This window comes from Bidens hawaiensis, unplaced genomic scaffold (assembly GCF_021521415.1).
Source record: "Bidens hawaiensis isolate Kalapana, Puna unplaced genomic scaffold, B.hawaiensis_p1.1 tig00001087_1, whole genome shotgun sequence".
NCBI classification, from domain to species: Eukaryota; Viridiplantae; Streptophyta; class Magnoliopsida; order Asterales; family Asteraceae; genus Bidens; species Bidens hawaiensis.
In genome coordinates this window covers 3,367,176-3,439,264 of record NW_027491062.1, presented here as the reverse complement: position 1 = coordinate 3,439,264, position 72,089 = coordinate 3,367,176, and the positions used below count along the sequence as shown (strand labels likewise).

Sequence of the window (72,089 nt, the reverse complement as noted above, 5' to 3'; positions counted from 1 at the left end):
ATTAATAAATTTAAAATATTTTTGTATAGTTTCTAATCGCAACTATCAATATTAATGTCTTCAATCTCAACAAACTTTTAATCTTATATATTTGACAAATTATTAATTAGACATAAATGTCAAATTTAATGTATAAAATTGAGAAAAAAATATATAATGAAATTGATTGTTAAAGAAGGTACTAATCATCATTATTTGTTTTTAATATTAGCAAACATTATTTCACCAATCTCAACGAAAGTTAAAAGAGTTTTATACTTTATAAATCAGTTGTTTTTATTTTTCATATTATTTGTTCGATATATTTTCAAAAGCCGTTTATTATTAACACAATTAACATTATATTATGATCATATTACCAAAAATCAAATTATTAAAATATTAATGATTTCCAAAATAGTTATAAATCTAATGGTTTTGCCAATTAACGCTTTCCAAAACATCCGAGTAATTATGGAAGTCAAATTAAATCATTTAAACTTTAATTTATTTTAATTCACACTAATAATATTGTTACAAAGATTTTTGTATTTTAAGAATGATTTCAAATATTATAATAACTAAATACCATTTGACCAAAATGATATAATCATAATTAATGATACTATATTTTACCAACTTCAAAACCATTTATACTTTCTATATATGCGAATCGTTTGATTTTAAGCTTTTACAATATATGTTGACCACTAATTTATTTATTAGTTATGAGTTATGACGTTTCTTTAAAATCAATTTTGGAAGACATTTATGACACAATTAGACGTTTTACTTTTTCAAAAGTTCTTAAAACAGACTTTTTTTTCATATTTTTCAAACGTTTACGTACTACATATAATAATTTTTAACTTTTATTATATTTTTCATTCATAGAGAAAGTTTATGTCTCAAATTCCTATGGCCCAGCTATCAGTCATGTGCTTATCAATGATAATTTGTTTGAAATTGAAGATTACAAAAACCGGTATAATAAAAAACTATGATACTCGTTAATTATACACACGCACACATATTGTTTATATTTGTTGTCAAATTAGTTATTCAAATTGTGTATAAGACAATACATTTTTATTTTGATTTCATTAGAGTATTATGTTTTAATTAACATGTGTTATTTGTACTCATGGTATAATTTATAAACATGTTTTAAATTTTCATTTATCTCTGATTGTCTTTGTTTGTTTTGTATTTGAATTAAAATAAAAATGCTACGTCTTGTAATTAATGTAAAATTATCTTTTTTTTTAATTTGACATCTACATTTCTTTAAAATTATAATAGATACATATATATGATTTTATAGTTTCCAATATCATCAAACTTTACATTTTATTTATGTGTAAATGTAAATAATGTCTAAATTCAAGATTTATGCCTTAAATAAAACCCACATATTTCCGATAACCAATTCTAAATATATATATGTTTGAATTAACATTGCAAATTATTGTCGTTATTATTTTTTGTTTGAATTAGCAAGTAACTAATGTAACCACAAAACATCTTTGTTTCTATTCGTTTACTTTCTATGGTAATAATGAAGTTATTTGTCGTCCGATAACTATTTTCTGTTTACTATTATAGTATGACCGGGTAATATTAGCATGATAGTTAGCCCAAACAATAATTAATACATGTGTATAAATTCCTAAAAAATTAGCCCGGAGATATTTATGTGTATAATTAGCCCAAACAATTAAATAATTCTGTGTATAATTTTTAGAGATTTATACCATCGAAATGGCTGCATATTGCCCGGAGAAGTTGACTTTTTTTTAATACATGTATTCAAATTTCGTCAACATTTCAACCAAAACAATCAAACTTTGGTCACCATTTAATTAAATGCAAACAAGTATGTTTTGTGATGTTAAATTTCCCTTACCTATTGTTATGAATTTAATGATTTATATTGTCATTAAATCTAAATCTAACTATAACTGCATATTGACATGCCTGGAATATTGTAAGGTTAATTTATCCAACGATTTATATTGAAATAAAGTTTGTATTGTCTTCATTAGTGCTATTTTCTATGACAATTCGATTTTGGAACATAACAATTTTTTTCTATTGTCTTCATTAGTGCTATTTAAATCATTCAAAAGTGTGTATATATGTGTGTGTGTGTGTGTGTGTGTTTTATCATAATTACATTTAGTTATGTTTATTTTGTGTCACCATATTATAATCATAGTCCTCAAAGTTTTATGTCATTTTAATAATTTTATAAGAGGAAAATTCCCAAAGAATGATGAATGATGAATGATGTGGCTAATTCTAAATGCTCGTGCATGGTCGATAACTCGTGTTCTAAGAATTTCGCAAAGAAATTTTAGAACGAGACGTCAATTGATTCGAATGGGTTTCCTGTTTACCTAAGAAGAGATTTGGGTAATGTTGTTGTCAAGTCTGCGGTGAATTAATTATTAGATATAGGTGAAGGGAGTGTTGCGGGTGGGGGTCCAAATGACGACAAATGAATGTACAAATTCCCGATGGTCTTCTAATTAACAATACATTATATCCGGTATATGATTTAATAGACTTTGTGTATCCTTCGATTTTAGACAAGTTCAATGAACTTACTTTCAAGAACAAGAAATATTGTCGGTTAAAATTATTAGTGCTTATTAAACGAATAATATAATATTCAAATATATAATCAAATTTCTTTACGTGACGAATTTCATATTTTCCACCCGTGTACTACACGGGTTAGTAACCTAGTAAACACTAAAGCTGAAAGCATGCCTACTAAGCTAAGAGTATTAATAACATCATGCTGGTAAGTAGGTAACATTGGCAAGTAGCAACAGTAATGTTACCGTTTTTGAACGTTCCTTTTTTTTGACCCTTTTTATAGACAATGTTTATTTATACACCATTTTTGGTTATTCACACACCCTTTTAACACACACCCTATCTATATATACACACCCTGTAAAGGGTGTATGAATAACACATCCCTTTTTATAATGCCTGGAAGTTGGAACTAATATTAACATGTGTTGGTTGTTTCACAACACTCTTTATTCACTTTTTTTTTTTTTTCAAATGGCTACTTCAAGTGCTCCAACTCAATCCACGGTTGATGCAACCAACATAGTTGTTCAAATGCATCGTAACAATAGAAACCCGGAAATATGGTATCATTTTGACTTATGTCAAATGGCAAGCGTTCCTCCTATCCCGGTACAAGTTTTGTGGTAACTTTTTTTAATAAAGACAATAACACAACTTTGAGATACCACATTGAGAAAATGAGAAGAGGTATTGTAAAGCGTTAAAAAACCAACCGGGTGAAGGTCAAGCTTCAGTGACAAAGGATGGAGCCTTATGGGCTTTTAACATGGAAACGTGCCGGGACCAATTTGTGCTTTTCATGACTCAAGAAAGTTTGTCATTCAATCACTTTGACAACGAGCGTTGACCCGACTTATTGAAACAACTCTTCAACCGCGTTATTAGCGTACGCAAGTCGTGCTACCCTTACAAGATATTGCTTAAAATTGTGGCAAAGTGCTAAAAATGAAACAATTTATGTTTTCAAAACTCACACACCGTTGTTAACTTGACTAATGACACTTGGGCGGATCCACACGCTTCACAGGACTTAAGTGTTGATAACTTCAAATAAATGTTACGGGACATTTTTAGCTCAAACAAAGCATTTAGTAGATATCACAAATATTGTAAAGACACGGTTTGAGTTTAAGTTGAAGTTTTGTCACGTAACATGTGGAGCCGACCAAGTGAGTCAAGTTTAACAATGGTATGTAAGTTTTGAAAACATAAAATTGTTTCATTTTTAGCATTTTGCCACAATTTTAAACAATCTCTTATATGGGTAGCACGACTTACGTGTTGATAACGGGTTTGAAGAGTTGTTTGAATAAGTCGGGTCAAACGTTCGTTGTCAAAGTGATTGAATGAAAAACCTTCGTGAATCACAAAACGCACAAATTGGTCCTGACACGTTTCCATGTTAAAAGCCCATAAGACTTGACCTTCACCTTTGTCACCGAAGCTTGACCTTCACCTTGTTGGGTTTTTAACGCCTTGCAATACCTCTTCTCAATGTGGTATCTCAATTCTCAAAGTTGTGTTATTTGTCTTTGTTAAAGAAGTTACCACAAAACTTACACCGAGTCTTCATCGGAGGAACGCTTGTCATTTGACACAAGTCTTATACCATATTTCCGGGTTCCTATTGGTAGGATGAATTTGAAAAACTACGTCGGTTGCGCCAACCATGGATTGAGTTGGAGCACTTCAAGTAGGCATTTGAAAAAAGTGAATAAAGAGTTTAGTTTGAGATTTAAGACATTAAGCTAGTAAAGAGTGTTGTGAAACAACCTAACACATTCCAACTTCAAAGTATTAAAAACCGGTAAAAAAAACCTTGGTTACTAAAAAAACCTACGAATAAAGGTTTTACACCCAACTTCTTTTAACAAATTTACATATCATAAAACCCCTCATCACAAGTTTATGGATGTTTCCATGCTAGACGAGCAGGTAACGTTCACTAGATGGATCCTTAACTAAACAAGTTTTATCGTATCTTTGTTTTGTCTTTTGACGAGTGCTCACGGGCGTTACTGCGTTAGCTTAGGTGAGGTTGCCCTGAATCAAAAGTCGAGTGCATGACCAGCAGCTTATTCAAAAGATTCTCTTTCCGTTCAAAATAAATCTAACTTCTTGTTCCATTTCATATCCAAATATCAAATGTCAGTTGAAGAAACTTTTCGCGCCATCACCACAAACCACCATCCAACTCCAACACTCCTCCAACAACACCTCTTCAATCTCTTCCAAACCACAAACACCATCAAAGAAGCCTCACAAATCCACACCCAGATCATAATAAACAACTTCACCCAAAAAAACTTCATCATTGTTAAGCTACTTCAATCGTATCTCCGTTCGGGTTACCTCCATCAAGCCCACCAAACTTTCGCACAAATCAATGACCCCAGCATCACCTCCTGGAACCAAATCATCCGAGCCTTCGCCCGGACCGATACAAGGCCGTGATATCTTCAAAAACATGAATAAAATTTGGGGAATCGAGCCTGAGATCGAGCACTATGGTTGCATGGTTGATCTTTTAAGTCGAGCTGGACTCTTGGACGAAGCTCTTAACCTTGTAGAAACGATGCCAATGGAGCCGAATGATGCAATATGGGGTGCGTTACTTGGTGGTTGCAGAATTCACAAGAATGTGAATCTTGCTGCTGAAATAGGTCAAAAGTTAGGTACTTTGGATCTCGATGATGATAAAGCGGCTGCTTATTTGGTGTTATTGTCGAACGTGTATGCTGGTGCGAAGAGGTGGAAAGACGTTGCGAATATGAGGGAAAAGATGGTTGAGTTGGAAATAAAAAAGGCTCCTGGAAGGAGTTGGGTGCAGATAGGTGAATCGGTTCGTGAGTTTTTGGCGGGTGATTTGAGTCATGAGTGTGAATGTTTGATTTATGAGATGCTTGTTTTGGTGACGGTTGAAGCGAGGTTAAGTGGATACAAGCCTGATGTTTACCAGACAGTAGAAGGTTATGTAGGTCAGTAGTAAGGTGCATTATAAGTTGTGGCAAATTATGTTTCAGTTTGATATGCATTGCATTGTTATAGGATGATTGTAACTTATATATGACCCAAACAATTAAACTTGGGTTATTTTGGTTTTTAATATAGTTTTTTTGCTCAATTAATTAATTTGTAGTTTAATTCATTGCAAGCAACTTTATAGAGCCTGCATAAACAATTTGTAATCACAAACAATTGAGAAAGAGAGGTGAGCATGTGTTGCCATTTTCTTTTGATGAGAGAGAGAGAGAGATGAGCAGCTGTTGACACGTAAAGGAAAAGAGTTAGGCGGCAGTGACTGACACCTGTCTAATATTCATAAGTTTGTTGTACCAAGTATTGTACGTCTTGTATATGTTGAGTACACATCAAACAATAGTAGTATAAAAGCGTAAAACAGATTGTGATTGTTTTTGTACTGTGTTGTGTGTCATAACTAACTTTCCATTGGTTTTTGATTAGAGAAAATTCTTAAAATAGTCCAAAGTTAGAAAAAGATTTTAAAAACAGTCCTAAAAATTTAAAAATTCCTAAAATAGTACAAGGAAAATCATCTTCGGCGACACATAGGTATTCGTAACGTGAGATTTGGTTAATCAGTCACATTATGATAAGTGTAAAGGTGACGTGAGATTTACAATGTATTCCCAGATACTTTTCAAGCCAAAATCATCTCCACATAAACCATGGTTTTCGAATGAAATTTATCGGGCCCATGAATTTTCAAAAAAATATGAAATTGGCGTTTTTTTGAAATTCGTCTCATCGGACGCATTTAAGGTGAATTTCATCTCCTACGAGAAATTTCAAACAAGTTGCAAAAAAAAACGATACTTTTCCAGTGAATTTAGTCTTGTTAGATGATTTTCAAAAAAGTTAAAAAACGATAAATTTTCAAAAAAGTAAAAAAAACGATAATTTACCAATGAATTTAATCTCCTCAAATGATTTTCATTAAAGTTTTAAAAATCCGATAAATTAAGCATGTAGAAAGATGAAACTTTGCTCATCAAGGAAGTGATTGTGAAGATTAAATGGCAAGTGTTAAGAATGTGGTGGATGGTGGTGGTGGATGATGGCGGTGGGTGGTGGTGGTTGATATGGGTATGAAGAAAGATCTAATCTTTGGTTGAGTATCAAGTGTCAAGAAGGTGGTGGATGGTGGTGGTGAATGGTGGTGGTGGGTGGTTGATATGGGTTTGAAGAAAAATGTATGTAAAGATTATGGGACTTTAATAGATTTGGCCGGAAAATGGTGGTGGTAGAGGGCGACAGACGGTGGTGGACTATGGTGGTGGTTGATATGGGTATGAAGAAAGATTCCATATTTGGACATAAAATGCATGGAAAGATTATGGGTTTGATGTAAAGATTCAATCTTTAGAGGTAAAATGCATGGAAAGATTGTGGTGGTTAGTGGTGGTGAGTGGTGGAGTTTGAAAAATGTTAGAACAAATCAATACTTCCGAAAAAGATGAGTTTCATCTAAAAACCATCGAATACCATATATTTGTAACAAAATTCATCTTTTCTGACATATATTCTTTCTATGCAAAAAAAGATGACTTTTATCTAAAAACCATCGAATTGCAAAGATTTGTAACAAAATTCATCTTTTTTGACAACTCTTTTTTTTGTGCAAATAAAGATGAATTTCATCTGAAATGCGTCCGAGCAGATGAATTTCAAAAAAACACGGAAAACCATGACTTTTGAAAACTCACGGCCCCGATAAATTTCATTCGAAAACCATGTTTTCTGTGGAGATGATTTTGGCTTGAAAAGTATATGGGAAGACATATTTTATTGTAAATCTCACGTCACCTTTACACGTGTCATAATGTGACTGGTTAACCAAATCTCACGTCACGAATACCTATGTGTCGTCGGAGATGATTTTCCTTGGACTATTTTTGGAATATTAAAATTTTTGGAACTATTTTTGGAATCTCTCTTTAACCTTGAACTATTTTGGGAATTTTCTGTTTTAATTAATAGTTGTTTTTTTTAATTCCCAAAATATTCTAAATTAGAAGTGATAAATAAAAAATAACCTCTTTTAGTTTAAAATTCCAAACATATCCCTTTAAAACTCATTTGATCTGAATGTTATTTAATTTTTCTCGTCTTCACCGTCCAAGTTTGTACCAAATCCGTCTTCCTCGTCCAAGTCTGCACCAAATCCATCTTTCTCATCCAACTCCTAAAATCTTTTCTATTTAAGTTTTATTTTAATATTATTTAGTAAAATTAATTTTATTTATATTTGTTATTATTTTATAACTGTTGATATATAAAGTTTTATAAAATTTGGAATATATCGTTGAGACGTATTTATTTTTATCTATGTACCAACATAACTTTGTTCAAAACCAAGTCGGGCCAACCTATTATTGAACGTTTCGACATAAATTGACCCGGCTTGATTTTGAATAAAGTTCATGTTGACACGTAGATAAAAACAAATATGTCTCAACAGTATATTCAAAATTTTATAAAACTTTATATTTCAAAATTTATAAAATAAAACAAACATAAATGAAATTAATTATACTTACATAATATTAACATAAAACTTAAAACCTTGAAAATAGAATATTTTAGAAGTTGGACGAGGAAGACGGATTTTGTGCAAATTTGGATGGGAAGACGAGTTTGGTGCTAAGTTGGATGGGGAAGATGAGTTTGATACAAACTTGGATGAGGTGCAAACTTGTACGGGGAAGACAATAACAATTTAAAACAGTCAGATCCGACAAGTTTAGATGTTTCCTCAAAACTAGATCAAGCCGACGGGTTCTCTTCATATTTGTCCGGACTTGTCAGAATTTCTACACGTTGCACCTTTTAGTGGACAATGAAACCCGTCGAAATGCTTCCCAAAGTGCCGCCCCTTGTCCAAACTCCTCATTATTTTTTTATCATTTTTGAAATTTAATGACCCTTTTGTGTTTCTCTCTCTAGAAAATGGTCTTTTTGGGAAAATTCTCTTGTTTTATTTTTTTGTTTTGTTTTTTACATTAAAAGATCTCACGTGTAAACCTATTTTCTTGGGGTCATGTCCAAGGCCAACTACTCGACTATCGTGAGACTGTACCCTCTGATGTGCGAGAACCAAATGGAATCCATAAGGGAAAAATGATACAAGTAATGCTTAGAAACTCGCTCGGTATCACTAAAAATGTTCAAAAAATGCTAGTTTGATTTTGGCTCGGTTCGCCTTGGCTAGTGAACAACCCTATGTGGAGGAGAGAGAGAGAGACTTGCGGGACGTGGTTGGCTTGGTGGGAGTTATTTCTAATGGGGAGTCAACGTGATAGTGGGCATCGGTGTTTTTCTTGGTGAGCGTCGTGCTACCCTTATCTATCATATGGGGTGTTTGAGTGAGTTTTAAATTTTGCTTATTTAATTTTGAAAAGCAAAATGTGTTTGGCAAAGCTTATCCGAAAACTTTAATAATAGAGCCTTTTAAAAGTGATTTTGTTTTTCAAAAATCAAATAAACAAGTTTGAAAAGCTCACCCAAACACCCCATAATCACTATATATCTTTGTATTTATGTTTTAATATGTGACATTCGTCAATTTCGGGTCTCGTTTGTATTCGTTTTTGTATGCGTTTATCATGTAAACCGACCCATTTTGTAAACCAAAGCTTATGATATAATCAAAATGATGGATTTATGTTACAATATTGTTTTACACTTGTTGGGTCTTGAAAACATTCTTTTTGGTCCTTAAACCTCTTTAAAAATGACTATAAACCAAACTTTGGGGACTATTATTGCCATTTACCAAAAACTTGTTTGACCATTTCAACCATCACATGCATCTTTACCCTATTTGTATGAACCATACTCTTACCATTATAAAAGCGAGGTTCCATACATCATTTTGGCTGTTCATCTTCTTCAAAATCTCTCTCAAATCCAAGTATTCATCTTCAACATTTTGTTATTTTGATTTTTTAAGGTCAACTAACTATAGTCTTTCATTTTAACTTGTTCATCTAATATTACTAACACATGAATATGGTGGTACAACATATATATAATACACACCCCTTGTTTCCTTTATTTGTTACTTCACCGACTCCGGTTGGTTAAGTTTCGAATGTCATAAGGCAAGGCTTCATGGAGGACTTCGTGTTCTTGATATAGATACACATAGGGGTGTTAATCGGGTCAACCCGATCGGGTTTTGGGTTAATCGGGTCGGGTTAGTCGGGTTTTCCTTAAAAAATATCTAACCCGCAACCCGACCCTATTAAGGTTCGGGTTAGTCGGGTTCGGGTTATTCGGGTTTTGGGTTAGTCGGGTCAATCGGGTTAACCATTTTACTTTATAATTTTAAGTTGTTTTTTTGTGTTTGTAACTTACAGGTTGCAAAATTTCTCATTCCACTCAATTTTTAATTTCTTTTACAAGTAATTATCGTATAATTACTTATCTTATAATTACATATATAAGTCAATAAAAAAATTGAACCGACATGAATAAAGACATGCCCGTGTTCGTTCACTTTACTTTTAACAAACACGAACACTTAATCGAACAAATATTTGTGTTCATGTTTGTTAGTTAAAAACTAAACATGTTCATGTTCGTTTATTTAAAATTTAAACGAATAGTTCACGAACATAATTAAACTAAGATAAACGAACATGAATGAACATATATGTACATACATTAACGAACACAAACATACATAAACGAACATAAATGAACGCGTTTAAATAAACACAAACAAACAAATATAGAACATATTAGGGTGATATAATTTCAAAATGCAAATAATATTTAATAATTTTTCTATTAATATGTAAATGAACATGAATGAACTTAAATGAACGTTATAAACGAACGTACACGAACATAAATGAATGAGTGAAATAGGTGTTCATCTTCGTTCGTTTAATTAAATGAGTACTACATAAATGAACTTTCCGCCGAACGGTTCATGAACAAGCAAAATAATTATCTCATTTATAAAGCTTATAATATTGTCCTTATAGTGCTTATTTCACATTTTTATCGTTGTATTTAAAGTTAAGTATCACCACTAATCGGGTTATTCAGGTCAACCCGAAACCCGACTTTTTTTCAAAAATAAACACGAACCCGACCCTATTAACAATTCGGGTTATTTGGGTATTATTCGAATAACCCGATTAATACTTTTTGACCCTATTTAACCCGACCCGAATTAGCTTATTCGGGTTCGGGTTCGGGTCGGGTCGAGTTAATCGGGTTCGGGTATTTTGAACACCCCTATACACACACACATAACTTATTATACATATCATTTATACCTAACTTCTGTTCATTTTAGTTTGTTAGTCACATTTACAAGTCTTGGGTATGTGGAATCCATCTATGAACTCATTGTGAGATGAAAACCAAACCAAACCGAACTTTTGTTAAAAAGACTTGTTGTTGACCTTTTTAGTTGTAGAACTTAAATATTTTCATTTGTACATTTTATACAAGATCTATGATATATGGGTATGTAGAATCCATCTATGAACTTGTTGTGAGATGGAAACCGAACCGATCCGATTTTACTCGCTTAAGACACACAAGTGTGTTTTTAGCTATCAAGATTTGTATATTTCTTTAAAAATAGTTTACAAACTGATTTTAATCATCTTCTTAACTACTTGGAAATGTTGATCCAACTTGGTCTCATAACATAGTTGGACCGACAAAACCGAACACTCACTTAACGTGCGTTGTTAGTTCTAAAACAATAGATCTACATACTTGGTTAAGTGTTATTATGTTTTAATGAGTTATCTCATAATAATTAATATTTTGGAAAGTTGACTGAGGCCAAGTTCGCCTGATGACAACTTCGCCTGAAGCCAAGTTCGCCTGCTGGCAACTTCGCTGTAAAGCTAAGTTCGCCTAGCTGGTAACTTCGCCTAAAGCTAAGTTCGCCTAAGGTTTAACTTCGCATGCAAGCTAAGTTCGCCTGATGGCAACTTCGCTGTAAATCTAAGTTCGCCTAGCTGGTAACTTCGCCTAAAGCTAAGTTCGCCTAAAGTTTAACTTCGCCTAAAGCCGAGTTCGATTAGGAAATAAATTAAAAGCGATAAGTAAAAGTAAGCTAATACTAGGCCACCAGATTAGATCAGGCGAGTATTGATACGTGTAACTTGTACAGTCAGCCGAGCTCAGTTAAAGAAGGGATTTACAGCTATCAGAAGAAAGAAGCAGTGTTCAGGTGAGTTTCTAGCCCCATTCCTTGTTATGTTTTCGGGGCTGTGTGCATACTCGATGTGTTGTTAATACATTTATCCTAAGTGATAAGTGTATGTCATATGTGATATGTGTGATAGATATGAATGATTGTTTGTCGGTACGCGAACGATCTTCGGATATTGCGCGTACTGCCAGGTTAAAAATAAAGGTACGAATATTATATATCGAAGATGTATGAATATTTCAAATGAATACTTGTCGGGGCGTGAACGATCTTCGGATATTGCACGTAACGACAAGGGGTATCGTTGTTAAATGAATGAGGTAAAGAATGCCAAGAGTGTTCTTCTGTTATAATGTAAGTATGTGTATATAGGTACACGAATGGCATGTGAGTTCTACGTTCGACATAGTAAGTTAGGATGGCAAATCCCTCTAGCTTCTGTCGGACATAGACTCGGCTGGTGATGGCGTAGTTAAGGACTGCGAGCCTTATACGTGAAGTAGATGATATATGTAACGTAGATAAGGACTGCGAACCTTATACGTAATGTAGATAGGCGTCAGCATAGGAAAGGACTGTGAACCTTATACGTGCTGATTTTGTAGCATAGGGGAGGACTGCGAACCTCGTACGTGCTATGAATTAGGTTGCAACATAGGGAAGGACTGCGAACCTTGTACGTGTTGTGGATGTATTTCAGCATAGGAAAGGACTGTGAACCTTATACGTGCTGATTTTGTAGCATAGGGGAGGACTGCGAACCTCGTACGTGCTATGAATTAGGTTGCAACATAGGGAAGGACTGCGAACCTTGTACGTGTTGTGGATGTACTATGGTATAGGGAAGGACCGCGATCCTTGTACGTACCATAAATGGTGAACATAGGTAAGGACTGCGAACCTTGTACGTGTTCACGACCTTGAGTACAGGTATAGACGGTGAACTATGAACGTACTCTCGGTAGACTGAGGTTAGTGATTGTAGATATGTATGTATGTATGGTAGCAAGTATGTATGTAGAACAGAAGGGTAACTAGTGAAGTATGAATATGTATCTACGGATATGTATGTATGTGTATGTATTGTATGGCGTTCGATTAACTAGAACTCACTCAGCGTAGCTGAATTTTAGTATGCACGCAGGTGAGCTGATTATAGAGTTAGCATGAGGATGACACACGGCATGGATTGAACGGCTGGCATCTGAAGAAAGAAGTAAAGATGTTTTAAATATAAAGTTTTGTGTTATGGTATCAAAGAAAAGATTTAATGTTTTGTAACAAATGATTGATGTTTTATATTCCGCGAAAAGTTTTAATAAACTCTGATTTGAACAACTGTGTTTATGAGTAAATCCGACGCTAAAGTAGGGTCACCGGGAGAGGGGCCTTACATTAAATAAATATTAAGGTTAGATACTTTAACCCGGTTTTGAGCAAACTCACATTTTTAAAGGGTTATTATTATAAATTCTTAAATAGTTACATTTTAAACCTTGAACTTTAAATTGTTTACTTTTTGCAACAATTATTTTATTTAAAGATCTTCAAGACAACCTTCTAAATCCAAGACTTTCTTTTATTTAGGCCTCATACGTTAACTCGTCGTTCCGGCAAATCTACAAATAATCAATCTTTCAAGTTTATTACTTGAACGTGAGTAACTTCACCTGAAGCCAAGTTCGCCTGCTGGCAAATTCGCTGTAAAGCTAAGTTCGTCTAGCTGGTAACTTCGCCTAAAGCTAAGTTCGCCTAAGGTTTAACTTCGCCTGCAAGCTAAGTTCACCTGATGGCAACTTCGCTGTAAATCTAAGTTCGCCTAGCTGGTAACTTCGCCTAAAGCTAAGTTCGCCTAAAGTTTAACTTCGCCTAAAGCCGAGTTCGATTAGGAAATAAATTAAAAGCGATAAGTAAAAGTAAGCTAATACTAGGCCACCAGATTAGATCAGGCGAGTATTGATACGTGTAACTTGTACAGTCAGCCGAGCTCAGTTAAAGAAGGGATTTACAGCTATCAGAAGAAAGAAGCAGAGTTCAGGTGAGTTTCTAGCCCCATTCCTTGTTATGTTTTCGGGGCTGTGTGCATACTCGATGTGTTGTTAATACATTTATCCTAAGTGATAAGTGTATGTCATATGTGATATGTGTGATAGATATGAATGATTGTTTGTCGGTACGCGAACGATCTTCGGATATTGCGCGTACTGCCAGGTTAAAAATAAAGGTACGAATATTATATATCGAAGATGTATGAATATTTCAAATGAATACTTGTCGGGGCGTGAACGATCTTCGGATATTGCACGTAACGACAAGGGGTATCGTTGTTAAATGAATGAGGTAAAGAATGCCAAGAGTGTTCTTCTGTTATAATGTAAGTATGTGTATATAGGTACACGAATGGCATGTGAGTTCTACGTTCGACATAGTAAGTTAGGATGGCAAATCCCTCTAGCTTCTGTCGGACATAGACTCGGCTGGTGATGGCGTAGTTAAGGACTGCGAGCCTTATACGTGAAGTAGATGATATATGTAACGTAGATAAGGACTGCGAACCTTATACGTAATGTAGATAGGCGTCAGCATAGGAAAGGACTGTGAACCTTATACGTGCTGATTTTGTAGCATAGGGGAGGACTGCGAACCTCGTACGTGCTATGAATTAGGTTGCAACATAGGGAAGGACTGCGAACCTTGTACGTGTTGTGGATGTATTTCAGCATAGGAAAGGACTGTGAACCTTATACGTGCTGATTTTGTAGCATAGGGGAGGACTGCGAACCTCGTACGTGCTATGAATTAGGTTGCAACATAGGGAAGGACTGCGAACCTTGTACGTGTTGTGGATGTACTATGGTATAGGGAAGGACCGCGATCCTTGTACGTACCATAAATGGTGAACATAGGTAAGGACTGCGAACCTTGTACGTGTTCACGACCTTGAGTACAGGTATAGACGGTGAACTATGAACGTACTCTCGGTAGACTGAGGTTAGTGATTGTAGATATGTATGTATGTATGGTAGCAAGTATGTATGTAGAACAGAAGGGTAACTAGTGAAGTATGAATATGTATCTACGGATATGTATGTATGTGTATGTATTGTATGGCGTTCGATTAACTAGAACTCACTCAGCGTAGCTGAATTTTAGTATGCACGCAGGTGAGCTGATTATAGAGTTAGCATGAGGATGACACACGGCATGGATTGAACGGCTGGCATCTGAAGAAAGAAGTAAAGATGTTTTAAATATAAAGTTTTGTGTTATGGTATCAAAGAAAAGATTTAATGTTTTGTAACAAATGATTGATGTTTTATATTCCGCGAAAAGTTTTAATAAACTCTGATTTGAACAACTGTGTTTATGAGTAAATCCGACGCTAAAGTAGGGTCACCGGGAGAGGGGCCTTACATTAAATAAATATTAAGGTTAGATACTTTAACCCGGTTTTGAGCAAACTCACATTTTTAAAGGGTTATTATTATAAATTCTTAAATAGTTACATTTTAAACCTTGAACTTTAAATTGTTTACTTTTTGCAACAATTATTTTATTTAAAGATCTTCAAGACAACCTTCTAAATCCAAGACTTTCTTTTATTTAGGCCTCATACGTTAACTCGTCGTTCCGGCAAATCTACAAATAATCAATCTTTCAAGTTTATTACTTGAACGTGAGTAACTTCATACCCCGTTTTCTATCTTTTATTTTGGGGGTGACATTTCATCTTATCTAAACTAAATGTTTTATACTTGAGTCTTAAACCACAAACATTGTTGTATACTTTACTTGAATAATTGCTCGATTTGGTGTTCTATGCTTATTTGCCTATATGTTTATCGCTTTCGGATGGTGGAACTATAAATCCTAGACCATTTGGCAACCCCTCATGGCAAGCTGTCGTTAACGTAATGCAATTAACGATAACTATAAAATCCTAAACTATTTGGCAACCCCTTATAGTTGGGTGTCGCTAACTTGTTAGCGATAACTATTTTATCCAAGTTTATAGCATTATTTATGGTTTTGTATACTAGCTTTGTGGCTTTTCATACTATATATCTATTGTTCAAACTTATGAATTGCTCAACAACCTTTGTGTTGACAAACTTTATTTTATGAAATGTTACAGGTTTGCATCTAGGTTGATTTGATGATTGTGGAGGAAATGAAAGCCAAGACCTTTAAGTTATTTAGTAAAAATGAACAATATTTGATTTGCTATATTTTGTTATATCTTGTTGTTGACTATCTCTTGAATATTGTTATGTGACATTTTCGATGTTGTGAAATGAAATGTGTTTGTTAAATATTGTCGCTTTAAATTAGTGTCATGCGCTTATGGACAATCGTTACACCTCGGCATGTTCCGCCGCCTTTGATCGGGGTGTGGCATAATATTTCTTCTGCTTTAAATTTTTTAAGTTGTATTTCTACAACCAACAAAATCTTAGTAATATATTCTAAATAAGCAAAGATTAGAAAAGTGGTTGTTACGATAAAGGTTGACCCTACATCGAACTATATCGATTGATATATAGATAATTAGGGACTGCAATGCTTTACATGTTCATAATCATTCATCGATTTCCTACATACAAACCGTAACAAACGATGTATATATGCTTTTAACTTATCTTAAAAGATTTACACGTGTTCTAAAATCCACATCGATTTTCGTATATTGTCTCCATGTGAATATTATTCCATTGTTGTTTTCATGAACATTGCAACAAGATGGTCTTTGCTTGTGGTTATGGTTTATGTCAAAACTTGATTGTTTAGATAAAGAATACATTCATAACAACAAATAAAGAACATCTTTCCACATTGCTTTTGTTCACCATCCTACATTTTACTTCATTCTCAGGTTACTTTCGGTTTATTCTTCCCTTTCATATATTTATTACATTTATATAACCTATAAGTTGTTATAAGACCATGTGTAGTCACAACTCTCCACATCCACGTATTTAGGAAAATTAGGGAATTAAAGGGAAAATTAATGAGCCTCGAAATTCATAAATTTATAATGTGAAATCGTATTACTTGAGAGGGAAACGAATACTAGAATAAATAAAGAGATTTAAAAAAATTGTGATTCGGTTTACAATAATTAACATATATCTTATCTATATAGAACTATAAAATATAAACTTTAAATCTATAATATAAGGCTTGCATTTTAAATATATAAATTAATGCCTTATGTATAATAAACTAAAAAATATTACATAAATTTTGCACGTATTTTGGTCAAACTCCAAACTTATGATCAAAACATACGGGTCTAGCAAAATTGGATCATGTCCGGGTTCATAAATCAAGGTCGTTTTCAAAAGTCGTTTTTATTTCACTGGGGCGAAGGAGAAAAGATTTTTAGGTCTTGAATTTTTGAGTGATTGAGTTTGAACTTAAAAAATAAATATATATTTTTTTTCAAAAAGATATACATAATTTAAAAAATATATAACCTATAAGTTGTTATAAGACCGGGTTCGTAAATAAGACCATGGCGCCCAATCAGAGTTATGGTTTTTTACAAAAAACAAGTGTAGTCATAAAGCCTCCATAACTTGGAGGGGGGCGGTGTTTCCAGAGTTATACACTTGTTTTTTGGTGACATTATCCGTATTTTGTGTATAACTTGCAAAAAAAACCCATAACTTGAAGGGGGACGGTGTTTTTCAGAGTTATAGGCTATAAAGCTATCCCATAACTCTCTACTATGGATGGTATAAGATTTGACAACTTATTAATGCTCAAAATTAAGTTATCAATAGTTTATTAAAACACCACTTTCTTATAAAAGGGAAGAAACGTAAACCACACGTTATCTATTTCTTCCCAAAACTTCTCTTCAAAGCTACCCCAAAGCTTCTCTTCAAAGCTACCCCCTGTCTATAAATCAAAACCCTATTCAGTTTCATTTCAGATAATATTATTATTATTATCATTATTATTCAGACAATTTATTATTATAAAGTTATAAATAATAATAAATATGGTATCAAGCATAGATCGATCAGAGATAGCTTTCTTCGACCTAGAAACCACCGTCCCGACCCGGCCCGGCCAAGGGTTCGCCATATTAGAATTTGGATCCATACTCGTCTGCCCTAGAAAACTCATCGAGCTCCAAAGCTACGAGACGTTAGTCAAACCACATGACCTCTCACTCATCTCCACATTATCCGCTCGCGCCAACGGCATCACGCCGGACGCCGTCGTCTCTGCGCCGGCCTTCTCGGACATCGCCGATAAGGTCTACGACATCTTACACGGTAATAATCTATGCTGTCAAAATATCGGTTCAGAATATCAATAATATATAATATATAGCTGATATCTCGATATGAGTGTTTTAAGTCTTAATTTTCAACTCGTAGTGTTTAATGTTAGTGTTTTGAGTCTTAATAAATGGTTACTTCCTACAATTGTTAGGGTTTCGCAAGTTACGAAATGATAATTGTTAATAGTAGGAGAGTGTACTAGGCTCGAGCTTGGCTCGTTTAACTTACACAGAGCTCGAGCGCGAGTTCGGCTTGTTTCGAGCTCTATTTTCAAAGCTCGAGCTCGGCTCGTGAGTGGATTTTGAAGCTTGAGCTTGGCGCGTTTACAATTTATCGATAATTTTTTATATAATTATAATTATTTTTATATATTTTTTTCTATTATTATTTTATGCATATAAATAATAATATATTATTTAGTTATTTTTATTCATTTTTCAAACATTATATACATTACTTAATAATTATTACATAAAATTATGTAAATGACAGACTCGTTTAGGCTCGCGAGCTGGCTCGAGCTCGATAACTGAAGCTCGGGCTTGGACTCGTTTGTTAAACGGACTTATTTTTAGGCTTGAGCTCGGGCTCGATTAAGCTCGGCTTGATCGAGCTTTTTAACGAGCCGGTCTCGAGTAGCTCGCGAGCAGCTTGGCTCGTTTGCACCCCTAAGCTGCTATATATATAAATTCTGCATGATATTAAAATTAGCAATATCCCACCGTGATAACCGATATCTCAAATAATATTTTTCCGCGTTAACTGCTTAGCATGGTAATTTACGAGTTTTGAGTTTCAATCTTGAATTAGTGTTTTGATTGTTATATATTGTATTAATTGAATTGGGGGTTTGATGTGTGTTGTGTATAGGGAGAATTTGGGTGGGTCATAATATAATAAGGTTTGATTGCGTGAGGTTAAGGGATGCATTTGCCCAAATTAACCGCGTGCCGCCTGAGCCGAAAGGAATCATTGATTCATTGGCCTTGTTGACACAGAGGTTTGGAAGGAGAGCTGGTGACATGAAGGTATAATTTTTTTTAATTTCTTTTTTTGTCTTACCGTGCTAATCTTATTAGATTAAGTGCTAATTACAGTTCTTATCTTTGTTTAGATGGCTAGTTTGGCTAATTATTTCGGGCTTGGAAAACAATCACACAGGTATGAACGTTTTTTTAATGGTGTGTTTCGGGTTGGCGGTTGACCTTTTAAAACATATATTATATTTTTATTCTAATTTAAAACGGGTTGAGAGGAGATTAATGCTGGGTTGAAGGCCTTGTTGGGCTGGGTTCAACTTAGATAGCAAGAAGGGTGATGGGTTGGGTGGGTCAGCATGTTTTTATGAAGTAACCCTAATTGTAATCTCGGTGTACGTGTAGTCGATTATCATTGAAATAAAAGAATACCTAGTTGCCGCTTGTGGACGTAAGTTAGTTTAGACCAAACTACGTTAGCTCCCTTTATTTGTTTATTGCTTTCGTGTTCCATTCGTGTGTGTCTATTCTTAACATATTAAACCTGTCAACCCTTTTGAATAAAAGCAGGTCAAGTAGAACATATGTTATTGACATTTTATATTATTAAATGACATGAAGATATATATTATTGTCATTTGAGTCTTAATATTTTGTTCAACAAATTTCAGGAGTTTAGACGATGTCCGAATGAATCTTGAAGTTCTCAAGTATTGTGCAACTGTTCTTTTCTTGGTAATTTCTCACTTTTCAACCTAACAATTTGAGTTCATTTGAGTATTTCACTTGTGATTATCGATTTCTGACAACACTGTAAAATGACCAATTTACCCCTCATGTAGGAATCATGCCTACCCGATATATTTACAGAAAACAGCTGGGTTTCTCCAAATGCTACAACTAGAAACTGCAGCAATTCAAAATCTGCTGTAGATGGAACCGGCCCAAGCACGAGCCCGCCTTCATCTAGTAGAAACATTGACCATCATAATTCTCCACCTTCTCATCCAATCTTTTCACTAGCGGCATCTAGTGCTGGAGAACCGGTTGAAAACGAACCTGAGCCGGGTCATGTTCAGCCTGACCCGTTTGAACTAGGCCCACTTGTAGACAGAATAGAAAACGAACCCCTTGAAGCAAATGAATCCATGGATGAAGAATCATCTGCTGCAGCCACTGCTTCTAACTTCATCACTGAAAGCACTGAATTTGTTAATCTTGATGATGTGTCAATACCTTCTATAACTATAACTGCTGTCCCGTTTTTCCGTGGCCCCCAAAAGATGCAAATGCTCCACGGCGACGCACCGTTGCAGATCCGTTGTGATGCCCTAAAAATACGGTTTGGGTTAAGCACACGATTTGTTGATCATGCGGGCAGGCCTCGATTAAATTTTGTGGTTGATGCGTCTCCAAATGTCTGTGGTGTTCTTGATGCGTGTGATAATATTGCTAAGCGGTTTGTGGATTCTGGTAGCAGCTCTGAGTGGAGGCCTGTTGTGAATCGAAAGCCCGGGTTTTATAACTTGCCTACTATCAGATTGCAGTAAGTCCTTTTGTTTTAGTGTAAAAGTATTGTTTTTTGTATTAAAATAATATTGAAAGGATGTTAAAAACTATGTTATATGTTTTACAGATTACCTACCGTAGCGGAAGGAGATGGTGTTAGATGGGTCACAGAGATATATCAGAAAGAATCATCATCTATTCAACGGGTCGTGTTTAGTAGGTATGATGTGGCGGAACTTGAATCGTTGATTCGTCCAGGTTCGTTTGTGGATGCTTTCTTTTCTTTAGATCCGTACGACTATCAACAGAATGCTGGGATCCGGTTAGTGGCTAAGAAACTTATTGTTGATTCTAACTAAAGGGTTTCGGTGTGTGTCTAAGCACCGTTGACTGACATTTAGAAGTTAATCTTTGTTTGGGGCTTGTAAATGTGTTTCAATGTTGATGTAGAAGATGAACAACTAATTCTAGGGTTTGAAATTGATTAATGCAAAATGTTATTATTCTCTTTTCATCTTTCTAATTGTTGTGGATAAATGAGGTAGGATGGAAGCATAAATATTGAGAATACTCTTGAATTCTTAGGGGAAAATTGTTGAAATATATTGAATGAGAACTAATATCAAAATTCAAAATTGATAGAATAGAATTGAAATTACTGCCTAAACAAACGGTTATTTGCTCGAATAAAAAGTTATAAGGAGGTAAACCTTCAATCATATTGAGATAATTTCGAGCTGAAAATTGGGGAAATCGTTGACGGTGAAATTGTATCGTCAGTTGAAGACAGTGGGACAAGAAAGTTGCATGCACGACCTATGACGTTTGTCACATGATCCATTGGCCCGATCAGATTACTTGTCATTTATCAGCCTTAGGTTACTTTCGTTAAGCCTTTTCTAGTTGGGTCATTTTATAGCTATACATGTGTAATTTATCAAATATTTCTTCTCACGTAATAAGAAAACCGAACGCTTTTTTTTAACTTATCATAAGTTGTAAATTATAAATAAGAAATCCTAAACGCCCCCACATATTGTGTAGTTGGTCGATAGCTCTCCTGTCAGCTCATGAGCTCCATATCAATAATCATGTCTTTCATGTTATATTGACTTGAGGTTATTCAACGTCAATGCACTTGATACTTTTTATACATGGCACATAAATTTGCGCGCGTCTTTTTTTTTTTTTTCCTTTCAGTGTAGTTAAGAAATGTATTTATCACACAAGGTGTAGCTTAGAAGTACTTATCAAAATGCCTCTATTTTTTCTTTCCTTTTTTTTTCTTTTTAATCTTTTTTCTATTCTCTATCCTAATTGGAAGAAACTTAGTTACTTGTTACCTAATCAATTTAAATAAAAGGGGATAAAAATGAGAAGAATAAGAAGTATTTGTGATTAGGGCGAAGCTCTATTGGAACCGGGCCAGTAGGCTAACATTCGCGATTTCCCGAAAACTTTTATAGGTATTAAGCCCGGTCACTCCCGATGTTTTTTTTCTAAATGCTACCGGCCACCACTGATTTTTTTTAAATATAATACCCCCATCGTTTGTTTTTTTTATAAAACCTCGTAGTTTTTATAAACAAAAGTTACAAAACATAGTAAAAAGCTTTGTGTAAGGGCAGAAAGTGTGATTTACGATATCAAATTACGAAACCCGGTATATGTTAATGGTCAAGTGAATAATTAAAGCCGACGAGAAAACCGGACACGAAATGAAAGCTTCGGGGCGCGCGTTTAGCTTCAACGGGATAAGGCTTCTAGAAGAATATGTATTAGGCTATAAATAGAACACGTGTAGTCTTTTATATGTGTGTTTTCTATGGTGTAAATCATCCACCCAATGGGAGCTCACCTTGGATGGGCCGGTTCTCTATCAATATATCATATCTTTTAACCAACAACGAGATCGTTCATCTATATCTTATCTTTATGTTTATATTTATGTTCGGTCGTTTAATTTACCACACCCGTCTCGACATTTTGTATCAAGAGCAAAACCGTTCGCGTGGTCGGTTTGGGACCTACACTTTGTTTTTATATAACTCAAAATTGAGGGGGCTATTTGTAAAAATAAAAAACTTGTTTAAACAAAACATAATTGAGCAATTCAAAAATCTTAAAGGTCGTCGAGCTGCTTTGTAATTCTTCATCTAAGGTATTCACCCTTCTTCTCGGCTCTCACATTCTTATGAATCTTTTAGGTCTTGTTAGTTAAAAATTATCTAGTGTTTTTAATTGTAAGAACAATCGTTTGAATGAATGGAAAAATTAGATATATACATGTCATATTGTTTGTTCCAACTCGAACGGAACCACCGACACGAACCGAATCGTCGACCAGAAAATTTTTAGGGCTGTGACTTCGGTCACTACCGTGAGAAAGCCCAAGCTTCGCCACTGTTTGTGATCACATAAAAACTCCCCAGAAAAATAATAAAACATTAATAGAAAAAGCCATAACTAAAAATATGAATAAAAAACAAAAAAAGTAAAAAAAAAACCTTAAATGTTTCACCCGTCTTCTTCGTCAAAAGAAAAAGACATAAAGTCAAGAAAAAAGATCATTGCGTCTTTTTATTTATCATTGTGTTTTTTTTTCTTCATTAATTGGGTATTTTTTCATTGTATTATATTACTTAACATTGTATTATATTTTGCTTGGTATTGTGTTATATTTTGTGGTCAATTGTGTCTTTTTTGTTTATCATTGTGTTTTTTGTTTATTTTCGTCATTGTGTATTTTTTGTGTTTTTTTACGAGAAAGACAGAAAATATTTTAGTTTTTTTTCTCTTTATACTTTTTTCATTTTTTTTAATTATGTTTTGAGTTATAATTTTTTTGAGGAATTTTTTAGGCCATAAATCCTTCTCGTACTTCTAATTTTTATCTCCCTTTGTATTTTAACATTTTCCTAGTTTTTATTATTAAAAAACATTTAGACCGCTCTTCCTACTTTAGTGGGGTGGTAAGGTGGTTTGGGACCTTGGTGTTAAATAGGAGGTCAAGTATTCAAATCCCACAATATGCAAAATTTAGTTGTTCAAAGAAAAAAAGCGTGTTTTATTCATGCTAATTTTATATATGATGTTATTTTTTTTATGTCATTCATAATGAAACATATTATCATCTTTTGTTAGAATTCGCTATTATATTAAAATATATAATTACAACTTATAAAATCACTATGTGCATCTTTTTCATGATTATACATAAATTGTGTGAGAATACACCATATATTCGTATGAATACTCTATTATAAAATATAATTTGAACTTATAAAACCATTTAATTTTATAAAATATAGTTTTTTTTTAATTTAATCATTTCATTTCTATAATTTTATTATATTTCTGTTAAGTATCCCGTGTATTAAATGAGTTCTAAAGCTAATTGGTAATATTTTAAATTTTTAATACAGAATTTGAAATTTACTAGCTAAGATGTTTAAATCAATATCTGGACTTTATTTATAAGTTAACGAGGTTTGTTTGTTTTTTGTTTTTTGTTTTTTTTTTGTTTTTTGTTTTTTGTATGAATATTAGAAATATTCTTGTATTATATTGAGTTACAAAGAGCCACAATTGAGTAAAATGTTTAAAATTCAATTTACTATTAAATATTATTTCAATTTTAAAATTTAAAAATCAATATAACAATAATTTCAAAAATGTTGGTTTGACTAATAACTATTTTCCATTTTTACCCTTACACTAAAAAATAACTGAAACGATCTGAATGAACAACATCTAAACCGATGCCGGTATTCGTTCATTTCAATGGAAACCTAAGAAACAAGGAACCCAAGTAACTAGGGCCCAAAGAGTATATAACGAAAACAAAATTACAAACACCTTATGAAAATTATAAGGATCACGAGCATTTCATATTAAAAATTCCTCAGCTACATCAATTCTTCCAATTCATTTTTAAATCTTTTCTTTGGATTAGTAATTCAAAGAAAGAAGTAACTATTATTTAAGAATAATTAATTCTTGTAATACACTAATTTTTTTTTTGTAACTTTTAAGCAAAAAGTACAAATATTAATGTAACCTGGTGACAAATTTTAAATATTAAAATATTACCAATAATAGCTTTAAAAGAAACACCTCGATAACACTAAAAAGAAGTTTTTTTTTTTTTTTTTGAAAAGAACACTAAAAAGAAGTTACTTAAGAAAAGTATAAATGTTTTAATATGGTAACCAAAAAAACTTGTTGTAGTATTTTTATTTTATTTAAGCACTTGTTTTATTTTTATTTACATTTTTGTGTTGTTTAATTTAAAAAAGGAAAAAAACTAAATATAATTTAAGGTTAATGCTACTTGACCCATAACACAATAGTTAAGAGATGTGCTGGCTAGTTAAAGCACCCCGGCTATGTGGCTGTGACGTGACGTTTTAACTAGCAAGTGTTAAATAGCCCACAACACATTACCTAAAGATAACGAATTTATAAATTTTACAACAACGATTTTAAAACTTGTTACATGTAAAAAAAAAGAAAACAAGACTTAAATTAAGCCCAAATTAAATTAATAAATCACCTAAGCCCTATATTTGTTACTTATTATTTGCTTTTAACCATTAAATTAAATGAACTCAAATCACTAAACACCAACGGCTAAGTCGCTGCTGTATTCAAAACTACAACCTATAGTGACTTCTGTCTTTCTCAGATCCTCCTTTAGCCAATCACTCAATGCTTCCAGGTAGTGAATTTTATTGTGATAACCAACAATTTTTTTTTTTGATTTTATATTTTGACTGTTTAGTGTTTTTTTTTGTTTGGTTATAAATTTTGTTTGATTTTAGTTGTATATACAGAGAGGTTTTAGAGGGTATTAGTGATCTCATAGAGTATTTTCATAGTATAAACATTGTCAGGTACAATTGTAAGAACTTATAACATACATTTGATTAATATATGTTTGATGTTTTGTGGTGACCGACCGACCTGTCCATGACGCAGAACGGAGTATAAATCGTGATGAAACTCAAAAGTTTAACTTGATTAAGATGATGAAATCCATAAGTAACACTTACACAAATACACAATGAGTTCAGGCCACTTAAATAGACATGATAAAAAAAATCGATACTTGAAAGATAATGCTAAATATTCTTTCAAATATACAGAAACTAAAGTTCAAATCAAACACAATATATATCCTAAGATGGATCAGATTCCGACTTTTCAGAAATAATGTCGGTGTCAGGGAGAAAGTGGCTTTGGTTGTGCAGGAACAAGCTAACCTTTCGCCTCGTTTGTGTTACTCTAGTTGGTCCATGTAATGATCTACCAAATCTTGGATATCAGTCCGTCTGCCAACCCGAATTACATGTTTATTTCATTGCTTCAACTAAAGTCGGACATTGTGGTCATTACAACTATCAAGTTAAAATGGTTTATGAACTAACCTACATCTTTTTCCATCATGATTTCAGGGAAAAATTGTTAAGTGAGTCCAATGAAGAAGTTGACAGGGGTTATTATTATTTCTTTTATCAGCTTGTTAGTTTCTCTGATTCTCCAGCATTCAGCTCCAGACACTCATCCTGGTTTATATGAAACAAATATTGAATTTACATCCGCAAAAGGTGCGTTTTATGTTTTGAACAATGCATATTCGGTTTTGCAAATTGCTGCTTTAAATTTGCCCTATAAAATTACTCATCGCGATTCCATCTTTAGTTTCAGGACAAGACGGCGGTTCTCAGAATGTAAAAGCTTGCTTGAGTAGGTATGAATCGGCATTGTATCGTAAAGAATCACCATACATACCTTCACATTACCTCATTTCCAAATTACGCCAATACGAAATACTTCACAAACGATGCGGACCAAACACAGAATCCTACAACCGAATCATAAGAAAACTAGAACATGGTCATCCGACCCATGAACATGACAATGATCATGAATTTTCAGATAACGAGTGTAAGTATCTTGTACGGATACCCTTTGACGGACTAGGAAACCGAATGCTGAGTCTAGCCTCATCGTTTCTTTACGCGCTTCTCACAGATCGAGTCTTGCTAGTCTATGACAATGAAGGTGACACTGCTGATCTCTTCTGTGAACCCTTTCCCGAAACAACCTGGTTACTTCCGAAAGATTTTCCCATCCGAAATCGACTTGAAAACTTGAATCAAGAATCCCCAGTGTTATGGTAACATGGTGAAACATTCAGGAAATTCATCTTTTGTGTATCTACATATGATTTATACATTTGATGATTATGACAAGCTTTTCTTTTGTGATCAAGATCAAAGATTTCTTCGAAACGTTTCTTGGGTAATCATGAAGTCACAATTCTATTTCGTCCCGTCTTTGTTCATGATAAAATCATTTGAACAAGAACTAGCCGCCCTCTTTCCAGAAAAAGAAACAGTATTCCATTTCTTAGGTAGGTATTTGTTCTTCCCCTCAAATCCTGTCTGGGAACTCATAACCAGATACTATCGCGTTTATCTAGCAAAATCAGACGAAAAATCGGCATCCAGATCAGAACTTTTGACCCTAGGTTCTTGGCTGCTGCTTTTAACTTTACTACAACTACGCTTGAGGCTGTCGCAGATACAATGCTAGCGTGTTCCTTCGAAAATAACGTGCTACCCAAAATCGATATGAATGCATCACAAGTAAGTGGGAAGTCTAAATCCGTTATAGTGACATCTTTAACCTCCAAGTATTATGAGAAAATAAGAGATTTGTATTGGGAGCATTCGACTGTTAATGGTGATACGATTGGAGTTTTTCAACCAAGTTCCGAAGGGGGTCAGAAAACCGGGAACAAGAAGCATGATCGGAAAGCATGGGCGGAAATTTACTTGCTGAGCCTGACTGATGAGCTCATCATCAGTCCCTGGTCAACCTTTGGTTATGTGGCTCAAGGTCTTGGTGGATTAAGGCCATGGATTTTACATATGCCCAAGGATTTTACATGTCGATGGAGCCTTGCTTTCAAAAACCCCCTTTTAATGGCTGCAAAATGAGAACCGGGGTTGATACTGGTCCACTTGATCCTTACATCAGACATTGCGAGGACGCAAGCCAGGGTCTCAAACTAGTTGATCCCAAGGTTAGTTGAACAAGAGAGAGTGTGTGTTTGTAATGCTGTCAACTGTTAGTTCGTGCCGTTAAATTGCAGTTGTAAACTGTCATATGAAAACTAAATACTGTTGGCGATCACAAACAGTTTCACATATCTGCCCATAGTATTATTTGCTTCATTCTTAAATTAGACTGGTAAAATGTATAGAAGTCAACAAAATATGCACAAAGAATCCAACAATGTATCAGTATCCAGATATGGGCTACTTAACATCCCCTATATGGTCCCTGGCTAGACGCTACATACCTACGAACTACTCCGTATAATTGATCTTAAAGACGATATATACTTTAACCGGTCATATATATTGATCAGTGTTTGTGGTGTTATACTGCATATCAAGCCTTGGCATGTTCTCAGGATTGGCCTAATTAACACACTTATTTGATACCGAAATCAACGGCAATATGGATCATGAGATCATCTGCGATGCGGCGTGCACAAACTCAAGAACCTCCAAAAGCCTATCTAGGTCATCTGGCAGACTGGCACATGAGCAACCACAACTACATTTGTGATAAAGAAAATAAATGAATAGATACAAAGTTGTAGTCCTGTAGATTCAAAAGTCAAAACCATACAGTTACAAAGCATATTTACATATAAGTGGGGTTTTAATAACCCCTCTATTAGTATATTTAATTTAACCCCTCTATTAGTATATTTAATTTTAAGTTATACCATAATGCCAAGAAAAAAAAAATTAAACACAACCTTATCAGTTTATCTTTTAAAGATAATGAAGGCAAGTTATCAAGAAAAATCAAATTAAATAAAAATTAAACAAATTATAGATGTATATTATATATATACTATTAGGGGTGAAACTGAAACTTAAAAGTAAAACTTAAATATTATTCATACAAACATGGAATTTTAATATGTACTAGAATTGAAATCGCGCGTTGACACAGGACGATATATACGTGCTCGATCAGAATCATTTTGGTTCATTATTGATATGGTACCGATGCTTACTGTAGCAACCAAAAGAGAAAAACCCAAAAGATAAAGTAATAATATTTCAAAATTACATTGACATGTGTTCGGTTCGTTGGTTTGTAAATGATTTTTCCTTTTTTTGATCTAACTAAATTTTTATATGATTACTTAAGATTTAGTTGATTAAAATATTACATTGAAATTACATTTGACAATTAAAAACATATTTAATAAACAATTTTATGAAATTTAGTTAAATTAAAATAGAAACCGTTTGGGTATCAAACTATCAAGAAATATTGGATTTTAATAATCCATATTAAATGGTATTGGTCGATAATAATCCCTATTCGTTTTATCGCCATTAGCGGTCCCAAATTCAAAAAAGTTGACCCCCAATGGCCCCCGTTAAAAATGACTTAACGGCGTTATAGTTTTTTCTGAATTTCAAACCAATGTTTTAGGGCTTTTGATCGTTAGAGGATACGAGTCGATTGGTGTAAAACTTAGTTTGAAATAGTGTTTCAAAATGATGAAACAATGTTTCAATTCGGGTGTTTGAACTTACAATTAACCAAAATCAAGTCGTTTGGATCATTGTTTCGAGCTAAGTTTTACATCAATCAACTCATATCCTCCTAACGATCAAAAGCCCTAAAACATTGGTTTGAAATTCAGAAAAAACTATAACGCCGTTAAGTCATTTTTAACGGGGGACCATTGGCGTCCAACTTTTTTGAATTTGGGACCGCCAGTGGCGATAAAACGAATAGGGATTATTATCAGCCAATACCATTTAATAGGGATTATTAAAATCCAACATTCCAACTATCAATTAAAATTTTAAAATACAATTTTGTTTGGCTATTAGATGTTTCATTTGGTCCGAGAAAGGAGATGGGCAAAAACCAGGCCATGGGGGTGTTTGGATTATTTCTCGGATTCATTTTTGCATGTGTGTGGAGAATTGGAAGATTGAAGAGGGCTTTTTTGTTTGCAAGAAAGAATTGGTATTTTTGTTGAAAAAGGTGATATTTTTTTGTTTGAGATAGTGGGTATATACATACTGTTTTGGGTAATTTCTTTATTTAACCGCTTGTAACGGGCATAAACATTTAATATTATTATTTTAAACTTTCTTACCGGCGGCAAAAGAATGTCACCCCCGCCCCCCCAAAAAAAAATCGAGGGGGGGGGGGCGAAAGTTGACACGAACGGAAATCCATAAACGGTTAAGAAAGTAAAGCAGACCATTGAGTTTGGTTTCCAATTGAGCTTCAGCACCACACGACATCTCGTCATATATATTGCCTTCGGTGACGGATTCGTGTTGGGCGTCGAGAATATGCTTTTCAAGATTATTTTGAACAAGAACGTAAGTAAGAAGAACAAATTTTACTTGCTTCTTATGACTGAGAGCGTCAGCCACGACATTCGTTTTTCCAGGATGATATCGGATCTCGCATTCGTAGTCGCTAAGCAACTCGGTCCATCGCCGTTATCTTATATATAGTTCCTTTTGATCAAAGGTGTGTTGGGAGACTTTTATTATCGGTAAACACCACACATTTCATACAATAAAGATAGTGTCTCCAGATTTTCCAGGCAAATACGACAACACCAAGCTCGAGATCATGTGTCCTATAATTTTTCTCGTGTACCTTGAGTTGTCTTGAAGTGTATGCGATAACCTTACCTCGTTGCATTAGGATACAACTTAGACCATGGTTAGAATCGTCACAGAAAACGATGAAATCTTCATTAGTTTCGGGAAGAGCAATAATAGAAGCATTGCAAAGTGTCCTTAAGGGTTTGAAATGATTCTTCTTGCTTTGACCCCCACACATAGGGTTTACCCTTGTGTGTCAAAGCGGTGAGGGGTAATGCAATCTTAGTTGAGTTGTAAATGATTAACCTTGAATTACTAAGTATTAATCTACAGAATTCTAGAACAATTATAGAACCCATGTAATAACCACTCAAGATTTGTTTAAAATATGTTATGTTGCACACGCACTTAATGCGTAATTAACCAATTTTAGTGGATGAATATCAATACTCCGTTTTCACCAATTTTGTTGATACTTCCTATTTTAAAATGAATAATTACTACTAATATCTCACTTGGTTTATGTTAATATTAGGATTTATGTTTTTTCTCCAACCAAGCTCTTACAAGAATGACAATTCCTCGACTTATCATCAAGCTCGGAACTTGGCGGCTCTTTTAAAGATTCTTAATTTATTAACCAAGCCCTTACAAGAGTGGCAGTTCCTTGGCTTAACGTCAAGCTCGGTACTTGGTGTCTACTTTAAGGTTCGCCAAGGCCTCACAAGACTAACAATTTCTCGGTTTATCGTCAAGTTTGGCACTTGGGGTGTCTTTTAAGAGTATTCTAACATTTATCATCAAGTGATAATTGCAACATAACCATTATTTATTAAAAACCGATCACATGTTTAACCATCATTATTAAACGTTAATTAAGATTCATTATAAACCAAGATGATACTATGAAAGCTTAGCCAATAATAAACATAATGTTAATCATCAAAGCAATAGATACAAACATGATCAAATTTAAACAATCTAACCAATTTGGATGACTGATGTGTGCGTACGCATGCTTAAAATATAAGAGATTGGAGATTTTAGCTTTTGCACAAAATCGTGTTTCAAATTTATAAAAATGATTCCTACTAAGACTAAACACACACAAAATAGGCAAATGTACCTATCGTATATGTAGAATAGTATTGGTAAGAACCAAGTATCGATCCGTGGGCACAAATGTTTCTAATAGTGAATCTTCGTCTTACTTTAATCGAGAGGTTTAATCATTTTTGGGATTGATTTTTAAACTTTTTATAAAATATAAATAGTTATATTTAATATATTGGTGACAAGAAGAGAAATTCTAAACGAGTAGTTCAATTATATAAAGGTTACCATCTAAGATCAAGAATCCACTCCATTGTTCCTTGATGATTATTAAGTAAACATGTGACAAACTTGTCCTAATAATATATGATAGACTGTGTTCCTCATATTTGAGTGAACATATTATTTGACATAATGATAAATAGCATGCATATTTTCAAGTCCATCCTATGCTTAATAGCATGCTACCCCGAGAATGTCAATTTAAATAGACAAGCATTTGGTAAAGTAGAACGATTATGATTGACTTCGATTTCTCAAATACCAATCCTAACAACTTCGAGTGGTTGTAGTTAACTCACACAACCTCCCCTTGGTTGATTATATTAGGTTATAATTACACATTCCATTAACATATGATTTCTTTAACTAGCATGATAACCTAAGCAATCGTGTTAACAATGTTATTTTAGAATTATCAAAACTAGAGAAATAGATCATAACCTATATCTCATCATTTCTAAGTGCAACGTAGAGATCCATGTTTTATCTTGAATAAGTTACTAAAGTATTCTTTTTACCATTTCTAGTTTCCAAGAACATGAGTGATCATGAATATTTTTACTCATCAACCTTGATGTATTGGATTAAAGTGATAAAACATTTATTCATCAATGGATAATTGCAAAATAACCATGTACTTTACCAAACTAAACCACATGTTTCACATAATCATCAAGTAAAACAAAGCTACTTCATAGATTTAAAATGGTGAATGGAGTTTAGCTCATAATGAGCACTGTTGTAAACATTAAAAGAGATGATAATAACAAACACATGATTAAACTAAAACAATCTAACCAAATGTCGATGAATCTCCCTTCTTAATGATGATGATGGATGATGATGGATGATGATGATAACCTCCAAGCCTTCAGACTCCTCACAAGATCTTCAATATGAATGTATTGTGGGTGTTTTTATAAGAGAAACCCATTTAGAAACTTTCTTCAAGCACACCAAATGAGTGCAACATGCTCCACTATTTATAAGCTGTGTGGAGGAAGGAGCACGACCCCGTGCTTTATGAGACTTGGCCCAGTGTCCACGTGTCCCAGTTGCATGTTGTCAGATCGTACATGATGACTCACCACAGGGGTGTGCTTCTGAGGCACACCCTTGTGTTTTTTACTGACATGTGCTTAAATTCTTTTTGTCTTATCTGAGGGTGACCACGGCCCCGTGGTCAAGGGGGCACGACCCCGTGCTTTTGTCTTCAGTGTTTGTCATTTTGTTGTAGATTTTTGTCTTTTCTTGTGTTCAGAAGCAGCATGGGGGCTGTTTCTTGTTTTTCTTGTGTTTTCTTCCATTTTTCTTTGTCTTTTCGCATGTCTCTTTGTTTGAGGCTTGCGTTTACCTGAATTTGAATTTTATTACGATAAGTAGCCTTCTGCTATGTTATTGGATAGAAATTGCAGTTTTTAGAGATTATTTGATGCTAAAAATATGTATAATTTTATGTACATCAAACATCCCCACACTTGAACATTGCTTGTCCTTAAGCAATCTGCTTTGTAAATATTTTCTAAAAATAGCAAGTTAGGACAATAGCTTTAAAACATCCCCAAAAGAGTTTCAAGAAAATGGGAACAAAATAACCAACCTTAAATCATAGGATTATATATAGTGAAAAATAAAAGGAAATTTGTTTTTATGAGCTTCTGTTTATGCATAACGTCACGTTCTCACAATGTTCACTCACGCTCGGTTTATATATCTGGTAGTACCTGTGATGTACGTATGTGAACACTCTTAGTCAAGATGTAACCTGTGATAAATAGGCTTGTAGCGTGTTCAAATCTCCACCTTTGTGAAGGGTTGCATATAACAGAAGGTAATTGGGGTTGGTTCTGTTTGAACCGGGATTGCGTGTTTTGTGGTGGTTCAAGGGGTTTAGGTTAATGATGATGGTAAATACAACTTCTGCTGATTGTCGGGAATATTAAGATGTCTTCAACAGTCAGCTTGCTTCTTTTCTCCCGTTTGAAAGATATATATATATATATATATATATTTAAAACAAATTAAGTGACTCTTTTAAGGTCAGATCGTCAAGACCAGTTTTGTCGAGGATGTGAATCAGTTCTTCCTCAATCCTGTTCTGAACATAACTCCCAACTCTAATGGATCGTTCGACTTTGAGCCTAATAGCTCCCACCCTCATTAGTTCGGTACATTCATGCTGAGACTGAGTTTGACTTTTTCTACATCTTCCTTCATGAGACCAGTTTCCGCATCCTAAGCAACATTCGTATCTTTTTGCTCTTCTTTTCATTGCGCTTTTGGAAACTCCACAGAATGGTGGCCTTTGTTCGTTTTGGCGCCACTTTTCCTCACCTCATTGCTTAAGAGAAAGATTCTCTCCCTAAGTTCTGGAGGCAACCTAGGTTTTGCGAAATGTATGCAGCAAAGGAATTTGAAATCGAAAGAATACATTTCCAGTTCTTTAGAGTCTGCCGGTAAAAGATCAGTGTTGTATTTTACCGGTTTTTGAGGGTTAAAGTGGTAAGGTTTTGGTTTAGGGTTTTGTAATTTGGAGGATGGTTTGAGAGGTTTGTAGTGATATTACCTTCTTTTTTATACAACGCTTCGTGTGGTTTTGAAATGAATATTTGCGACAAGTTCTAAATCACACAAAACGTATGACTCACTCGAATCTTCCGAAAAAAATATTTATATGGCATGAGGTTTATCTCATAGTAACGGAGGGATTGGGTATAAACGTCATATTTTGCATAAATTTATTCTCAATATTACAAAACTTCTTTTTTGCTTTTTCACTTTTTGGTTATAATATATTTGTATTTGGTTATTTGCAAAAAAATTTATTGGATTTTTCTTTTGGTTTTGTTAAAGAAATAGTCTTTATTTACGATAAAAATTTGTTATTTAGAGAATTTTAATTTTATAATTAGTTGAGCAGCAATTGATCAAGTAATTCCCCTCCCCACACTTGAATCTCACATTTTCCTCAATTTGAAAAGATTCATAAAAAGTTAACAATTCTAATTAAGTACGATGGGTTAAAATGAAGAGGTACTTCCCTACGGGTTAACGAAATTTCGACAGAGCGTCCTCTGTTTTTCATCCGTTTTCCTATTTTGTAGCTGTATAATATAAAACTGCAAACAACCACAAACAACCAAGCATAATTCTACTGAAAATTGGGTATGGAATCATCCATACCCTGCCCATACGGGCTAAATAAGTACTTGCTACGATGTCTTGGCACCCATGGCCATAAAAAGTATCCAACCAACCAAACAAACGAATGACAGAATGTAAATTGTTTAAACAAGCATAATAATAATGTCATGAAAATACCACCGACCCATCCCATGCCCATACCAGACCTACCATCACTGCTGCTTGTCAGTTACCCGTGTCCGGGTTGAACGGTCCCCACCACCTGTCCATGCGATGTCCCAGATGGTCAATCTCTCACTTTGTATCTGCATATTCAGTTGCTTGCTGTGCGTCCATTATGTCCTTCCGTTCGTCATCCATCGCCATATCCAATTGACACTCTGGATCCCAAATCTGGCCCCGGTTATCGATGCACCTCCATATCTCCGGCCTTATGTTTACCCGTAGGACTATCTGCATCCTGTTGCAATAACTGAGGCCAAGAGCAATCGGGTCAGGGCTTTGTGTTCCTTTTCTGTCCGCATGATAGGCTTCATAAAGCTTATAGATCCATGCACCGCCAAAAATTGGGGTATTCAAGCTTTTTGCGTTTGCATTTGTTCTAAAAAGCTGGCAGAACAGATAAGTAATGTTGCAGGTAGATTCATTTTTTATGCAATAAAGTGCCCACAAATCCCTCAGATTCACCACTCCTTTACTCCTACCGCATGTTGTTGATGAATGGCTCAGTAGTCGGTGAATATATTTCATGAGTGGGTCTCGTAGGGCGGTGCTCTTTGAGCTGTTGGCACAGTTTGCTTCATCCCAAAAACCCAGTAGTTCCCATGCTTGTACCCGTGTGTTTCCAGCCTCTGCGTCTTCATCACCATCTTCATCTACGAACGTTGTTGCAGCTGTGTACCAGATTGCGCTGTCTGTTTCATCACTTGTGTAAATTCCCAAATCAATACCCAACTGGGTCATTGATGTCGTGTACCATCACCCCCACACCTGAATTCCACGGCTTCTTCATCCCACATGTCCAATTTTTTCGTCTTAAATGAGAAGGAGGCTAAGAATTCCTTTGTTAACTTGGTAATAGCCTTCCCTTTTTGACTAAAAACCCGTCACCATGGTCCTTTCACAATTGACTTGTACCTGTTCCACTGATTAACTTGCATCAACGTATCCTTGCAAGCATAAAAGTTCGGTTCTGGAAGGCGTCAGTTAAGGTAGGTTATTCTAGCTTGGGCTCTTCGATCTCTTTCGGTGCATTATGGGAAGACTAGGAATGTGTGTACATCGTCCACGTACTCAGCCATCTGCAATTTTTGCCCAAATTAGTTAAATTTTAAAATTTTTTTTGGAAAAGCTGGAACAGAATTAAAACCACGGTGGCGTGCTTAAAAAGCACGCCCCCATGTTTTAAATCAGCACGGTGTCGTGCTTTTAGAAGCACAGCCCCATGCTGCGGGTCCTTGGTAGTTTCAACCTAATTCTAGATTTTGACTTTTTGTTGACCAAAAGGTGACCACGGGTCGTGTTTTGTAAGGCACAACCCGTGTTTTTAATCCTAATTCCACCATAATCAAGTCTCGAACTTACAATTCCAACCGGTTTTTGACTAATTATTCGGGTTCATGTTTGAATCAAATCAACTAAGATCCGAACTCGAATCGTTTTTCTTAACAAAACACAAGTGTAAATCTATCTAACAACTCATTGTCCTAAATATAAACAATTAACCCGTCTATTTTCCGGGTTTGAACCCGATTTTATCAATTTGTTAGAATTAGGGATTGGATTAGACCTAGAATGTTGAATTTGAAGATTAGATTTGTCAGATTAACATACCTTTGGTTGAAAATCGAAGATTTGAGGCAAGGATTAGTGAAATTGGTGGATGGTCGGCGGTTTTTGGTTCTGGATGATGTTGTTTTTAGGTTTAAGTGAATGGTGATGTAATTTTATTGATATAAAACTCGTAACTGTTCTGGACATAAAAGCACGGCCCCGTGCTTTAGAAGCACGGCCCCGTGCTGAATGAGGCAGTCAGATTCTTTTGTTTTTCGCTGTTTATTTGTCGGTCAGGTTCATTTTTAATTGATATTCTTTGAGGATTAAAGTTTAGAAAGAAATAAAAAGTCCTAATTTTCATTAAAGCGTAAAACATAGTTAAACATAGTAGAAAGAAAAGTACAACAATCCCGAATCACGAACATAATACTAGCAAGAGTAACTTCTTAACAAGACAAAGTTGGAACTTCAACGACCACCATTCCCGAACAAGTATTGAATGTGTGGTGGGGCTCTTTTAGCTTCCAAGAGCTCGGAGAGCTTCTTGTCGAGTTTTGCGAGCTCCCGGTTGAGAAAACTGATCTTAATGCTCACATTTTTGTTGTGGCTATCCACAACATGGAAGTTCTCAAACCGAAGTAGTTTGACTTTGTTGATTAGCTCGATTACGCGGGCTTCAGTTTGGATGTTACTCTCGACTTGGTCTCTCATAATGCATTGGAGCCTCATGATATCTTCCTCAAGGTTTGAGGATGAATCACCATGCTTGCCCTTCCTCACTGGTCTCCATCAACCTTCTTACTTTCCATTTCAGTAAACTTGTGTTTGGTGTGAATGGAATAGTGAGTTTGTGCATGCATTATATAGAGACTGGAAAGTCGAGCACGACCCCGTGCTTTTAGAAGAACGGCCCCGTGCTGCTAGTGGAATAAATGTTTCTGATTCAGAGAATTGTATAGAGTCAGCGTGTATCAAGATGAAGATTCTAAGGTGACTACGGCCCCGTGCTTTTTGTCATCGAAAGTTTCTTTGATTTTTTAGCCAAACGTGAGAGACGAAATTTTTAGAATGATTTTTATTATGTTATTTCAAGAGTTTGATCATCCTTAAAAAATTACTTTTCATTAAAATTAAAAGTTCTAAAACAATTCCTAGAAACATAAAAATATTCGGGTTAAGCCCGAAGATCCTAGCACGATGTGCCCAATGCACTTGTTTACACATGAAAACAGAAAATTAAGGTTCCTAGATCTCTCCGAAGGGTTCTCCTCTGCCGGTTGGTCCCGGTGGTGGAAAATCCATGAAACCGAGAACTTGAAGCTGGAGTTGTTCGTTAAGGTCTCAAAGTTCCATTTTCATGTTCTCCACCGATTCAGTGAGTTGAACGAGACGCGTTTCTGCAAGGAGATTTATTTCAGTGAGTTCTTTGACGAGTTATTGACGTTTCAAGAGAAGCTCGGTTTTGGATATGTGCCGGGTTTCGTATCTCGGTTGTCGAGGAACGGGAATTGCTTCACTTATCTCAGTAGGCATGTTCTTATCTTAGAGGAGAGTATTTATGGTTTGGGTTGGTGCAAGGAATGCATTGGCAAATGATGCCATTTATAGCCAACCAGTAGCCAGGCTCGGCCCCGTGCTTTTGGAAGCACGCCCTCCGTGTTTTTGGTCTGGCAATTCTGTTACAAACCAGTCTGATTGAGATTTTTGCAGCGAAGATTCCCGCCCACATTTTGTGGCACGGGCCCCCGTGTTTTCTTTATTATTTATTTATTTATTTTTAAAATAATATAAAAAATATTTACAAGACCTAGTTTATGAAGGTCTTGGCCAGACCCTATTTTTGTATTGGGTTGGTTGGAGGATTACTGCCTCCGAAACATTTTCAAATGGCCCATCGATGTATGGTTTCAATCGCTGTCCATTAACTTTGAACTTGTGGCCATCAGAATTTGAAATCTCGACTGTCCCATAGTCAAAAACTTATTCAACCGTGTATGGACCTTTCCAGTGAGATTTTAATATGCCTGGGAAAAGACGTAAACGTGTGTTGTATAATAGTACTCGATCGCCAACTTGAAACTTTTTGTTTCCTTTTAAATGGGTGTCATATAAACGTTTAGTCTTTTCTTTGTAAGACCTGGAGTTTTCGTAGGCTAATGTTCTTAGTTTTTCGAGTTCGTGAATTTGATCTTCCCGGTTTTTCCCGGCAAACATTAGATTAAAATTCACTGCTCTGAGAGCCTAACATGCTTTGTGTTTAAGTTCTACGGGTAGATGATATGCTTTTCCATAAACGAGTTTGAAAGGTGTTGTTCCTATTGGAGTTTTGTAGGCTGTCCTTTTTGGCCCACAAAGCGTCATCTAACTTTTCTGCCCAAATTTTGCGATTCATTCCTATAGTTCTTTCTAGAATCCTTTTTATTCCCCGATTCGAGACCTTTACTTGACCACTGGTCTGAGGGTGATATGGTGTTGCTAGTCGGTGGTTAACTCTATATCGTGCAAAGACTTTGTCCATTAGAGCGTTTTAGAAGTGAGTTTCTCTGTCGCTGATTAAGGCTTTTGGGGTACCAAATCGGGATAATAACTTTTTCAGAAATCGTACAACTACTCGAGCATCATTAGTGGGAAGAGCTTGTGCTTCTACCCATGTGGACACGTAATCAACTGCTCCAAGGATGTACTTGTTTTCGAATGAGTTAGGAAATGGGTCCATGAAATCTATCCCCCATACATCATAGACTTCACAAATTTGAATGCCTTTTGAGCCATCTCATTTTTGGCTGAGATGTTCTCGACTCTTTGACAAGCATCGCATGCTTGGATCAAAGCATGTGTGTCTTTATATATGGTGGGCCAAAAGAATCCTGCATCAAACACTTTTCTGACCGTAGTGGCGGTACTGTGGTGTCCGCCAGTTGGTCCTTCATGACAGTGTTTTAGGATATCCAAGGCTTCCTTTCCTGATACACACCTACGGACAACCTGATCAGCACCTATCCTAAACAAGAATGGATCTTCCTAGAAATAGAATTTAAGGTCCGAAAAGAATTTCTTCCGCTGCTGATGAGTTAGTCCTTTTCTTAAGATTCTACAAGCTAAATAGTTTGCGAAATCGGCAAACCAAGAACTTTCATATTCCTCTTGCATGACCGCTTGGATATGCATATTCCTCGTGATGTTCTTCTGAAGCTGTGCATTCTAAGCGAGAGAGATGGTTTGCGGCTACATTTTCTGCTCCATTCTTATCCTTGACTTCTATGTCGAATTCCTGGAGTAGAAGAATCCATCAGATGAGTCTTGGTTTGGCATCTTGCTTGTTGAAGAGGTATCGTATGGCGGCATGATCGGTGTAAACTATGGTTTTGGAAAGAACGAGGTAAGATCTAAATTTTTTGAAGGCAAAACCTACTGCTAATAACTCTTTTACTGTTGTGGTGTAGTTTTCCTGTGCATCATTAAGAGTTTTACTAGCATAGTAAATTGGGTGAAAATGTTTCTCTTTGCGTTGTCCGAGTACGGCTCCAACCGCAAAGTCACTTGCATCGCACATGATTTCGAATGAAAGGGTCTAATCGGGTGTATTCATGATTGGTGAGTTAACAAGCTTGTCTTTTAACATGTTGAATGATTCAACACATTCTTTAGAGAAGACAAATGATGCGTCTTTTTCTAGAAGTTTGGTCATAAGTCTAGCAATTGTAGAGAAGTCTTTTATGAACGACGATAGAATCCTGCATGACCTAGAAAACTTCTAATGGATTTGACTAAAGTAGGTGGTGGAGGTTTAGAAATGGTTTCTATTTTTGCCATATCAACTTCCAATCCTTTTTGAGATATCTTGTGACCGAGAACAATGTTTTCTTTGACCATAATGTAGCATTTTTCCTCAATTGAGTATTAGATTTACTTCCCCACACCTAGCCAACATTTTGTCTAGGTTTTTCAGACAATGATCGAAGGAGTCTCCAAAGACTAAGAAGTCGTCCATGAAAACTTCCATAGAGTGTTCGATCATTTCATGAAAGATGGCCACCATGCAATGTTGGAAAGTGGTCGGAGCATTATATAGTCCAAATAGCATTCTTCGATAGGCGAAGGTTCCATACGGACATGTAAAGGTTGTTTTCTCCTGATCCTCAGGAGCAATGAGAATTTGAAAGTATCCGGAAAATCCATCAAGAAAACAATAGAACATTTTTCCAGATGGATGTTCAAGCATTTGATCGATAAAAGGAAGTGGAAAATGATATTTTCTTGTGGCGTCATTAAGCTTCCAGTAATCAATGCAAACTCGTCAGCCTGTGATGGTCCTCATTGATATTAGCTCATCCTTCTCGTTCATTACTACTGTTATTCCTCCCTTCTTGGGTACTACTTGAACTGGACTAACCCAAGGTGAATCCGATATTGGGTAGATTAATCCGGCATTAAGGAGTTTGATTACTTCCTTCTTCACCACATCTTGCATGTTGGGATTGAGACGCCTTTGATGTTGGACCACGAGCTTGTATTCTTCCTCCATGAGGATTTTGTGAGTACAAAAGGAGGGACTGATGCCCTTGATATCCATGATCTTCCATGCGATAGCCTTCTTATGGTTCTTAAGAACCTTAAGAAGTTCGTCTTTCTCTTCTTTAGAAAGGTGAGATGAAATAATTAATGAGAGTTGAGAGTCTTTCAAGAAAGGCATATTCGAGATGGTTTGGGAGTTCTTTTAGTTATAAGGCTTGTGGTTCTTCGATTGATGTTTTTGATTTTTCATTATGTTCGGTGATCTCACATACCACTTCTGATGTTTCTTGATAGTTAATTATAGTATCGAGATTATCATGTTCCAACATGGGCTTAGTGTTTACGTCGGTCAAGATTTGTGTTTCTGATGTACATAGCAATATACATATTTTCGGCATCAAATAATCTCTAAAAACTTCAATTTCTATCAAATAACATAGCATAAAAGGCTACTTATCATAATAAAAAATAATTTCATGTGAAACCAAGCCCCAAACGAAGAAACAAGCAAAAAGACGAAGAAAAACAGAAGAAAACACAAGAAAAACAAAGAAACATACCCCCATGCCTCAAGAAACACGCCCCCATGCTTCTGAACACAAGAAAAGACAAAATCTGGGAGCAAAAGCATGGGGTCGTGCCTCTCAACCACGGGGCTGTGGATATCTACACAAGAAAAGACAAAATCTGGGAGCAAAAGCACGGGGTCGTGCCTCTCAACCATGGGGCCATGGATATCTACACAGAAAAGACAAAAAGAATTAGCACGTGTCACTAAAAACCACGGGGCCGTGCATCAGTAAGCATGGGGCCGTGGTCATCTTTCAGAAAAGACAAAACAAATCTGGCACATGTCATAAAAATGCACGGGGGCGTGCCTACGTAAGCACGGGGCCGTGCCTCACACTCCAGATTGCCTATAAATAGTGGCTCATGTTGCATTCATTTGGTGTGCCTTGACAAGAGTTCTATCTGGTTTTTACTTATAAAAACACACACTAACACTCACATTGAAGATCTAGTGAAGAGTTTGAAGGCTTGGAGGTCATCATCATCAACCATCATCATCATCATTTGGAAGGAAGATTCATCTACATTTGGTTAGATTGTTCTAGTTTAATCATGTATTTGTTATCATCAATCATCTTAATGTTTATAATCATGCTCATTATGAGCTAACTCCTTTTACCATCTAAAATATATGAAGAAGCTTTGTTTTACTTGATGATTAATCAAAACATGTGGTGTAGTTTAGTAAAGTACATGGTTATATTACAATTATCTTTTGATGAGAAATGTTTCACCATCTTAAATCACAAATTCAAAGTTGGTGGTTGTCAATTCTATTAGCAATCGTTCATGATCGATTCATGTTCTTGAAAGATAGAAATACTTTGAAACATTATCGAAACATGGATCCTTATATTCTTATATTGTACTTAGAAATGATGAGATATAAGTTATGATGTATTTCTCTAAGTCTTGGTAATCCGAAAATAGCTTTGCTTAGGATATCATTTTAGTTAAAGAAATCATATGTTAATTGAATGTGTAATTATAACCTACATAAATCAACCAAGGGGAGGTTGTGTTAGTTAACTACAACCACCCGAAGTTGTTAGAATTGGTATTTGAGAAATCGGAGTCAATCCTAATCTTTCTACTTTACGAAACTACTTGCCAACTGAAATTGACATCATTGAGGTGGCGTGACATTAGGAAATGGTGGACTTTAAAATGCGCACGTTACCTCCTTAGTGACAAAGATGCTCACTTAAGGATTAAGGAGCTATCTATCATATATTTCTACAGCAAGTTTACCACATGTTTAAATATTATTATCAATGCTAAAATGGTGTGGATTCTTGATATTAAATGGTAACCTTCGCATAATTGAATTAACTCGTTTAGAATCTCTTGTCTTGGTCACCTATATATTATATATAAGTATTTATATTTTATAAAAAGTTTAAAAATTAACCCCAAAATGATTAAAACCTCCGATTAAAATAAAACAACGATTTATTATTAGAAATATTTGTGTCCACGGATCGATACTTGGTTCTTACCAATACTATTCTACATATACGATAGGTACACTTGCCTATTTTGTGTGTGTTTAGTCTTTGTAGAAATCACTTTTATAAATTTAAAACACGATCTTGTGCAAAAGCTTTAACATCCCATCTTTCATAATTATACAACCCACGCACACGACATCAGTTTCGAATGGGGTGCTGATGGAAGATTTCCGCACATAGCAACTCACGATGGAATCGATGATGTCGACACAGTACAGTGTGTTATCGTGATGTTGCAGATGTTGCATAGATTTCCGTATGTCAAAAGTGATAGCCTCTTCATTAACCCTGAGAGTGAGTTTGCCGATGCAAACATCAATGATAGCATTTGCAGTGGCTAGAAAGGGTCTTCCTAAAATCAGAGGTACACTTTTTTCTTCTTCTTCCATATATAGAATTACAAAATCTGTTGGGAAAACAAATTTGTCAATTTTGACAAGCATGTTTTCAACAATGCCCCGAGGATATTTGACGGATCGGTTAGCTAACTGAATGCTCATGCGGGTGGGATTTGGTTCTCCTATCCCTAGTTTTGCAAAAACCGCATAAGGTATTAAATTAATACTAGCTCCTAGTTCGGCCATGGCATTGCTAACATACAAATTTCCTATGAGACAATGGATAGTAAAGCTCCCTGGATCGGTCATTTTTGGTGGCAACTTGTTTTGGAGGACATCTGAACATTCTTCACTCAGGGTGACATGTGATAGCTCTTCCAACTTCCTCTTGTTTATTAGCACTTCTTTGAAAAACTTAGCATACTTTGGCATTTGAGCAATGGCTTCTGTAACAACTTGGTCTTTTGGAATTAATATTTTATTAAATACCCGACCCGATTCGATGTTTGGGAAATTTTATCACATTTATCGAGTAACTAATATTTTATTTAATTGTTTATTATATTTAATTAATATATATATAATATATATAACTACTTTGAAATATATACGTTTTAAATCGAAACCAAACTTTGACCTCAAAGTGATCCCAACCCTAATCTCCAAGGACCTTATTGAAAGTTCTGCATTTTTATGATATTATAACCCACCAACCCATTATCCAAGATCCAAACCCAAACCCATTGACCCATTTATCAAATCCATTTGACCAGATTGTATCTTGCACCACAATTTTTGTCTTAAACTTAGAAATTGAATCATGTGTATCACTATTCTTACCATAATCAACTAAACGACACTTTTAATTAAGAAAATGAAATCAATTTTGATCTATATTATGATATAAACGAGCCGTCCTAAACCGATTAAGGTTATACCCTATAACAAACGTATTAACACAATTAATCTTGGCTGTACAATCCTTATCCTATCGCCGACGTAACCCCACTGGTTAATTTCGTTTTCGTAGCCTATGTGTCGAGTTCATGATCTCGTTGGGACGCGGCTGGTTCTTCCTCAATTAGACAGAAATCAATAAACGTTGCAGGTAATTAGTTATATGGTTAGGATCGTTATTGACCTCTCATCAATAACCCTAACTTTGATTGGATCAAAACTTAACGGATTGGTCGATTGAACTTGTTAGGGTTTGTTTTATGATCTAGTATACTTGTCTGTTTGTTCTTATTTATTTGATCTGATTATAAACGAAAAAACACCAAGCCCAGTTGGCTGGGTGTGTGCTTGTCCTTCCTGAACCGGCCATTGGCGCGGTTTCGAGTCCCGACCATGGCAGATTATTTTTCTTATATTTGTTTTGATAGTTTTATGATCCAAAAGGGTTAATTAATTCAATATAGTTAATATTAAATACTAATTTTATACTATTTGAACCGATATATAAATCAAACATTTTCCCGAACTTTGGTTATACGCCATATATATGTTTACAAATATGTATATGTAATAGATTTTTAAAATTGATAAAAGTTTTAATATATATATGGGATCACTCCATAGAATAGTAACCAACTTTGAAAGTTATTCCAATCATGTCACTGATAAAAACTTTTGTTCCAATCAGGTCATTGAACTTTCATTTTTGTTCCAATCTTAGATATTTTACCTATATAGCAGGTAATCTAGGTTTTTTTCAATTTGTCCGATTTGAGTTCTAGATTCTGCAATGATACTTGTTGACTTTTTAGGTCAACTTCATGCTTTAACAATACTCTGCTGATATAAACAGCTCTTGAGCCGGCCTTCTTTTCTGCTTCATTTGTTTTGGTCATGATTTGCATCAACATTTCTTCGATTTTTGAGTAGCTCGGATTTTGATAGCTACTGGAACTTTGATCTTATAATTGTGGTTTAGGTTGGAAGGATTGATTCATCGGTCTTTTTTCGAATCCGGGTAGGGGTTGAGTGTTACCTCCATCATTCCATCTGAAATTCGGGTGGTTTCTCCTTCCTGGATTGTAATTGTTGCTGAAAGCGTTGTTTTGACGGGCGATGAAGTCAACTTCTTCCATGGCCATAATAAATTGTTTGCAGTCACTTGTCTTATGATATCTTCCACAGGTGTCACACGTGATCTTGATTTTTAATAGTTCGGCTTGAAGTTATTTGAATTTTTAAGAAAGGGCTTCAAGCTGTGTGGTGACAAGAGTGTTAGAATCGACGTGGTGCAATCCTTTGTGTCTTGGTGTAGATATTGGTGGGTTATAAGCGAAACTCTTCTTTGCTGCTTTCTCCATTATTTCAAATGCTTCGTTAGGTGATTTGGAACCCAGGTCTCCACCGGAAACTTGGTCGATGGCCTGTTTGTTTTGGCTGGATTGTGCGTCAAAGAAAGTTTGTACTTGTAACCATACGCTCAGTCCATGATGTGGGCATCTTCTCAGAAGACTTTTGTATCTCTCCCATGCTGCGTGTAACGATTCATCATCATCGGTCCGAAATCCGGTAATGCTGGCTCGATATTTGGCAGTTTTATCAGGCGGAAAGTATTTGAGGAGAAACTGTTCAACCATTTGGAAGGGACTCTATCCATTCTAAGGCTTGACCCCTTAGAGAGAAAGGAAAGAGTTTGAGTTTGATCTGATCTTCTGAACGGTTTTAAATTTTAAAGGTTCTGCAGATTCGTAAGAATCGGGATATATGAGAAAGAGGGTCTTCGTCGAGGAGACCATGAAATTGAACTGAATTTTCCACCATGTAAATGGTGCTTAATGTGATTTCAAAATTCTCGGTGATTTCGGGTAGAGCCACTCCATTGCCATAGCCTTCGAGAGTTGGCTTGGCATACTGGCTCATGTTTGGTTCGTTGTTTTGGGATGCCATCATTTCTTCGGTTTGATTTTCTCTTGATGTCGTGGCGTCTACTGACTCGTCTTTGATTGTTTCGGCGGTATCTGCAGTCCGTTTACGTGCACGTCGACGAAAGAGTCCCGGTTAAGAAATTGAAGAAACAAGCTCAGGCTCGAATATAGAGGACATACATGGGATTAAATCAAATTGAAACTGTTTAAATTAAACTAAAGGTTAGTTGAGGTTAAACTAAAAGTTAGTCTGAGTTATTATAAAACTAAACTAAGGTATAAGCTAATTTAACTAGAGTAAAGGTAAAGATTATTAAAGATAAAGGTTAGGCTAGCCTTAAAACATTTAATTATAATATAATAATAAGTGAAAGAAAATAAAATAAAAGTTAAAAATTTGTACAATTATAAACAATGATTAAATTAAAACTTGAATCGTTCTTACAAACGTACCGTGTCCTCTGCAACGACGCCAAAAACTCGTTGTCATTCACCTGGTCTTTGAAATGCTTTCTTTCTCCCAACTCGTCTACATCTCTCCGTTTGTTTTTGTAACATGGTAATCACAAACGTACATTCATAGAAGCAATGGCGGAAAATGAGTGTTTAAACTTGGGGTGGGGGATGGAATATATTTCAATAATTCAAAAATTAATATACGTTCTTCAGTAATGAAAGACATGTGGTCGGTGTTTGAAGAACATGAGATGACATACTTGGGTGTGAGTAAAAGAGTATTGATGGTTGGTTAATTTGTATATAATTAAGTTCATTTATTTATTAGTTTTAACTGTTTATTGTGGGAACTTCTATACTTCATACGTATTTATTATATTTCAGGTCGTAAACGTTAAAATACCTAATTTGGACATGCACAGGCACAAGAAGAAGACCCGAGATGATGTGTGATAGTCTGGGTAAAAGTTGGTTTAGCATATCATCTATTAAAATCAGGGTATCTTATGCTATGTAGAGAAGCAACGCACATCAGGAAATTTTATAGTATGGTTTGCTGAAACCGGGGTACCATATGCTAGACCAAATTAAACTACGGGAGTCGCTAATTTTAAAACCTATATAAGGATAAAACTAGGGTTTGGAGAATAACTTCTGGCAGGAAGTTTACAGAGCTACAAGAGGGCAATTCCATCACTCCAAGTCATACCAAGATCATATCAATATTCAATACATCATAATTGAAAATTCCATGATGTCGATTCTTGGCTAATCTCTTCGAGTCATACCTGGGATGTAGAGTTTGTATCATTTTCAGTTTTCTCATGTATTAAAGAACAAATACTTTTTAAATATTATTTGATTAATTTATGAGTATTGATGTATAGTATTACTGTGCATTCAGTCGGTTACTATGATACATGACTGATATCATGTGTTTCTCAGAAACAAGGAATGCGTGTTATCATCATGTGAGGTTGAATTTTTGGTAGCCACATCGGCTACATGTCAAGCCTTATGGCTTCGGGGTTTGTTGTCAGATGAGAGGAGAAAAGGAGGAAATTATGACATTGATCGTGGATAATTCATCGGCTATTGCCTTGATGAAGAACCCGGTTTTTCATGGAAGACATAAACACATCAACACACGGTACCAATTCATTCGGGATTGCATTTAAATAGAACAAATTAAGGTGGAGCATGTCAGTGGAGATTTACAAAGAACAAATATCTTTTCAAAAGCGTTGCCACTGTTGAAGTTTAACAAGATGTGAAGCTTCATCGGTGTTACAAGATTAGGGGGTGATTGTTAGTGTAATCTTGCGTAAGTGCGGGGACCTAGTTTTCGTAGTTACAAACTTAGAGGGTTTTTTAGTTACTTTTTCTCCTATTTTTGTCTAATAAGTAATTGTATGATTATAAATAGGGCTATTTGTAATCAAGTAATCACAACATTAACAATCAATACAATTGAAGTTTAGATTTGAAATCTTATTATCTTCACAAACATCATATACATATCTAATTATTAGTAGTTTGTTAAGATACCAAATTAATTAACTTATTTATAATTAAGTTAATTATTAGTAGTTTAAGATACCACGTGCCGTTTGGCGGGCATGGGAGTTGGGTTTTATCTTGGGAATCCCTCAATATGTGGAGTGCTAGGGGCTCCGTCCGTCCAAAATCGCGGCCGCCCGGGCTACCTTTAGCCAATGGGGGCCGCGTACGGAGTACCCGACGTTACTTAGTTGATTGTTCAAAAAAATTAACTTATTTATAAATATACATTCATAGAAGTACGTGAAGCATAAGATCCGCAACCATTGAGATTACCAAGATTAGCAGAGTGGAAACTTTTATAAGGCTTAATATCCTAAAAAGCCACTACATCCATAAACTAATGGATCTTTGTTTATAAAAGTCATTGACCGCGTCTAAGAAGAACATACAATATAATGAAAATAAATAATACCATGTTATTTTATTTTTTCTTTTTAATAGTTATTTTGAAAACTACTTGCGTTTTAAACAAGTTTAATGACATATAATAATTGGGGTTTTTTATTAGTGACTAATACATAGAAAAGTAGGTTAGCATTTTTTTGTAAAAATAGAGAAAGTATGTTATTTTTTAAGGTACTAACTCTTATTATAATAATTATAATTCTCTTATCATATCATATCATACGTTAACATATCATGTTAAGCTAAAAGTAGCATACCATACCATATCATATCATAATGTATCTCATTACATCACATCGCATCATATCATATCATAGTGTTGTGTCATATCATGTCGTATCATTTTATATCATGTCTTATCATATCATATCGTATCGTATAATATACAAAAATATGTTATAACATATTATATCAAATGATAACACATCATATCATATCGTATTATCCCATATCAATTGCATTTAATTGTTCCTATTACAAACATTTATCATTTGATGTAGAATTTACTTCCACAACAACAATATAATCAATTAGAATGAGAATTAAAATAAGGTTATTTGCTAAATTTAGTAATAAAATTGTAATTTGTTTTCTTTTTTTCTCTTAATTTACCGTTAGTTGCTAAAATCTTGAAACAAAATGAAAAGTTTGTTGCCTTAGGTTTCCCACAACAAACATAAAAACAAGCACACGATGTCGGGAAGTAAACGGCGATATAGTTTGAGGTTACATGTGGAATCAATGCAACGTTTTACATAGTAACATAATACTCCAAAATTCAAACAAGATTTTATGGAACTACACAGAATTATGCTCAATAAGACCAATATTCAAACGACATTGTATTGTCAACAAAGTCGAACGATGAGACTTGTTTTATAGTTTGTAAAATACTCGTCCACCGAATGTTTAGTGTCCTAATTAAATATACCATTAACAATATTAATCATAACAAATGATAACATGGTTGCATTTAGTGCCAATGGAAGTTTTTATGCACTAGCTTCGTCGTTATGTCCCTATTCTCAGTCCATAGACATAAGAGAAAGCCTGGCATAGTTGAAGAAAAGGATTTCAAAGTTTTTAAGATTAGAAAGATAAACTTTGTACTTCATATGAATTTAAATGACTTTTGAATGTTGATTGATGAAAATTATCAAACATACCACTAATTATCATGTAGTAAAAACTTGTTACATAAATCATACGTCGAATTTATTATTTATTTTACCTTCCAATTATTTTTTTTGCTAAAAAACAAGTTATTTACACCTTCACATACGACAAACATTTACATGATTTGTGTGTGATATAGAAAAGAAAAATGAAAATTATGAGAGAAAATAAAAAGTAAAAATAAAAAGAAGAAAAACTTGCTATATATACCCATTACCTTCTTCTCCTAAGTCCTCACTCCTCACCACAACCAAATTTTAGTGTTTAGATTGGCCTCACAACCTACTAATATAAGCCATGAAAGTGAGAGGGATATCAGTCCCTTTCAAGATCCCATGGCGATCGATTATCGTTCTCTCGTTGTTGGAATAGGTGGTCTCGGAAATGTTATGCACACGGTAAAATGCTAATTCCTTTTTTTTTTTTTTGCATAGTTATTCATTTCTAGGGTTCATGTTTTTGGTTTGTTTTGCCCAAATTTCATTAGTACCGTATATTCTTTGGCATATATAACCGCCTAGGGTTTACAGTAACAAACCAAAAACAGGGTCTCATGCATACTTGATCAAACAAGCATACGCCATATGAGTTGTTTAATGCGCATATATTGCCTTCACCTTGATTGTAAATGAGAATATGAAAACAGCTCGTGTTTAGTCTATGAACATGTAACGTATTAACTAATCAATCATGCTTTTTTTGTTATTCAATACATTAAATCTGTATACAACTCATGTTAAAGGGATTGAGAAAAAAAAGAAAGAAAAATAAAAACACAGTATTTTTATATGTAGTCATCGTCTTAATATGATTTAGGTCTAAAGAATTTTCATTGTTTTGAAAATCAATGTGGTCACTTGTACTTGTTCATGTTTGTATAGGGTTCCTCGTGTCTTCCATAAATGCCGAAGGGTGAGACTTTGGCATTCAATTACAAGCCAGAGTCTCTTTGAACGCGAGTGCAACATAGCGCAGGGTAAATAATTTCTCTGTCTTCTTTCCATCTCATCCATTGTTGCAAACTGTTTTTGTTTTAAGTACATTAAAATTGCTTGAGATATTGCTATATATGTATGTTATATATTACTTGCGATTAAAGTTTGTGATATAGGTGTTATATTTTGCTTTATGATGAACTGAATTGCTTAAGTTACAAGTTATGGTTAGATTTGGTCATCGTTTTACAATCACTTTACTAATTTCAATCAGTTCACTTGATTTATGTTAGTCAGATTCTTTGTGATTGTGTAATTATTAATAATATAGACCACGCTCTAACAACCGTTGGTCTATAGCCTAATAACTGTTTGTTGGTGAAATATGGACCGCGTTAAATGAGTGAAATTTATTTTTCAAATCAAACCTCAAATTAAGTTAATAGGAGAAAGATACGGTGTTATATAGAGCACAAGATTTTCGTAATGGTAATATTGTTTGGGCCAAATGCACGGAGGGGAACCCGGCCTGGCCCGCCATCGTTATCGACCCAAAATAAGCCCCGAAAGCCGTTAGGGAGGCGCGTGTTTCCACCACTATTTGTGTTATGTTCTACGGGTATACAAAGGAAGGAAAAAGGGTGATGTTTTTGCATATGTAAATATGTTACTTTCATTAAAATATTTTATGAATATATGGTTATGAAAGTTGAGTTTATGGCCTAATAATTTATGTTGTTTTGTGTTAGGATTATGGATGGATCCCTGATGGGATGATATACCCGTTTCTTGAGTACTTGGAAAGGTGAGTGTATATAAGTCATATTAATGCATATACTGTTAAAGACAGTTTAATTAACTAATTGTATTTGTTCAGTTTTTCGAGACAAACTCGATTATATGGCAGCATGCCTCATGATTTTCGTAAGGCAATACGTGCAGGCGTACCAAGCAGGCAACGGGTATTTAAACACGAGATTTGAGTACATGGAGGGACGTTCTACAACACCTCAGGCCGTTAATATTCCCTTGGTTAATGTTTCCGACATTCCAGTGGGCAGGCAAGTTGTTTTAAACATTTTTCTTCACTAAATTTGTACTAACTTATATGTCTAATTTGTATTTATGCTTCAGATTTCTAATTACCACCCACTGAACACAACAGTTTTGATTAGGATAATAGGATAATATTATATTGTTGAATTTGTTACCGAAATTACATTTGTAATGTCTAGGATAACTGAAACAGTTTTGTTAGACAATGATGCATTAAGGCTATGTTGTGGTTTAGCGACAACGGTGCCAACAACAAACCGCACCACCACCATATTCCTCGTCACCGTCGTTCACCTTAATTCGCCTCTCCCTTTCACCCCTTCAAGCGCCATCTGGGTGGCGCCTTTGCACTTCGCACCACCTTTCACACAGCCGACGCTGTGGATGGTGCCCCTCCACATGCAAAAGTGCTGATGAGTAGGATGGTACTGGCACCTAGGCGTTGCGCACGGCCTAACACTTTCAGTTATTTGTTAAGTTTTAAAATAATCTAAGCCATATTATCGCTTTTTGTGTGTTATATTTTGTCTGTTATCTGTTCATTATTTATGTTTAGAAAGATAGTTTGAATTCATAAGTAAGAAGGTTTATACCATTATATGATAATAAAATGACATTTGCAGAAATTAAATTATTAAAATGACATTATTTCCTTATTTTGCCCACACAACATCTTTAACAAAATGACATTTGCAGAAATTAAAACAACATTGTGGCATTTGCAAGAAGATTTTGCATTATTATGATGGTGTGGATTATGTAAGTGATTATAACTTATATGTCTTTATTTTGATTATTTATGTTATCATCTATATATTTTGTTGATCGGCGGCGGTGATACTGAATCGGGTTTATCCGAGTCACCTTATGGTGCTCCTCTCCTCTTAATGACTAGCATCTAACTTGTTTGGTTTTGGTTTGTCCTAGATATTTTGTGATGGTTGTAATAGTTGTGTACACACACGGTGCGCCAAAGTATCCACCAAGGTCTTGAAGGTACTTATATTTTATGTTTTTAATGGTTTTTTCTTTTGTATATATATCTTAAAAGATTGTATATTTATATCACATGAAGGGTATGAAGAGGATTCAATATTACTGCCCAGCTTGCAAAGGTAATTCTTCAGCTGACCAACCGACTGTAAAGAAACACAAACCAAAACATAGGTATCACTCTTTTTTCTAAAGATACGGTGTTATATATGAAATCCATTCTTTTAATTATTTTCTAAAGGTTGTCTTTGGTTCATCAATGGAAGAAAATCAGTATGAACCATAATCTGCTGCAAGGTGTCACGTTTATAGTAGACCTCCTGCCAAGGTAGATCACACTAAAGATGCTATTTTACTACATTGTTATTTTTGAATTTATTTGGTACTCATTTAGCAAATATTCTTTGTTTTCTAACCAGTGTAAAGGAGGCGATATTTCATCGGCTAATGGGCCCAATTGAACATAAAGAGTAAGGGTTATTTAATTTTTAAATTGATCTATTTCTAGGATGAAGTATATATTAATGTTTTTTTATACGTGTAATAGAACAGAAGAATATGGTCGACCACGCAACCAAGTTTCCCACCAAGACGAGTTCTTTAGTTGTTCTACGTGCAGCAAGGTATGTCACTTTGAACTTAAGACAAGAGACGAGTGCAGATCTTATCAATTTGCAGCTGCAAGGGAAAACCGAACTTGTAGTGACATGATTTTGTGGCAGGTACCTTGATCTACCTCTCTAAAAGTTCATTTTAATCACTTGATTTGTTGTTATTCTTAAAATCTTTTTGATGAAGGCGGACATGCGAAGACCTCGAGGACTAAGAGAGGAGTTCAACACCACATAGCGGATGCCGATAGAATAGCAAGTGCAAAGGTTCCAAGTACTGTGTGCGATTTGGATGCGAAATGTGCAGAGTGTGCTGACCGTCTATCATTTTCTTGGACGGCTTTATTATGTAATAATTGTTTTAGTAATTTCATTTCGTAAGGACTTGAGTGTTACTATATATGTAACTTCAGGGGCCATTAATTGTTTCTGTTTTGGTTCTGGCGTACCAGTCCTATTGCTGTCATTTCAGTCGTTAGCATGAAGGACCTATGGCTCAAGAATCTTTACCATGTGACGTGATGTATAATTTAGTTCCACATTAGCAATTTTATCATTAAAATGTGGTTATTTGCTAAATTTAGTAATAAACTGTAATTTGTTTTTTATATTTGGTCTTAAGTTACCTTTGGTTTCCCTCAACAAACATAAAAAGAAACAAGTGATGTGGGGAAGCAAATGGCAATAAAGTTTGAGGTTACATGAGGAATCAATGATTTGATAGCATGGTTGCATGTGACACCGATGGAAGTTTTTATGCACTAGCTTCAGCTCTTACGACAAAGCAAAAACGTACCATGTTGACTTTGTCATCATATCCTTATTCTCAGTCCATATACATAAGAGAAAGACTGGTATAGTTGAATATTTTCAAAATAAAAAAGAAAAACTTTGTAATTCCATATGAATTTATAAAACTTTTGAATGTTGATCGATGAATATTATCAAATAGTAAAAACATGTTACATAAATCGTCTTAGTAGCCAAAGCCCAACTCGCTAGGCTATCGTCAAACGACACCAATTATTTGCTTAATATTTAATTGTTGGTATTCATGATATTGATTTGCATAATTATATATATATATATATATATATATATATATATATATATATATATATATATATATATATATATTATCACATCAAAATCCGGTGATTACTTACTCAACATATGTTGTTGACAAACCTATTTTTACGCATATTGCAGTATTTTTATTTTGGATGTTTGTAGTTATTGAAGAACTTAGTTTATTTGGATTTTAGGTTATTAATAAAAATACAAGATGTTACTTTTATATTTGTTTTGTCTTTATTTGTAATATCTTTTTAATAATGTGTACTTAATTTGAATTTAATAACATAATTAAATATTGTCACTAATGTTGTATGTTAGTGTCTTATGAGATGTGAACCAATAGTTCATGCACCGGCGTTTCTATCGTAGGTTAGGGTGTGACAGTTGGTATTAGAGCCGAAGACTATAAGATAAAGGCATTAGAACTTGCCTAGTAGTATGTTTTTTCATTAGTGACTGATATATGCAAAATAGCTTGATCAGGTTTTCGTAAAAAATAAAGAAAATATATTACTTTTAAGGTATTAAGGGGGTGTTTGGGATTTCTTATTTTAGCTAACTTATGCCTTATAACTTATTGAAAAGTTAAAAAAGGTACTTGGATTGTTTGACATGTGAAGGGATAACTTGACAAGTTGCAATATTCTAACTTATGAGTTAGAACTTATAAGAATCTCAAACATCCCCTAACTCATATTATAATAATTAAAATTCTCTTACCTTAAACTACATCATATCATATTACATAATTTCATATCACAGTATATCATTATATATCGTATCATAACATAATGCATCATGTTTAAAAGTATCATATTTTACTATATAATATCATGGGAAGAGTTAACGTATAAATTAAATTAATGTGCTAACTGTGATAATCAAGTAGTGTAATTATATACAAGTAGTGTAATAATGTAATTACACCATGCTGTAATTACACTATATTATGATTACACTATATTGAATATATAAATACACTACTTGTTTCTTACAGTTAGCATGTACATTAATTTGTATTTGATCCAAACTCATAAGAGAGGACGAGACACCCATATGGGAAGATTGTATGGCTTTCAAAACACATGGCAACACCACCTCATCCCATGTGGGTTAGGTGCATGGCTTCATTTCATAGCAAAGGTTTGCCACACAACATTGATTCATTATTGACCATCGAAGAATTAAAATGTATTAATAAAGTTTTAGAGTACTTGTGGGTAAGTGTTGCCTGTAAGTTTGTGGTTTGTAGGTAATTAAGGGTAGAAATGAAGTGTTAGTGCATTATTGACAAATGCATTGGTAATACACATAAGTGCCCCTTCCCCTCTAATATCATATTAATAAAAAATTATCATCTTTATAATTGATATATCATGTCAAATAATATTACATAATATCACGTCATATTGTCCCCATATCAAAAGCATTCCAGATTGTGTGTGATATTGAAAAGAACAATAAAAAGTATGGAGGAAAATAAATAAAAAAAAAACTCTCTTTAAAGCCGTGACACTTTCATTGATCTCCTCACCACCATCGGCAATATTATTCACAAGTTTCATCTCTAGTATCACCAAGCACCGTTACCATCATCTTCTCCAATATCCTTTTTCCGATCATCTTAACCACTTTGATTTTAGTGTTTGTCACAACCTACCAATACATGCCATGAAAGTGTGTTCGAGATCGATCCCTTTGAAGATCGCATGGTGTTATCTTTCTCTCTTTGTTGGAATTGGTGGTCTCGGAATTGTCTTGCCAGGGTAAAATGTTGATCCCTTTTTTCTGTGGCATAATTATTCATTTTTAGGGTTCATGTTTCTGGTTTGTTTTGTGCAATTTCAGTAGTATATGAATAACAGAAACTATTTTTGATGACAGACACTGTTTGATCCGAATGGTCTCTTCATCAATCCTAGTGGGTGTCGGAACAGGCAGTGGTTGTGGAAGAGGTGGTGATGAACGGAAAGTGGCCCTCTAAATGTTCCCTGCACCTTCAAAGGTGTTAGGCAACGAAAATGGGGAAAGTGGGTGGAGGAAATCCGTGACCCCAAATTTGGTGTCCTGGTTAGGGACATTCGACTCTGCCCATGAAGCTACCTTGGCTTACGATGCTACTAGGAAACTGTTTGGTCTTGATGCTCTTCTCAATCTTCCAAATGAGGTCCCTCCACCACCACGGGCACCCACTTTTTCCAAGTGCTAGGTACCATCCTTTAGAAGGAAGCAAGCAATAGGTATTGAGCTTAAACACACACTATTGGGTTGATCTTGGTGATATTTAAGTGCCTTTGTCAGTAAGGGGGGTCGCGTGCTTTTGGTGGTATCTTGATGAAGAAGGCGTTAGAGTTGGCTAAATATGACACTTAATTAAGATATGTAATATAAGGAATGTATAGGGTCACGCCATGAATTTTTTTTTGAAGTAGTAAAAAATTAAAGAGTAAAATGGTTTTTAGGAGAGAGAAAAATTGTATTAAGAAAATAAGAGATCCGTCATTTGAAATGACGGATGTCAACAAACAAGTGGGGCCTGTCAGATCTTGTCTGGTGAGGTGGACGAGTATCAAGTGTTCCGCCATTTCAAATGGCGGATCACGAATATTTTATTCGTGTTCCGCAATTTGAAATGGCGGATGTCAACTATGGTGATCCGCCAGTGCAGGTCACAATTTCCAAAGTAGGCTACCCCTATGTGTAAAGTGTATTTTAATGGACATCCGCCATTTGAAATGGAAGATGTCATTTTGACATCCGCCATTTCAAATGGCGGATGTGAATAGTATTTCTGACTGATTTGACACACCTTTTTGACTGATTTGGCACACCACCTTTTCAAATATTATTATTTATTTATTTCTTTAATAACGTTTTTTTTTCAAAATAAGGTTATTTAACATAAAAAGTGTATTTAACAAATAATGTTTTAAAATACGTTTTGTCTTTATATTATTTATTAGTTTTCTAAATATCATTATTTAAAAAAATACAAAATATAATATTAACAAGTTTTTTTTACTAAAAACCTTTGTATTTTAATGTCCATCAAAATATTAAAATTACACATGTTAGTGTTTTTTATAAAAAAAAAACCTTTTTAGGTTTAAATTTTGTATTTTTTTAAATAATGATATTTCGAAAACTAATAAATAATAAGTTTAAAAAGTATGTCATAATTTCTATTTAAACATATAAACTATCTAACAGAATTACATGATAATTACACTTGAATACAAATATAATCTTTGGAAAAACTTCTCTAATACTAAATTTTCTATTTTTTTAAATAATGATATTTAGAAAACTAATAAATGATATAAAGACAAAACGTATTTTAAAAACGTTATTTGTTAAATACACTTTTTATGTTAAATAACCTTATTTAAAAAAAAGTTATTAAAAAAAAAATAAATAATAATATTTGAAAAGGTGGTGTGTCAAATCAGTAAGAAATACTATTCATATCCGCCATTTGAAATTGCGGATGTCAAGATGACATCTTCCATTTCAAATGACGGATGTCCATTAAAATACACTTTTACACGTAGGGGTAGCCTACTTTAGAAATTGTGACCTGCTAGTCAAACGGGCGGATCACCAAAGTTGACATCCGCCATTTCAAATGGCGGATCACGAATATTTATTCGTTATTCATGATCCGCCATTTGAAATGGCGGAACACGTGGTACTCGTCCACCTCACCAGACAAGATCTGACAGACCCCACTTGTTTGTTGACATCCGCCATTTCAAATGGCGGATCTCCTATTTTCTTAATACAAATTTTCTCTCTCCTAAAAACCATTTTACTCTTTCATTTTTTCCTATTTCAAAAATTTTTTCGTCACGCCATGCGTGACTTCTATTGTGTGTGTATTATAAAAATATAATTTTAGAATCAATTTGTTTACGTTAATCAAAATTGCAGTTTTCATTCTTTATGTTCAGAAAACACCAAGGGGGTGTTTGGTACAGAGAAAAAGAATGAGAAGAAATGGAAATAGAAATGGGAGAGAAATGGAATTGGAGAGAAATAGAAATGGGTGGAGAATTGACAATCATTTCCTTTGTTTGGTACAATAGAGAAATGGGTGGAGAAATGGGAGCAGAGACGTGATTAGGGTTCCGCCTCGGCATCATCATGGTGGAGAAATGGTGGCTCAGAGACGCAACACCGCCTCGCGATTTAGGGTTCCGCCTCGCAACACCGCCTCGCGATTTAGGGTTTCGTTTTGGCTCAGAGACGCGAACGGACGTGGCTGCGGCGTCGGCCGCCGTGCCGGACGTCGGCATCATCATCACCATCGCCGGTCGGAGCATCATCATCATCATACGCGAACGGAGTAGAGCAGAGACGCGATTTAGAAGCAGAGAGAATTCCATTTCTCTTCCAAATGGAGAGAATTGGATTTCTCTACTTTTTGCCTACACCCAATTCTCAGAGAAAACCAATTCTCCGCCCAATTCTCCGCCTAATTCTCCCAAACAAGAGAAACCTAATTCTCCACCCTCAAATCTCTCTACCAAACACCCCCCAAGTGTCTAATCAATCTTTATGTTACAAATATTTGTGTAAAATATCTTAGGGTTTAGTGTAACAAACCAAAAACAGGTTTCCATATAGACTTGTTCAAACAAACATATGCTATGATGATTACTTGTTGAAATTTAGAGCCAGAGTTTGTTGTTACTATAATCTAGACATCATATACTTGTTCTTATACATAGGTCGGCTCGTGTCTCCTATAAATGCCTGAAATTTGGGGATTGAATCTGCTTAAGGTAAAGAAACAGTCTTGATATATATCATCTAGCTGAAATACATGATCCGTTGTTACAATCATATTTGATTTTACAAATTGAAGTTGATGTATGGGCTATATATGCCAGAATTTGTTTTTATATATATTTAAATTGTTTTGAGTTGCTATATATGCTACAAATCTGTTGGTGTTTCTATTATCGCTCTGACTTTGAATATGATCGGTTAGATCTACATGTAACTAATGGTTGTGATATAGGAGCCAGCTTTTGATTTCAGCTGAACTAAAATTGCTTAAGTTGTTATTTGTTACTAGATTTGGTGGGAGTTTTTATAATCAGATCTCTTAATTTCGATCAGTTGACTAGACCCGCTTTTGGACTAATGCTTGTGATTGTGTATTGATAATTGGCTTGCTAAATGACGAATTAAAAATACAGTTTAGATGGCAAACCAGGAGGTTATAGATGCATTATCAGTCTTCTCATATATGAAATGTATGACACTGGTTTTGCTTTTGAAAACTTTTAGGAATTAAGATTATTTCTTCTAAAATCGTTAGATTCTTTATTTCAGTTTTTCTAGTTAGTAAAAGTAACATATCAGTAACTCGTGTTTTGATCGATTTCCATTCTAGTAGAGTTTTAATGTCCGTAACTGTCATAACTATTATCCCTTGTAAGTATCTTAATTTTTTCACGAGCATTGTTCAGAACTCAATGATAATATCATGATGTGGAAATTATATGTTTGAATATAGCTGAATGATTTTTTTCGTTTTCAATGAATTTGTCAGATTCTTCTATATATTACAGTTCTTCCTAGCTGTATGTTCTTTAAATATATTTTTTAATTGTATTAGTTGCCTATAATTCGTTCAGTTTGTATGTAAGTTGAATTTGGTTGAACTCACAGGAACAGCACTAGCTTATCAAGTGATGAATTGAGTGCCTTTGCTGGGCAAATCATAGTGAGAGCACCCTATTACATTGAATTAGTGTATGGTTGCAAAAACAACAGCTTGGGAGACACGTACATTCGGCATCCTGAGAATCATTGATGTTGGCATAATTCGCACTTCTTGCCATTGCAGCCTAGGCTGCACACGGGCATGATCAAACTTTCTCACAAAACGCTTTCTGTTTTCCTAGTTTTTTTCCCCCTAAAAACTTAATGAATGTTTACTTGTCCTGCAAAGTTTGCAGAACATGCATCTCACAGTACAAACATGTCAAACTGGGGGGATGACGGTTTGGGTTCTAAATTGCAATGTCAAGCAAGTAAAATTGGGTGATCGAATCGTGTTTTCTGGGATGCTATAAAAGAGATGATTGCCTGGGACCATACAACAAGTCTCACACCAAAAGTGCAGAGGCTTTGAGGACAGTCGATGCAAAGGTTTCAAGTATTGCGGGTGTGTTTGAAAGCGGAAAAAGCAGGCTTGAGGACAGTCGATGTGGAGGGTGAACTCATTTGTATGCAAACGCACCTAATTAACTTGGCGTCTATCACTTGCTTGTTCTGGATTTATCTTGATAATCATATTCAATAAATAATTTAGAATGAAAGTGGGATTGTTTTGTTTGTATGCTTATGAACACTGATTCATATATATATATATATATATATATATATATATATATATATATATATATATATATATATATATATAAAATTCCAAGAAGAAAAGAAAATGATGATATGAAGATCAACAAATTTTGATCTATTCACACCTACAGATACATTAAATCATTACATGTTACATAAATCATACGTGTAATAATATTACATAGTCGGGGAAAGTTGCTAAGCATAAGAAAGTCTGTGCCAATGATCAGCACACGCGTTTTCATTCCATTTGTTTTTTTATATATTTGGGTCCCTTACTCCGAACTTTTTGTGTTCCTAAAAAGAATGGAGCGAGTCGTACACAATAACTCATTAACAGCTAAGAAACATAGTTTTGTTTTCGGTAGGATCGGTTTTGTCATTCAAAAGGGGTTGCGGCGCAGCTAGCTTATTACCCGTTTACGGTTTACTTACTGTAACTGGATCGTTTTATTGAGAATATTCAATACTGTAAATTGGAATTCGTGGTGTAAATTCGATGTGATGTAAAAGGTTTTGTTTTGCCTCGGCTCTTTCTCTTTCTTGGAGTCAGAGTTGGTGGCCGGTTGTTAATTAGTTATCTTTCAAAAAAAAACAAAAAAGTAAAACCAAAAAAAAAAATCTTTACATGATTGGATGTGATGTAGAAAAGAAAAATGAAAAGTATTAGGGAAATAAAAAAACAAAAGCTAGCTATATATACCATTATACCCTAATCCGTCACACCTTCATCACCTCACCACCAAACCTGCTATCACCGCCGTCCGCATTCTTCACCACCAAGAGCCGTCACCATAGTGTCCTTTTATCTATCATCTTAACCATTCTGATTTTAGTATTTGGATCGGTCTCACAACCTACGGATATATGCAATGAAAGTGGGTTCAAGATCGATCCCTTTCAAGATAGCATGGTGATTATCTTTCTCTCTCGTTGTTGGAATCGGTGGTCTCGGAATACTTATACACACGGTAAAATGTTAATCCCTTTTTTTGGCATATTTATTCATTTCTAGGGTTCATATCATTGGTCATAACACTCACATGAATAAGAAATATACGAAACAATATCATTCAGGGTTTCTTGAGCTGATTTGGCTAAAAAGAATTACACTTGTTGGCGTTATAACGGAAACCTAATCGAGTCGACGATAACTATAGCCATATATATTCCGGCAAATTCCAAAGGGTGAGATTTGGATGTTCACAAGCCAAAGATTTTCGAACACAGTTTAAGGATAAATTAAGATAGATGACGCAGGGTAAAGAAAATTCTCTTAAATTACAAATCTTGTTTAGTTTAAGATTTGATTTAGCAAATTGTAGTTGATGTTGCTATATGTGATCAATTTTGATTTAGGTTCATTTAAATTGCTTCATTTCTGTTGGTGTTTTTAAGATTGCTTGAATTCAATTCATTGATTGGATCTTCTTGCGATTAACATTCATGATATAGGTATCTTATTTTTATTTCTAATGAAGGAATTGTGTAAGTTGCTTGTAGTTCGATTCGGTCGTGGTTTTACAATTAGTATTCTACGCAGATCTACTTCGGGTAGATGCTTGATTTGTGATTGTGTAAATTGGTCTGCCAAATTGATGATCTTTTTACTTGAACAATAACTCTTGTGATACATAAACACATATATATAAGATTAAAAATCAGACTGCATGTGTAAGAAAATTTCGAGATCCAAAAAGATTAATGATAGTAGACACTAATAGCATTATTTCACTTGATGTAACATTAATATTAGTTTTCTTCCATCAATCAAAATTAGCTAGTTTATCATAAATCAGCAATTTTGGGCAAAAGAGGTTTGTGATGTATTAACAAAGGATATAAAGCTTACGTGTGACTGTTATGTACAAATGCCTTTTCTTTTCATAACAACTAGGTATGATGATTATTCACTCTTATGTTGTTAGATTCTTTTATAACTGTTACTTTTTCCTAGTTCGTAAAAGTTGTACAAAGTTTATTTCAAGCATCTTATTAATTGCAATAGTTAAAAAAGATATTGAATCAAACCATGCTTATAGTTTTTTGTTGTTTGGTTGCACAAACAACAGGAAATGGGACTCTCTTTACAGTTGAGGAATTGGTTGCCTTTGCTGAGAAAGTCTTGGTGAGAGCGCCGCATTATGTTGAAATAGCGTGTGGGTGCACAAACAAAAGGTTGGGGGACTCGTTAGACATCCTCAGAATCAGTGACGATGGCACCATCTGCTCTACTTGTCATTGCACTCTAGACTGCAAAGAAGGCATGTTCAAACTCTCTCACACAACCACTTACTGTTATTATCTCTTTTGTTATAAAATCTTATATATGTTACTTTTGGTTGTAATAGTGTTTAGCAGTCCTGCAAAACTTGTGAAACACGCATCGGGTTGTATGAATGTGCCAAATTGAAGGACCAAGATTTGGGTTCTTAACTCCAACCTCAAGAAGATAAAATTAGCTCAAACATGTTTACTCAGGTAATATAAAGGAGATGAATATGTTAGACCACGCAACGAAGTCTCCCATCGAGACGAGTTCTTGAGTTGTACCGCGTGTCACAAGGTGCGTCACTTTGAATTAAAGACAAGGGACGTGCGAGTCTTATCACTTTGAAGCTGCAATGGAAAACAAACTTGCAATGACATGATTCACGACAGGTAACTTGATCTACCTATCTAAAAGTTAATTTTAAACCCTTGGTTTGTTATTATTCATAAAACCTTTTTGATGAAGGTGGACATGCAAAGACCTCGAGGAGAGGAGTTCAAGACCACATAGCGGATGCCGAAAGAGTAGCAAGTGCAAAGGTTGCAAGTATTGCGTGTGTTCTGTATGCGAAATGTGCTGGTTCGTGTACTGTGAATGCCACGTGTGTATTGATTATTATGCAGACACACTTAACTAGCCTTCTATTCTTTTTGTGTATTGGGTTTAACTTTTTAAACATATTGGGCAACAATTAATGTTTTTAGGTTTTGTATTGCTAAAGAAATACATTTTTTGTATTTCATAAAGTTATGCTTCACCACATATCACTGCAAATCAAAGGTTCTCCACTACATTGAATTTACTGTCAATGATCCCTTGGTGATGGTGTGTTACTAAGTTACCTGTTAAGATTCTTGAATGTAAAACTATCAATGGAAGTATCATGGATGGTTGATCACGGAGAATATGGTCAGATGGTTGTGGCAAATTGGCCGATGAATTAGTGGTGGCTATGCTCATTAGTGATATCCATTTTTTCTATTTTTTTTTTACCTTTGGCTGATATTTTACAAATGAATTTCTACACTCTAAGTACAAGTAAATGGTATAGAACAAAAAAAAAAGTCAACTATTATTCATTTAACCAAATGTTGTCATAATGATACACAAAATACATTTGATAAAAACAAAGCTATTTAGCCAAGTGTTCGAGCCGTAGCGTCTTCAAAAAGCCTAGTATGTTCATTCACATGGTCTTATAAATGCTGTGTCTTCTTCTAATCCCCTCTCCATTTGTTATTGTAAGGTGGTAATCTTTAAGCATCAAATATTGACTAAATTATCAGTAGGTTGTTAAGATAAATTAAAAATTATTTAGATTATTTATGATAATACATTAACAGAAGTACCAGGAGCATAAGATCCGCAATACCAAGAATGGCATGGTGGCTTAGTGGGGATTATTATAAGGCTTAATACCATATAAAACCACTATGCATTTATTAAAGTCATTAACTAGGTCTATAGGTCTTGTGTTGGATCTAACAACTCATAAATTTGGTGAACATAAATCACCAACACCAAATGAGAAAAAAGAAGAAATATAAGAAGAGAATAATTATTTCCAAGAGTGTTATTTATTTTATGGAGTATAACATGGTATTTATACCCCATACCTAGATTAATTACATTATGGGCCCAAATGGGCTTGCCCATTAGGCTTGTTACACCCAAAAGTGTCTTGTACCCTTACAATGATTAAACGAAAGCAAAATTAAATGACAAATAACATTTAAAAACTATTTAATATATATAAGCTTCGTATATGTAGACCATCCACAATGCTAGAGCCCTGGCTTTAAGCCATTCCCACATGCTTTATGACACCTTATCTCCCAAATACTTTTCCCATTTCTCTTGCAACAAGCATCTAGCATATGGGTCTCTCACATCTCCCATCACAAAACACCATTTTCTTATCCTTTTTTAAGCCCTTAGCTAAGGGCTTTTTCCACTCTATCTTAGCTCTCTCACATCCATGTCATAAGTCACATCATTAAGGGCAACTAAGGGCCTCTTTTTTCCCTTGCATTGGAGATGGTCTTAGCACTACAATCTCCTTCTAGGCTTTTGTATAAATAGGTTATTTCGTATCTAACCATGTTTGGTCTTTCATTCTTAACATTTGCCATCTCGAAATCTCAAAGTGTTTCATAGTTCAATGGATCCAAACTCTTATTGGACTCGGATGATTCTTTATTTCCATTCTTGGAGATTTGAGTCTCAATTTTTTCCTTTCTTATTTTCTGGGAATGATCGATAACAGTAGATTTAGGAACATCATATGCAGTAGGCTCGACATATAATTCCCTTCTTATGTTGACTTTCTTGAGCCAATTGGTCTCTTTCCTTTGCGTCTTTATGGATCTTCAAACACGATCAGATCATGTTCAAGTTCAACCACCAACTTCTCACGTTCTCATGTTTTTTTAAGCGCTTCACCAATTGCAACTTCAATCTCTTCAAACAGACGCTTGCTCTTGATTTGATTGTTTTACATCAATTGCATGTTGGTTGGTCAATTTGTATATAGTTAAAGTCGTTTATTTACTAGTCTTAACTGTTTATTATGGGAACTTAGATACTTCATACGTGTTTATTGAATTTCAGGTCGCAGACGTTAAAGCAGTTAATTTGGACATGTTGAGGCACGTGATGAAGACCCTGACATCCATCTCGTGAAACGTGGAAAGTAATATTTTATTTGCTGATGAGAAGACCCATCACATATCTTGATAGGATTAATTATTAATTTGTTGACCTTGATCCATAGCGATACGTGATGGACCCAGAAGACCCCATCGCGTATCGATATGGGTTACGAAGATGGGAAAGTTAGGGTTTTTATGTTTTGTATCTTATGACGACCACATCATTCAAACAACTACTTCCAAGCAGTTTCCAGAGCTAAGAGAGGATGATTCCATCATTCTGGGTCATACCGAGATCATATCTATGTTCATTATCATCATAATTTACTTCCAAGCAGTTTCCAGAGCTAAGAGTGGACGATTCCATCACTCCGGATCATACCGAGATCATATCTATGTTCATTATCATCATAACGGAAGGTTCCATGATGTCGATGCTCGGCTAAATCCTTTGAGTCATACCCCAGGATATGTAAAGTTTGTATCATTTTCAGTTTTCTCATGTATTAAGAACAAATGCTTAGTAATTATCATTTGCTTAATCTATGAGTATTGATGTTTAGTATTTTTGTTCATTTAATCGGTTTAAGTTTATGTTGATCAGAACAATTAGTTTGTCGGTTGCTATAATAACTGCTATAATAATTGCTCATATGACTGTTTTGACTAGTTGAATTCAATGAAGCATGCAATTGCCATAAGTTGAGTCACACTATAGAGATTGTTTGATAACCAGTGCCATGTGTTAGCGATTGTTGGTGCCTAAGATTTAGCTCGTTAGTCAGTCTGTGTTAATCTGTGATAGTTCATCTGTTAGGTTGCATGAGATTACTGTTTGTATGCATTCTTGAATCCCGGGTGTGATTTGTTTTTATAAATTGCTTGAATTTGTTAAATGGTTAATCAGTATTGAAGCTTATAGGTGGTATCAGGGCCACTCTTGTGCCGTTCGGGATGATGTGACACGCCTCATTGAGAACGATGAGTCTAAAGGGGGGTTGTTTGTAACACCCTTGGCAAACACAATATCGTCCCACTATTAGGCTATCCCACATCGGCCGTGGACAAGAGGGATCCTTGGTTCATAAGTAATGTCCCGCCTCTTAACATCACCAACTTGTTTTGGGCTTAGTTGGCTGTGGAGCACATGAAAACTCCAAGGTTAAGCGTGCTTAGGTGGAAGTAGTACTAGGATGGGTGACCACATAGGAAGTCTCTACCTGGGCAACCAAAAACAAAGCCGTGAGTTCCCAGATGGGCAACCCATCGGGGGCAAAGCGGACAATATTGGTGGCGCGAGAGGCCGGGGTGTTACATTATATTTTGTCTATTATCTGTTCATATTTATGTCTAGAAAGATAGTTTGAATTCATAAGTAAGAAGGTTTATACCATTTTATAATAATAAAATGACATTAATAGAAATTAAATTATTAAAATAACATTATTTCCTTATTTTGCCCCACAACATCTTTAACAAAATGACATTTGCAGAAATTAAAACAACATTGTGGCATTTGCATGAATATTTTGCATTATTCGTGTGGATTATGTAAGTGATTATAACTTATATGTCATTATTTTGATTATTTATGTTATCATCTATTTATTTTGTTGAATCGGCGGCGGTGAAACTGAATGGTTTATCCGAGTCACCTTATGATGCTCCTCTCCCCTTAATGACTAGCATCTAACTTGTTTGGTTTTGGTTTGTCCTAGATATTTTGTGATGGTTGTAATAGTTGTGTACACACACAATGCGACAAAGTATCCACCAAGGTCTTGAAGGTACTTATATTTTTATGTTTTTAATGGTTTAATTTCTTTTGTATATATATCTTAAAAGATTGTATATTTATATCACATGAAGGGTATGAAGAGGATTCAATATCACTGCCCAGCTTGCAATGGTAAATCTTCAGCTGACCAAAACATAGGTATCACTCTTCTTTCTAAAGATACGGTGTTATATAGAGCACAAGAAAGATACGGTGTTATATATGAAATCCATTCTTATAATTATTTTCTGAAGGCTGTCTTTGGTTCATCAATGGAAGAAAATCAGTCAGAACCATAATCTGCTGCAAGGTGTCACGTTTATAGTAGACCTCCTACCAAGGTAGATCACACTAAAGATGCTATTTTACTACATTATTATTTTTGAATTTATGTAATAAGTGTTTTACTAACTTCATTTCATAAGGACTTGAGTGTTACTATATATGTAACTTCAGGGGCCATTAATTGTTTCTGTTTTGGTTCTGGCATATAGTCCTATTGTTGTCATTTCATGTTCTTAGCATGAAGGACCTATGGCTCAAGAATCTTTACCTTGTGATGTGATGTGATGTGATGTATAATTTAGTTCCACATTAGCAATTTATCATTAAATGTGGTTATTTTGCTAAATTTAGTAATAACACTATAATTTGTTTTCTATATTTGCTCTTAAGTTACCTTTGGTTTCCCTCAACAAACATAAAAACAAACACGCAATGTGGGGAAGCAAATGGCAATAAAGTTTGAGGTTACATGAGGAATCAATGATGGTGCCAATGTTTTACATAGTAACATAACACTCCAAAATTCAAACCAGACTTTATGGAACTACATACAATTAAAATCGATCAATAAGACAATTATTTTCAATGTCAAACTGGACTACTAACAATATTAATCATAACAATTGATAGCACGGTTGCATGTAACGCTGATGGAAGTTTTTATGCACTAGCTTCAGCTCTTATGATAAAGCAAAGACGGACCATGTTGACTTCGTCATCATATCCTTATTCTCGGTCCATAGACATAAGAGAAAGACTAGTATTGTTGAAGAAATTTTCAAAATTAAAAAGAAAAACTCTGTAATTTCATATGAATTTATAAAACTTTTGAACGTTGATTGATGAATAGTATCAAATAGTAAAAACATGTTACATAAATCACACGTAGGTTCATGGAAGTAACGCCGAAGTATGCTCATTCACTTGGGCTTTGAAATGCTTGCTTTCTCCATACCCGTCTACATCTCTCTGTTTGTTTTTGTAACATGGTAATCACAAACGTACATTCACAGAAGCAGTGGCGGAACTTGAATGTTTAAACTTGGGGGTGGGGGACGAAATATATTTCAATAAATCCAAAAAATTAATATACGTACTTCAGTAGTAAAAGACATGTGGCGGTGTTTGAAGAACATGAGATGACATACTTGGGTGTGACCGTGTGAGTAAAAGAGTATCTACAAATAAGGTAAACGAATAAAGAAAACTAAGCGTCTACAAATTTTTAAACTAATTTAAATAAACTAGTAAAATATATAGTATAATAACAAATTTTATCTCATTTATTAATATTTAGTTGACAAGCAATCTGACAACATTGACTTTAATTAGCTTCATGGAAGACTATATTACAAAAATGCCCCGATTTTCCTGTCATCATCTTCACATAATTCCATTTCTACTCCATAAGTTTCATGCACATATCTAAAAACTCCGGTGAACCATCTAATATTACGCATCAATCTCTTACCTAATGTATACTTTTGAGCCGAATAACAAGGAGGGGGGGCACAACCCCGCCCTTGCACATAAGAGTAGCGTATCAGAGATCATTATAAGGTCCAATACCCTAAAAAACCACTATATTAGTAAACTAATTAATCTTTGTTTATTAAAGTCATTAACCACTTCTATGATCAACATACTTGTGAATTTTTTAAATAATGAATTGTCACCTTTTGAATTGGCTAAAGTGTGGTAAAGGGAAATTCAATGTAATGAAAGAAACAAAACCATCTTATTTTTGTTTTTACAATTTAATATTTATTTTGAAAACCATTAATCAAGTTTAAAGACGCACAATAAAAAAATGCTACTTTTTGACGTATTAACTCTTATTATAATAATTAAAATTCTCTTATCATATACTACATCATATCACATTACATCGTTATATATCACACCATTACAATTTATCATGTTTAAAAGTATTAAATTATATTGTATCGTATCATCTATATAATATTATAAGTATATATATATATCTTATATATATATATATATATATATAAACGAAGACATAAAAATCCTACGTGTCGCGATGTGGTCGCTCCTCTTTTTTTTGGGGTCACTAGATTTGCTTAATTTTTAAATGGAGACTTCTCATGTATTTGACCCGAATTCATGGGTATGGGTCTTACCAAACCCAGATATTCCTTAAATGGGTTATAACATCTCATTAAATTAAAAATTATTCTTACCAAATTATTGATGTAAAAATCCTATAAAATAGGATATAATAAAAATTAATATCTTATTTATTTTAAAAAAAATATATATTATTTAAATTAAAAAACCAATTTGATAGTAAAAAAATGGGTCTTGGGTCACATTAAACCATAATTATATTATTAACTTTCATAAATATTATTTATAATTAAAAAACCAATTTTATAGTAAAAAAATAAACGGGTCTTGGGTCTCATCAAAACCATATAGCTTTTAAACCGGGTTGTAACATCTCATTTATTTGTGAAACAATTTATCATCAAACCATAAGTATATTATTAACTTTCATACAATAAAAAAAATATAAATTCAAAAAATAAATAAATATTAGAACAAACAATATAAAACAACCCACGTAATACGGGGGATAAAAACTAGTATATATATATATATAAATAAAATAAGCATCCCTAAATTCTCTTAAGCCTCTAATAATTCTTTTAAGCAATCAGATTGTTTTATTTGTAGATAAAGCTTCTCATGCATTTAACTGAATTCATGGATATGGATCTCATCAAACCCAGATAACCCATAAACGGGTTATAACATCTCATTATATTAAAACTAATCTCATCAAATATTTGACATGAAAATTCTATAAAATAGGTATATACTAAAAATTAATATCCGTTTTTTTAAAAGATATTATTTGTAATTAAGAAACAATTTTATAGTCTAAAAAGGAATGTACATAGAGTCACGCGATACGTGACTTCTATTCTGTGTTTTATAAAAATATAATTTTAGAATCAATTCGTTTGCGTTTATCAAAAATTGCAGTTTTCATTCTTTATGTTCAAAAAACACCAAGTCTCTAATCAATCTTTATGTAACAAATTTGTGTAAAATATCTTAGGGTTTACTGAAACAAACCAAAAACAGGTTTCCATATAGACTTGATCAAACAAACATATGCTATGATGATTACTTTTCTGAAATTTGGAGCCAGATCGAGTTTGTTATTACTATAATCTTGACATCATATACTTGTTTATTTTACCTATACTGCATGCATGTATAAGTTGTTTAATGATTATATATTGCTTCCACCTTGGTAGTAAATCAAACTGTGAAAATGGTATGAGTCAAGCCTATGAGCATGTAGCGTATTAACTAACCAATCATGCTTTCTTTAGTATTCAATACATTTTATCCGTAAAAAACTGTTATTGCGAACTTATTTACCAGCCATCCATGCTTCTGTTTTTGATTGAAAAACAATGGAGTCACTTGGACTTGTTCCTATACATAGGTCGGCCGTCTCCTATAAATGCCTGAAATTTGGGCGTTGAATCGATCTGCTTAAGGTAAAACAGTCTTCGTATCATCTAGCTGAAGTTCATCCGTTGTTACAATCATATTTCATTTTACAAATTGAAGTTGATGTATGGGCTATATATGCTGGAATTTGCTTTTATATATATTTTTTTAATAAATTGTTTGAGTTGCTGATACGATCCATCCTCCATGACTCATCCATAACCAACCCATAGCCTAGTGCACCCACGTTTATCTTATCCATGTTTCCATGTTTCCCATTTCCTTGCATGCATGTTTGTTATTTTGTTCTTTTCCTAAATGCACGTTTACTTTATTTTAGGTAGAGTAGTGGAGTAGTGGGTGTAGTTTATTTCATTTGTATTGTAGCCTATAAAAAGGCATTTCAATTTAGTAATGAGAAAGAAGAGAAAATTGCAACAAGTATCTTTATAATTTTAATTAGTTTCTTAGTTTCAATCGGAGATCGCCAATCTTGAATTTGGCTACTATCAATTGGTGCTTTCATTCTCGACCTCTTCCTCCAATCATGCCTCCTCGCCGTGAACCACCTACCACCTTGCCGTCTTATCCGAAAACATGAAGCAACTTACTGTTGCGTCTACCACCAATACCGACCGCATCGTTTC

The 72,089-nt window shown here is 34.5% G+C and overlaps 1 protein-coding gene, 1 long non-coding RNA gene and 2 pseudogenes across 2 annotated transcripts; all 4 read left to right on the top strand.

The window, feature by feature from the left end:
* Nucleotides 1–4,972: 4,972 nt before the first annotated feature.
* On the top strand, nt 4,973–5,572 carry LOC143557954 (pentatricopeptide repeat-containing protein At3g22690 pseudogene; annotated as a pseudogene).
* Nucleotides 5,573–17,728: 12,156 nt separating this feature from the next.
* LOC143558674 (protein NEN1-like) lies at nt 17,729–21,009 on the top strand. Its single transcript, XM_077047467.1, has 6 exons — nt 17,729–18,081; nt 18,961–19,118; nt 19,205–19,251; nt 19,739–19,802; nt 19,910–20,613; nt 20,704–21,009. Exons 1-6 carry the CDS (start codon nt 17,802–17,804, stop codon nt 20,933–20,935), a joined length of 1,485 nt encoding a protein of 494 aa, XP_076903582.1. The 5' UTR covers nt 17,729–17,801; the 3' UTR covers nt 20,936–21,009.
* A 5,046-nt stretch (nt 21,010–26,055) lies between these two features.
* LOC143557943 (galactoside 2-alpha-L-fucosyltransferase pseudogene) lies at nt 26,056–28,034 on the top strand (annotated as a pseudogene).
* A 33,729-nt stretch (nt 28,035–61,763) lies between these two features.
* On the top strand, nt 61,764–63,919 carry LOC143557370 (uncharacterized). Its single transcript, XR_013139564.1, has 4 exons — nt 61,764–61,939; nt 63,041–63,232; nt 63,320–63,629; nt 63,706–63,919. It is a non-coding gene; the product is annotated as an uncharacterized LOC143557370 (long non-coding RNA).
* Nucleotides 63,920–72,089: the final 8,170 nt, after the last annotated feature.

What these genes read in the sequence shown, in the direction of transcription:
- LOC143558674 (XM_077047467.1), top strand. Translation starts at nt 17,802, where the DNA reads ATGGTATCAAGCATAGATCGATCAGAGATAGCTTTCTTCGACCTAGAA. An exon ending in GGAGAGCTGGTGACATGAAG is followed by an intron (nt 19,119 to 19,204) that starts GTATAATTTTTT and finishes ATCTTTGTTTAG; the next exon opens with ATGGCTAGTTTGGCTAATTA. An exon ending in TTGCCTACTATCAGATTGCA is followed by an intron (nt 20,614 to 20,703) that starts GTAAGTCCTTTT and finishes TATGTTTTACAG; the next exon opens with ATTACCTACCGTAGCGGAAG.